The sequence below is a fragment of the Gorilla gorilla genome, chromosome 3 (assembly GCF_029281585.2).
Source record: "Gorilla gorilla gorilla isolate KB3781 chromosome 3, NHGRI_mGorGor1-v2.1_pri, whole genome shotgun sequence".
Classification (NCBI taxonomy): domain Eukaryota; kingdom Metazoa; phylum Chordata; class Mammalia; order Primates; family Hominidae; genus Gorilla; species Gorilla gorilla.
In genome coordinates this window covers 179,215,445-179,287,533 of record NC_073227.2, presented here as the reverse complement: position 1 = coordinate 179,287,533, position 72,089 = coordinate 179,215,445, and the positions used below count along the sequence as shown (strand labels likewise).

General features: G+C 37.0%; 1 protein-coding gene and 1 long non-coding RNA gene across 4 annotated transcripts; one reads left to right on the top strand and one right to left on the bottom strand.

Annotated features, from left to right (window-relative positions):
* Nucleotides 1–13,505: 13,505 nt before the first annotated feature.
* TMEM144 (transmembrane protein 144) lies at nucleotides 13,506–68,363 on the bottom strand. Of its 3 annotated transcripts, XM_004040568.5 has the most exons (15): nucleotides 67,118–68,363; nucleotides 65,104–65,169; nucleotides 58,235–58,661; nucleotides 57,247–57,368; nucleotides 56,044–56,212; nucleotides 53,531–53,653; nucleotides 51,424–51,523; nucleotides 49,449–49,529; nucleotides 35,852–35,933; nucleotides 33,332–33,399; nucleotides 31,192–31,310; nucleotides 28,418–28,537; nucleotides 27,223–27,320; nucleotides 24,479–24,532; nucleotides 13,506–15,341 (listed from the first exon to the last, which is right to left on the bottom strand). In XM_004040568.5, the coding sequence occupies exons 5-15, from the start codon at nucleotides 56,150–56,152 to the stop codon at nucleotides 15,258–15,260; spliced, it is 1,038 nt and encodes a 345-aa protein (XP_004040616.3). In that variant the 5' UTR covers nucleotides 56,153–56,212; nucleotides 57,247–57,368; nucleotides 58,235–58,661; nucleotides 65,104–65,169; nucleotides 67,118–68,363; the 3' UTR covers nucleotides 13,506–15,257. The 3 variants fall into 3 exon arrangements, with proteins under 3 accessions (XP_004040616.3, XP_030866222.3, XP_063561691.1); XM_063705621.1 differs by lacking the exon at nucleotides 58,235–58,661 and having other exon boundaries at nucleotides 15,197–15,341; XM_031010362.3 differs by lacking the exons at nucleotides 57,247–57,368; nucleotides 58,235–58,661; nucleotides 65,104–65,169; nucleotides 67,118–68,363 and adding an exon at nucleotides 56,601–56,909.
* On the top strand, nucleotides 67,322–69,565 carry LOC129533075 (uncharacterized). The gene is made up of 3 exons (XR_008679104.2): nucleotides 67,322–67,375; nucleotides 68,358–68,492; nucleotides 69,465–69,565. It is a non-coding gene; the product is annotated as an uncharacterized lncRNA (long non-coding RNA).
* The last annotated feature ends 2,524 nt before the right edge of the window (nucleotides 69,566–72,089 follow it).

Genomic DNA, 72,089 nt, shown 5'->3' with positions numbered 1-72,089 from the left:
GACTTAGCTCAGTATATTCAGCATTCCCCTAGGCCAATCATATAAACAGGATCTCTTTGGCTCTGATGGATGGTATTCCAGAGAAATGCTCGTCCTGATCTTTTAAAATTCACTGACAAACTTTTTCTAGGAGTCTCTAGAGGGAGCTCACATCTGCTAAAAAAGACAGCTCTTTTTGTCCTTTTAATTATGTATTAAAGGCAAAACAGTTGTTGTGCCTTTTTATTGGACTGTTTCCCACCAGGTACCTCTCTACTCACCTGTCCCTGCAGAATAAATATATGTTTTACCCCACTGATGTCAGGGTTGACAACCACACTTGCATTGATCCGTGAAAGAAAAATGAGTGGAAATAATGGTGCCTCTTTAGAACAGACATTTCAAGCATTATCACATGGTTCTGCCTTCTCTCTTTTCCCTCTACCTTAAGAATAGAATGTGTCAAATGAAAGTTGCTCCCTCAACATTGGTCCCAGAATGAAGATGTGGAACAAGGTGTAACTAAACCTCAAAGGACATGTAACCTAAGGAACACATGGACTTTTTGAGTAAACCGCTGTGATTCTGGGATTACTTGATAATGTAGCATAATTTAGCCTCTGTATTGAAGATCTAATTGGGATGAATCTTTCTAGACTAAGTAATACAATATAAAAATTCAAGAAGCAAACCTACAGGGAATACAAAGGCAAATTTAAAAATTCAGGAAATATTAACTGACAGATGAAATTGAAAAAAGTTTGGTTTAAAGCATGTGAAAAAGACAATGAACAAAGTTAAAAGATATGTCCTAAGTTTAATAATCTAAGAACACTTAATATAACCTTACTTCTAAGCTTCCATTAAACATTTGTAGAAATTTATCTTAGTGCACAAAAGCTGTTTCAATAAATTTAAATAAATAAAAATATATTAATTATATGAAAAATAGAAATTACAAAAGTAAAAATTTAAAATCTCCAGCCACCTGGGATTTTTTTAATGCTATCTTAATTATTCCTGTGTAAAGCAGTATATTAAAACTAATAATGCAGAATATCTAGAAAATGAAAACAAACTCTATACACCAAAACTAATAACTTGTCTAAAACTATATTTGTAGAAAAATTAATAGCTCTAAGTACTCACATTTACTAAAATATGGAATATTGAATTAAGTACTTAACCCAGGTAGATGAAAAATAAAAAAAGAAGTCCCAAGACCAATAGAGAAAATCAATGAAAAAGTTGGTTCTTTGAAAGATCAATAATATTGATAGGTGGCTAGCCATGTTAATTATGAAAAAGAGGACACAATATTAAAAATAAAAGAGAGGACATAATTCCAGAGCCTATAGACATTACAAGGATACCAAGGAATATAATATGAACAACTCTTATGACCACAAATTTGATAACCTAGATGAAATAGCTAATTCCCTGAAAGATATAATCTGCCACAACTCACACAAGAAGAAATAGATATGAATATTTGAATATCTATTTGATATATTTGAATGTTATATATGTATTTAATAGGCCTGAATAGGCCTGTATATATATTAAAGAAATTGAATTAATAAATAATAACTTTCCAAAACAGAAAGCACCAGGCCTAAGAGAAAACACTCATGAATTTTACCAAACATTTAAGGTAGAAATCATACCAATTCTCTACAATCTCTTTTAGAATATAGAAGCAGGAGGAATAGTTCTTAACTCATTCTATGAGCCCAGCATTACCCTAATACCAAAATCTGAAGAAGAAATTACAAGAACAGAAAATTACAGGTCAATATCTCTCATGAACATAGATGCAATAATCCTCAACACAATGTTAACAAATTGAATCTAACAATGTATAAAAAGAATTACATACCACAACGAAGTGGGATTTATTCCAGATATGCAAGGCTGGTTCAACCCATGAAAATCAATTAATGTAATCTATCACATTGACAGGCTAAAAGAGAAAAATCACAAAATCATATCAATAGATGAAAGCATTTGACAAAATCCAAAACCCATTCATGATAAAAACTCTCAGTAAGCTAGGAATCAAGGGGAGCTTCATAAACTTGATAAAGAATATTCACGAAACCCTACAGCTCACATAATAGTCATGAGAAACAAATTTTTCTGCTGAGATCAGGAACAAAGATATCATTTTTCAGCACTGCTTTTCAACAAAGCTAGACCTGTGGGAAGGTCTAGCTAATGAAATAACACAAGACAAGGAAATAAATAGTATGCTGATTAGGAAGGAAGAAATAAAACTGTCTTTGTTTGCAAATGATATGATAACCTATGCAGAAAATCCAAAAGAATCAACAAAAACAAACTCCTGGAATTAATAAGTGATTATAGCAAGGTTGCAGGATATAAAAATCAATATTCAAAAGTCAATCACTTTCCTATATACCAGCAATAAACAAGTGGAATTTGAAATTATAAAACAATAAAATTTATATTAGCACCTTCCCCCATGCCCCAGAAAGTGAAATACTTAGCTATAAATCTAACAAAATATGTATAAAATCTATATGAGGAAAACTACAAAACTCTGAAGAAATAAAAATCAAATAAATAAGAGATATTCCATGTTCATCAGTAGGAAGATCAATAATATTAAGATGTCAGTTCTTAACTTGATCTATAGATTCAATGCAGTCCCAGCCCAAATCCCAGCAATTTATTTTGTGGATACTGACAAATGGATTCTAAAGTTTATATGGAGAAGCAAAAGACCCAGAATAGTCAATGCAATAAAGAAGGAAAGAACAAAGTTGGAGGACTGACACTACCTTACATCAAGACTTACTAGAAAGCTATAGTAATCAAGACAGTGTGGTACTGGCAAAATAGTAAGCAAATAGATCAATGGGACAGAATAGAGAGCCCCCAAATAGACCCACTTAAATGTAGTCCAATGATCTTTGACAAAGGAACAAAGTCAATACCATGGTGAAAAGATAATCTTTTCAACAAATTGTGCTGGAACAACTAGATATCCATAAAATAATTGAATCTAGACACAGACCTTACCCTTCACAAATATTAACTCAAAATGGATCATAGACTATTTTGTGAATGTAAAATGCAAAACTAAAGCTCCTAGCGGATAAAATAGGAGAAATCCAAATGACCTGGCATTTGATGATGACTTTTTAGAAACAACACCAAAGGTATGAACCACGAAAGGAACAATTGACAAGCTGGACTTTATTATAATTAAAAATTTCTGCAAAATTTTGCAAAAGACACTGTCAAGAGAATGAAAGGACAAATCAAAGACTGGAAGAATATTTGCAATGGACATAATTGACAAAGAACGGCTATCCAAAGTATATAAAGGAATATTAAAACTCAAGAAGAAAACAAACGACACAATTAAAATAGGGGCCAAACACCTGAACAAACACCTCACCAAATAAGATATACAGACTGCAAATTAGCATATGAAAAGATGCTCCACAGCAAATGTTATCAGGGAGAAGCAAATAAAGACAGCAATGTGATATATCACCACACACCTATTACAATGGCCAAAATCCACAACACTGACAACACTAGATACCGGTGAGGATGTGGAGTAACAGGAACTCTCATTCATTGTTGGTGGGAATGCAAAATGGAACAGCCACTTTGGAAGACAGTTTGGCAGTTTCTTACAGTACTAAACATATTCTTACCATGCGATCTAGCAATCACACTATATGATATTTACCCAAATGAGTTGAAACCTGCATGTGGATGTGTATTGCAGATGTATTCATAATTGCCAAAAATGTCCTTTAATAAGTGAGTGGATAAATAAACTGTGGTATAATGGGATATTATTCAGCACTTATAAAAAGAGCTATCAAGTCCTAAAAAGACATGGAGAAAACTTAAATGCATATTACCAAGTGAAAAAAGGCAATCTGCAAAGACTGCATACTATTTGATTCCAATGATATGACATTCTGGAAAAAACAAAGCTATAACAAGATAGTGATGGGTGGTTTCCTGGGGTGAGAGGGTGTGTGGTGGGGGAGGGGATGAATAGGCAGAACACAGAGGATTTTTAGGGCAGTGAAACTACTCTCTGTATAATGGTGGATACATGTCATTATAACTTTGCCCAAACGTATAGAATGTACCACATCTAAGAGTGAACCCTAATGTAAACTATGGACTTTGGGGGATTAGGATTTGGTAATGTAGATTCACCAATTGTAACAAATGTAACACTCTGGTGAGAGATGTTGACAAAGGAGGAGGCCACACATATGTGAGGATGAAAGTATATGGGAAATCTCTGTACCTTCTGTTCAATTTTGCTGTGAACCTAAAACTGCTCTAAAAAATCGTCTTTCAAAAAATGGGAGTAATTACAGTACTGAGTCTCAAGTATCAAAAGAGATAATGAAGTGGTCATGATGTATATGCTGTAAAATGACAGAGAAATGTTGGTATGGATATTGGAACTGCATGATTTTCTCTGGGATAAGTGTTGCAAGCAAAAGAGATAGGATTGAGGTGACCAGATCCCTTTTACCAGGAAGACCTTCCCCGCCAGCTGTGAATATTCTCACCTCTGAACCCTATAGCCTATTTTACACACTTTTCCAACTCATTTGCATGAAAGACATCTCTCTTCCTGTGACATCATTAGACTGAAAGACAGGGAAGAGGATTTTTTAGCATTAACGACGATGTGCCAAGAACTGCGATGACTATTTTAAATATATTACCTTAGAAAATATCCCCATATTTCTGTTAGAAAAATTTGTATACGACTTTGAAATGGAAAGAAAAAGAGATGATGTTGGGTGTCCTTTCTAGTGCACTCTGCAGTTTATCTGATTCTGTTGGGGCCTGTGCCTTTCATGGTCTTTGAGCTGTTTTATAGCTCTGTAAGTTGCAGAAAACTGATATTAACACAAATGATACTTATCTTTAGCGATGCAAATAAAGTGCATCTGGTGGAGATGTAGTTGATTATTGCCCGATGATTATTGATCAGTTTTGCTGATAAGGTATTTATAAATTTATATCAGTTTTCCTTTGCCTATATATGTTAATTCTTCTAATTCTCACCTTCAACTGGATCTTCCTGGTTTCCTCATTAGCTAAGGAGTTAAATAAAACCTTTCACATGCAGTAAAAAAGGAAATGATTAAAACAGAAATATAAAAATTAGATAAACAGTAGCACTGACAAATGAAATCAAGAACTGGTATTTTAAAATAATAGTAATAATATAGTAGAAAACTATGTGGTAGTATAATGAAAAAACTAACAAAAATGCGGAACAATATTGCGTACTTTTGAATAGGAAGACTCAGCAGTTGAAAGATGTCAGCTGTCCCTAAGTTAAATTTGCAAATTCAGATGTTGTCCTATCAAAAAACCAACAGATGTTCAGTTGCTCTTATGTTTGTCTGTTTGAAATTTTAATTGTCTTATTTTAAATTCATCTGGAAAAGCAAACAAGTAATAGCCTAGAATAACCTGAAATAGAAGAATAATGATAGTGGAAGAGGTAAACAATTTTAAGACAGTATTAAGACACAGTAGGAGCCCAATACAGTGGCTTGCACCTGTAATCCTAGCTACTCAGAACGCTGAGGTGATTGCTTGAGGCCAGAAGTTCAAGAGCAGCCTTGGCAACAAAGAGAGACCCTAATCTCTTAAAATAAAAATTAGCCATGTGTGGTGGTGTGTGCCTACAGTCCCAGTTACTTGGGAGGTAGAGCAGGAGGATCACTTGAGCCCAGGAGTTCAAGGCTGCAGTCAGCTATGGTAATGCCACTGTACTTTAGATTGGGGTGACAGAGCAAGACGCCTCTTAAAAAAAGAGAGAAAGAGACAGAATATTTATAACTGTATGATCTTAGCACAAAAAATTACACAGTCCAGAAACTGATTCAAGTACCTATAATAATTTGAAATACATTAAAAACATTTTTTACAACACTGAAGAAAAGCAGAGTTATTCAATAAATGGTGCTTGGTTAACTGACTAGGAGTTTGGAAAGATAATAAAGGTAAACTTTTATTCCTTATTCTAAAATTAACTCCACATGGATTAAATATTTAAATATAAAACATGAAAATAAAAGTATTAGGACAAAATAATAGAGATTAAAAACATAATTATCTCGAGAGTGTGATCAAAACCTGTCTGTTAAAAAGGAACATTTTATACATTTTACCATATAAGAACTAAATGCATGGTAACCATCAATAGAACCAAAATAAAAAACGAACTGGGAGAATATTTACAAAAAATCATATCAGAGGTAAAGGAATAACTCTTCTTAATATACAAAGAGATCTTACAAATTGTAAGTATACATTCCAGAACTTCCTAGAAAAAAATATTGAGATGACCCAAAAAGTTACAAAAAAAGGAAATACAAGGACCTGATACACATAGGAAGAAATGATGATTCTGATCACAAATTAACATACAGACACACTGAGGTGCTCAGAAGCCATTTAAATCACATCACTTTGGGAAATAATTTTTAAAAATCATTTTAGCAAGTGTGTGGAGAATCTGTTAGCAGAACAAAAATTTAGTTACAACTTTTTGCAGGGCATTATGGCAATAACTATCAAAATTTAAAATGTGTATCATTTTGTGATACAGCAATTTTAATTCTAACAAGTCACCTTGTAAATATATACACATGTGTATAAAATATATATGCAAAGATATTAATGGCGGCATTTAATTTATTTTATTTTTTAAATTGACAAATATTGTACATATTCATGGGGCACATGGTGATGTTTTAATACACATAAAATATATAAGCATTTTTAATTTTAGTAACAAAACATAGAAAACAATCTCTAAGACCAAGCATGTGTGTGTGTGTAAGAAAGATAGAAATTGAGAGAGATTGGAAGAGAATGAGTGTGGTGTTTAATTTTTAGTTTTATACTTTTGTTTTTGTCATTGTTTTTAAAACAAACTTGTTTTACTGATAAACAATAAACAAACCTACTTTAAAAATCTATGTCCATTCCAGAGAGAATTTGGATGGAGAATATAAATTAATGATAAAAAATTAAAAAGAGCTAGCATCTTGTTCTCTAAGGAACTTTCTTTTAACGTAGTTTTGAACTTCGATCAATATGAATGCATTTTTGTTGATATGCTTTTCTGTATCATGGGCAAGTAAATTGCATAAGAATAGGCCATTTAGGCCCTGCTGGATTTCCCACAGCCTTTTCTGAAAAGTTTGCCTGAATGAATAGTAAGTCAAACAGCGGGGGCTGCAGAACCCAGGAAAATCACATAAAGGTTAAGGAAAATGACATTTTCTTCCTTTTATTTATGATCTTGAATCATCTTTTCAGGAGGATAAATCAGTCTTACAAAGCATCGAAGATAAGCAATGATTAGGTATTTAGAATTTTTGCAATAGCCATAGAAAAGGTACATATTTACATAAAATAGTACAGCATGTAGAGTCTTTGGTGTTTGCAAAAAAAAAAAAATCCCTCATATGAAAGCGTCCAATACCAAGTTGCTTTCCCATCTCTCTACTCCTCATAAAATACACAAAATATATTAAAATATATTGTGAGATTTAGTTTTATATATTTCCTGACCTCATATTTAATATGTCACATTCCCATATTAAAGTTGATGATTTTATTACCAACACAGCACATACATAATATGATTTTGAATTTCAGACTTGAGATCCTCAATAAGAAGCATCATGAGTAAGATGATATAAGTGACGTGACAGGATTCTAAATGACCTTTAGTGTATAAATAGAGAGAAATAAAAATTCTGCAAAATATCTCAGCTTATGATTTGAGCATGTTAGACATGTCCAATTTTCCTATTTTTGTGGAATTTGTCTCATAGTGATTTTCCATTAGGCATTTCAGAGCTGAAATAAACAACAGTCTCATGTGCTATCCCACTTTATGTCAAACTTTTACCGTAGTGAAACATCATTCTGTGCTCAGGAAATAGGAACGCATCTTCCTCAATTCAGTCTACAAGTGATGGCAAATGCTGTAAGAATCCATATTCAGTGAACATCCAGTTACAACAAATGATTGACATAGTAGGCTATTGGGAAAACATTTCTGCCTCGTGCTTGCAAAAAGTCTTCAAAAATAACAGGGCAAATAGTTCCAGGTCTCTGTGACCTAAAAAGTCTAACGAAGCCAAAGAATTACTAGAGCATCTTAGAGAAACCTGAGGCCATTCAGCCTAATGATTTAGTGATGATGTCTTTGTTTTTAGGGCAGAGAAAAATGTGGCTTCTAGCTTAATATTTATTCAGCAGCACTCATTAATGTTGGTAGCACTGGCTGTGAGCCTTCTTCTATGTCCTGAATATTCTAGGGCAAGAACAGACTCTTCTGTTTAAATAAGTCTAAAAATTGAATTGTTTTGCGATGTCTTCAACTTCTAGGAAATTATAAAGTCCAAATATAATAATAAAGCAAAAGAGTGATGAAAACTCGATGACTGAAAAGCAGACATCACATTGACAATTAGACTGATAGCATGGGAAATGGTAGATAGGTTTCTTTTTTTATAGTTCAGCTTTTAAGAATCTATAAATGGCAAAATATGGTCATTTGAGAGCAGAGATACAGGAGAGAGAGAAGAAGGTAAGGAGGGAAGGAGAGGGAGAGACAGAGCCCAAACTTAAAAAAAGTTTACATTTTATAACATAGACCACCACAGACTATCATAATTAACCCTATACTTCCCTCTGGTGGTCAAATTTGAAAATGTATTTACAGATGAATTAAATGAAAGATTAATATACAGTAATAACTAAAGGTAAGACAACCAGATACCTCATTTTGTGTGAAGATTCCATTTTAAGCAACTACCTGACTCCAACATTTCCCCTAGTTATTAAAGTTGAATGACTCTTCTGTGGAGAGGTCCCAATTCTCATAAACTTTCCTAACATGTGGCAGGGACTATATATAGCAAGTTGTATTTCATGGTACTAATTATATACGTAGGATGTGGATATTCATTTATGCTATAATTTATGCAAAAATAATAGGAAAGAATATTTTCCTGGATTTCTTAAACTACTTAAATTTTAAGAAAGTAGTCTATGAATTATTTCATGATGTATTGTGTCATGCACTTTAAAATAAAAATTTTAGGAACACAGAGACATACATTTTTAAGATTAAGATTCTAAAATCAGAATATCAGATTTTAGAATCTTAATCCAGCAACCAAACCTGGTGTTTTTGGGTGGTTACTATTTGTGAATGTCAGATACATCTTACAGGTACTGATATTTTTTTTTTTTCCTTAAGGGAGCAATGTATAATTCATTACAGCTTTAATAAATTTAATATTTTAAATTTCAAAATTACTTAGAATATTAATTTTTCTATTTAGAGAAAAACTAAAGCCTGCACCGACATGTTTTCCCTGGCTGTTTAGTTTTAATGTCATCCATGATAATTTCATATGGGAGCCAATATAATTTATTTTTGTGAATGTACTCCTTGAGCCTCAAAGAAAAAAAACAAGAAAAAAAGAAAAACGTAAGTAATTTTATTTGGCTCCTTTTTTTATTCTAACTATAAAATATTCTTTTAACTGAGGAAGATGTGACAGGAATTACAAGTTTTACTTTTGTTCTTTCTGACAACTAAAGAGTATTTAAAAGGGTTTCCCATTACAGTTTTTAAGTTTTATCCACTGTATTAATTGGATGTGAGCTATTATGAAAATGATTACAGAGTGAAAGTGTAAATTGTCTTGAATTTGAATGTCTTTTAATTAAGCAGTTTCTCAAACTGCTTCTTTCAGTGTGAAACCTAAATAGGAGACACAAGATAATTTTAGCACCAAATGAGGCCTTTAGGATTTAGCTTACTTGCATTCATTCAGTAAATATTCATTGTACTTATTTTGCAAAAATGTTGTATTGGCTACCTAAATCAGTGAAGGGAAACTACAAAGGTAAATCAGAAATGTACTGTGAAATCAAGAAGCCCGTAGCTCTGAGGAGAGACAAAAGTGTCTAAAATAATGAGAGTGTGAAGTGGAGAAATGGGCTAGTATGTAGGAGACAGACAAGAGGAGGAGAAACTTAATCAAGGAAATGACATCATAAGCTGAATGTAGGCTCCTTTTGAGGGGTAGCGTAGAGCCCTGTCTCTGTAGTTCTTTCTCTGTCCTCCATGCCTCACACATGGTTGACATTTCATGAATATTAAACGATTAGAGTAGAAAATCCTGACTCAAAATTCTGATTTTGTCACATACTTGCAGCGTGGCTAAAAATAAGGCACTACAATTAATTGAGGCTCAGTTCCCTTACCTACAAAATAATATGGATTTTAAAATGAATATCAAATGCATTTACACATGTGAAATGCTTTACTTGAACATCTTTATAACACAGATGATACTGTTGAATTAAGGTAAGTAGATGTGGATTTTACTAGTCCATATGTGAGTAGGGAACCCACACAAAAAATGTGGACCTATTTTGAGAGTCACATGTTAAAATGAGACTTTTCCTATTTTATCAGTATTGGGGGCCTCAATTTAAAGGGTTGTAAGTGCCCACACTTAGGATTTCAAAAAAGAGAGTGCCAGGCCACCTTATCAGTTTGCAAAGGGGTGACTCTATTCAATGTTTGGTGGGTCCCATCCCATTATGTACTTCAGGAGTGGGATACAAATATGTAAGGTGAACCTTGAAGCAACTTGGGATACTATTAAACTATACCACTAGAATGTGTCCATAGTAACAAAGTTTTATGTTTGCATAAATTTAGAATTCCTTTAGTTGAAAAGAACCATTTTACAAATACGAGGAAGTTAAAATACCTCACAAAGTGATGTTACCTACCAGAGGCAAGGCCAGGAGGATCATCGAAGTTTTTTGGCTCTCAGATCAGTAATCTCATTACCATATCCAATGCATCTCTGTTTGCAAATTTGAAACCTTCTAAGACTCTAAGAGTGGGCATAATATGGGAAAACACCAGTTTGTTTCTTTGTATAAATCCAGAACAAAAGTTGTATTCCTTCTAACGTACCCAAAGAAGAGGAAAAAGAGGGGTAGCAGTGAGATAAATAAGTGATATGTGGAGTTTGAAACTTTCTAAGTTTCTATAAGATGTAAAAATATTACATTTACATTGAAAATTATTATTAAAAAAGTCATGTAACTCTGTATTTCCATTGCTAATGTAACAAATTATCACAAATTTAGTGGCTTAAAACAACACAAATGTTGTTTCTTATAGTTCTGTAGGTTAGGAGCCTGACATGGGCTAACACCAAGGGACTGGCAAGGCTGTGCCTTTCTGGAGGCTGTAGGGGTGAATCTGTTTCCTTCTCTTTTCCAGCTTCTAGAAGCTGCCCGCATTTCTTGGCCTGTGTTCCCTTCCCTCATCTTGAAAGTCAACAATGCATGGGTTTAGTCCTTCTCATAGGACATCACTCTGACCTCCATTTCCATCACCTTATCTCCTTCTCAACTCTGATTCTTCTCTTCCACTTTCAAGGACCCTTGAGATTACACTGTGACCACCTGGATAATCCAGGGTCTTCCAATCTCAAGGTCCTTATTGACACATGCAAGTCCCTCTTGCCAAGTGAGGTGAACACTTCTTTTTGTGTATGTGATGAATACTATATATATATATAATATATATAATACTATATATAATATATATAATACTATATATAATATATATAATACTATATATAATATATATAATACTATATATAATATATAATACTATATATACTATATATAATATATAATACTATATATAATATATATAATACTATAGATATATACACTAGTCTATTTTATCATTTACTACCGTAAAATATACATAAATCTATTATAAAATCTCCGTTGCTATTGTGGTGAGCTCTAGCGTTGCGACTATCCACTTAAAGCACCATGTGGTGCTAATCATCTCCAGGTGAGTCAGCCATCTCTCCAGTCAATTGCCTCTGGTGGTTATGATCTCTTGCAGTTCCTGTACATTTTTCATCATTTTTTATTGCAATAAAATTAAACCTTGTAAACCTTGGATAACACCATGGGACCCATATGGACCTCGACTAGTGATGCTGGAAGTGCTCCCAAGAAGCAGAGAAAAGTCATGACATTATTAGAAAAAGTTGAATTGCTTGATATGTACCACAGATTGAGGTCTGCAGATGCAGTTGCCCAACATTTCAGAAGATTCTTCTTGTAATCAGATGATGCAAACTTATGGTATTGATAAATATAGTATAATACTCTAAATGTATTTTCTCTTCCCTATAATTTTCTTAACAATATTTTCTTTTCTCTAGATTACTGTAAAAATATAGTATATAATATATATAACATACAAAATATGTGTTAACTGTTTATGTTACAGGTAAGGTTTCTGGTCAACAGTAGACTATTAGTAGCTAAATTCCTTTTTTTTTACATAAATACGTATTTATAGAAAGTATTTATTACTTTGGTTACAAAAATTTACCTACATGTTATGCTATGCACATGGTTCCACAACTTGCCTTTTCGCAATGTGTTTTTTAGCTCTATCAATATTGAGACTTATAAGTCTAGTAGTTAGTAACTCTGAATATAAATAAATCAGTATGTCAGGAATAAAAGAAGATTTTGTAGTTCGGGGAGATGCTGTACTATTAATCCTTTAAAATTTATTAGGATTTTCTGTTCGTATGGTAGAAAATTTCCATAATCTGATACAAGCCTTATTGGCTGCTACTTCTACTGAATGTAGTTCTGTCTCTGTACACAAGATGGCAGGATCTCTTTAGTACAGATGGGGTTGCCATTTGACAGCCATGCCAGAAAAATGTAAAATAAACACTAGAATTTAGCCATACTAGATTAGGAGAAATAAAACCTAAAAGTCTCAGGAGAGTTAGGCATTCACTTCCTAAGGTGAGCAAACAAAATGCAGATTTGGCAACTGCCCATTTAGACTAGCCTCTAAATAATAAGTTGCTTTTTGGTAACCATTTTGAAAAAGCTTGTTTGGTACCAGAAACTATATACTATATAGAGGTCTATGTGTGTGTGTGTGTGTATATATATATAATGTATATATATATTATATATATTATATATATATGTATATATATATGTATATATATATTATATATATTATATATATATGTATATATATATATATATAATATATATATACATATATATACACACACATATATATATAAATGTGTATATATATATATACACACACATATATATAAATGTGTATATATATATACACACATATATATAAATGTGTATATATACACATATAAATGTGTGTATATATATATACAAAGTATATATAGAGGTATATATATAAATTATATAGAGGTAATAAGACTGATTTTTCATTTTTCTTCTGAAACGGCTTTACTTCACATTTAAAATTTTGCATATAAATTGGAAATCCCAACTAAAGAATAATTAAAAGTTATCCAATATAAAATTCTAAAATATATTTAAATGAGAAAAATAGCTTTCGTATCACAATTTATTCAAAGTTTATCAGCATAATTTAATGACATTTCAGGTTAAAATTAAAATGAGTATAAGAAGTTATAATCAAATATTTATTTGTATTAGCAATTCAATAAACAAACAGAAGCTCCATCACTTTTAAGTAGTATTCATTTAGAGGAGTAATAATTGTTTGGATGGGAAGGTGGTGAGCTTAGTAGCTCCTACATGGTGTTCTCCAATCTACAAAAACTTTTTTTCCCCTTCAAACAACACATAATAATAAAGCTAACAATTATATAGTGTTTGCCAAGTACCAGATACTCATCAACATACTTTACAGATTTTAACTAATTTCAACCACACAATAACCATGTGAGGTAGATGCCATCATAAACTCCATTTTGTTAATGAGGGGCCTGACACAGAGGGCTTAGGAACTTGTCCAAAGCCACACAAATAAAATGAAGCAGAGGTGGGATTTAACCCATGCACATTGACTTCAGAGTATACACACAAATAAAAAGCTGTTTTGTTTCTCCTGCATAGCAAAGTAATAAACAGTACTATCAGGTGGGAATGGGTAAAATTTACATTTGAATAGGGGTTTTGTTATTTCAAAGTTTTGGAAACAATTGCAACAAACATTGTACTGGCAGTTCTGTTTCAGTTTTCTTTTTTCTTACAACTTTAAATTAAATTTCTTTTTTAGAGATGGGACCTTGCTATGTTGCCTAGGCTGGCAGATTTGCACTCTTGGGCTAAGTGACCCTCCTACTTCAGCCTCCCCAGCAGCTGGGATTATAGTAGTGCACCACCCTGCTTGGCTTAATTTCAGTTTTCTTAAAAAAAAAAAAAAAAAAAAAAAAAACTAGCATGCCTGTCATTTTATTTTGCCTACTGGAAACCACCAGTTAAAACAAGAAGAAAACAGGAAACCTCCAGTTAAGAGGGTTTTAGAAAAGTGTATTTCAGAAAAAAAAATTGTACATTCAAAAGAGTGGTTGTTTCCTTTAAATTGTTACTGATAACCTACAATCTCACTTTAGCAACATATCTGTGTATTTATGTACGTGAATATACTTGTGTATGTATGTATTATGTTATGCACATATTCTCAATGATGAAAAATTTTTGTTCTCTGAGAATGGACTTTATCTGGCAATAATCAAAAGCATTATGAGCTAAAATGGGTAGATGATGTAGAGTTGGGCGATATTAACTTGAAATAAACAGAAGTTTTGGCTAACAATAATAAAATGGCCTTTTTAACATTTAGTTACCAACTATGCATTTACTTTATGAAACAAAGGATCCAAATATCTTTGGAATCTAATTCCATTAGAAGGTAAGGCTCTCCCTCCTCGCCCAAGATGTTTCTGCCTCACTTCACTGGGGTAATAGGTGAGAAATTTGGACTGTAACTTCTTTGTATATGGACTCTATACTGTGTTCTAGATTATGCAACACTAGGTACATACTGTGGTAAAAACAGCATCCTCGTATGTAATGCTATAATAATGTAGACATTTTAGTCACCCAGTAAAGGACTACCTTCATAAACAGTTCATCAGAAGAAATTTTCATTTTTATACTTGAATGAAACTCAATCTTCCTTCATTCTCACATTTTTGGGGAAAAAAATCATTTACCCACTCCAACAGTGGCTGAGATCCATTTGCTGTATGAAAATGCACTCTTAGCATGATCTCTCTGCTGTCCGATAGATGCGTTCTCTTAACTACTGCTGCCACCTGCTGGTTTTGTCATTGTTAGATTTTAGAAAAAGCAGTGCATAAGGCTCCAGTCAAGATGATGCAAAATGCAAGTATCATTAATAGGTAGTTTTGTAGACCCTGAATAAGAAAAAAGAATAACAGTGATGAATAAGGCCTGAATCAATTACACAAAATGGACAGACTCTCAAGATTGCTAGGGACCTGACTAACCATCTGCTCTAGCCACCTGTACCCTTTTTTGCTACCCCTTCCAAGTAACCAGGTTCTCACAAACCCCTGCAGAGCCTTATGAATTCACCCATTCCGTAAATAAATGTGGGCACCCACTAAGCTTCAACATGTACCTTTATGCAAACAATCATATAATATGGGAGACAGGAAGTAATCACAGAAAAGAATGTTATTATGTGAGAGGGGTGTTAATAATAAAGCAAACCACCATGGTTGTTTGAGAGTGTGTTACAGGAATCTTAATGATGCTGGTTTGGAGGGTGGGAAGTGGAGCTTCTAACTACAAGTATCAGTGAATTGGCCAGGGGACTAGGGCAGCAAGTAGAGATTCCAGGTAGAAGAAATTTTATGTGCACAGTCCTGTTGTAAGAAAAAGCAAAATATTTCCCAGGGACTTAAAGGAGGTCAGTGTGACTGGAGCAATCAAAGTTAAGTGGAGCAAGATGAGGTTGGAAGACCATGGACCTGAGCACTTGTTATGCTTTGGGTTCTATTTTTTTTTCTTTCTTTTTTTTTTTTTTGAGACGGAGTCTCCCTCCATCACCTAGACTGGAGTTCAGTGGCGTGATCTTGGCTCACTGCAACCTCCGCCTCCTGGGTTCAGGTGATTCTCCTGTCTCAGCCTCCCAAGTAGCTGGGATTACAGGCATGCACCACCATGCCCAGTGAATTTTTTTATTTTTAGTAGAGGCAGAGTTTTACCATGTTGGCCAGGCTGGTCTTGAACTCCTGACCTCAAGTGATCTGCCCACCTCTGCCTCTCAAATTTGGGTCCTGTTTTTCCAAGCAAAGAGGAAGACATTAAAAAGACAGGCAGCTGGCTGTGTTAAAATTTCAGACTTGCATTGTGTAAAGCTCACACTTTTCTGCAGGATGGCAGACAGATTGGAGGGGCCAGAATGGATGCAAGGAGACCAATTAGGAGGTGACTGTAGTCTTCCAGGGAAAAGATGATGAAGGGCAGATGGAGAGATGGAGATGGATCTGAAGGGTGAGGAAGAAATGCAGAGAGGGTGTGAAGAATGACTTCATTGGACTTGCCCAGTTATGTATGGGGTGCCTGGTCTTAAAGATGGGAACTACTGAGAACCACTTCTCTGTGTTGCCCAGCCCACCTTTGAATTAACAACGAAATATCTTCCTGTGTTAAGTAGAAATATTTCATTTCCTATAAGTTCCATGACTGGGAGTACAGATAGATCGATTTTAATATCTCTCCCACAAGATAAATCCTCAATCATTGAAAAATAACTCTCATATATCCCTGGAGGCATCTCTTTTCCTGGTCAGTATTTTAGCTCTTTGACCATTTTTCATATGGAATGGTTTCAAGCTTCCTTACTGTCCTGGCTGCTCCCCTCTGAATGACTGCCATTTTGTCTATATCCTTCTTTATGTTTAAAGAGTCCAATTTATTTTTTTTTTAGTAAAAGTACAGAGACTTGTTGCAAAGTGAAAAGTACACACTCAAGAAAGTGGAGTGCGGACATACTCAAGACAGAATCATACAAGGGGGCTGAGGTTCCTATTTTCATCGTTTCTTTAACCGAGGGGTGGAATATTCATGAAGATTCCTGGAAAAAGGTAACAATTTCTCAGAACTGTGGTGTCACTCATTTTTACACCAAATATGGGTGGTCCCAGAACTGTCATAGTGCTGGTGGGTGTGTGATTTGCATGTTAATGAGTGTATAATGAGGTCCTAGGTGAAACCTAGGGCAAATCCAGCACCATGTTGGATTCAGTTGGTCTTAGCCAGCTTGATCCACATGCTGTTTTTCAGGGTCTTATCAGCCCATGGCCTCTGCAGCTATTTCAAGTTTCCTTTTGCTAGTCATGTGAAACTGCTGCCTGGGATTTTCCTAATCTGTGACCACCCTGTATTATTCCTGTCTCATCCCCCCCACTTAAAGATTTCCATCCCTTATCCTTAAGGCTTGATGTGGGAGGAAGTCAGTCTTCTGTATCTACTTCCTGCTGATTAAGGGCATTGGCTCTGCCAATGAGGGCATGGCAATCTCTGGCTGCCTGGTCTAAGGATCCCAAGGGTGGGTCATCAGGAGAGTCTGAATCCAAGGTGGAAGACTCCAGTATTCTAAGGGAAGGTTTGAACATTACAAAGTAAAACAAGACAAGCACCTCTCTAATTTTAGATACATCTAAGATTACACTCAGATAACCTAATTTAATAACACTATTTAATAATACTATTAGATCCTTTGTAAAAGGAAAAATAACAATGGTTTATGGGTAAGTCATTGTAGAAGACACATAAGGGTTCTGGAAAAAGAAAAAAGGAATGGAGAGGAGGCAACTCTAGGCAGCAGTTGGTATCCTGCCGGCTTCAAATCTGTAGGGAATAGGGCTGGTGGCCTCCCTCTGGTGAAAATTCTGGCCACTGAGGTCCAACAGGTTAATAGCCTCACACTACCCAAATTTGGGCAAAACTTCAGGAAAGGTAGTGGGAATAGAATGCTGTGTTTTTGGTGCAAGAGTTGACTGACTTGTTGGGGGGAGTGGGTTCATAAAAGCAGGACCCTGGGCTGTTAGAGGCTAATCCTCAGGGCTAATCTGATTCATGAGTATCTCCCCTAATGCTCACTCAAGGACTCAGTGAAGAACATGCACCAAAACTCGGGTTCCTACAGCCAGGCCATGCAAAGTGTAGGCTTAGGGAGACTCATTTCCCCCTGCATAGATGCAAGGGGTCAGAGGGTAGAGGGTGGTTCTGTCTTTGCTGCCTTGCAGCCAGGTCAGCTTTGAGGGAAACCCAGAAAGGGAAGTTCTAACTGGGCTCCCACAGGAAACAGGGTTGGGGCAGGATAGACGGGTTGACAGTAGGAACACGTGGCTCTCCTGGCTCCACAATGAAATTCTCACTTCAAAGAGTGGACTTTTCTCTGGTTTCATTTTGCCTACTTCCCTCACACTTCCTTAAAGGTCTTGTGTTTCTAGTTTACTGGAAGAATGCAGAGATCAGAGGTAAATTTGTGTAATAAATCTGAACGGAACAGAAACAAAATCCAGGATGGAGGGAATGTGAAAACTGCCAAGGAAAGGTCTTTTGTATTATTAGTTCGTAAGATTAATGCTAACTAATATGTAACATATATATATATATGTTATCTATTAATTAACAAAATCAGATAATTATGTTACTAACTAAATTATATATATATATGTTCCCTTTCTTCAACTTACAGAATCAGAGTAGATAAATTTGCCTCTGTTTGATGACCAGAGATAGGTCTTTGCAAGTTAGGTTGGGGCCAGTTGAATTGTCTGATTCAGTGTGACCCTTAGCACTAACAGAAGCCACTTTAATCCCAAATTCTACAAGTAGAAGCACCCGAAAACCTTGCCAAGTGCAGAACCCCTTATTTAAACACACACACACACACACACACAGACACACACACACACACACACACACACACACACACACACCTGGCAGTAGGCTTTGGATTTCCCAGCACCTTTTTTTTCTTAGTTTTTAAGACTACAATTCTCACCTAGATACTGGTACTAATGCAGAATAGGTATTCCATAAACATTTGTTCAAACAATAAATACACTAAGGTGATTTCCACGTATACTTTGTGAATTTGAAATTGATGCAATTATTTAAATTAAAAAATGGGTCTTCAGTTACAAGCACTCTACAATCTAATTACGTGAATACATTGCTAAGTGCTATTTTAGTACCTATGTAGACAGAAGAATAATGTTCTCAGGGAATGAAAAATTTTTTTCCCCTTCAATGTTAAGATTTTGCTAAAACTGTCCAGTCTCCTAGAGAAAAAGACTGATTATAGTTGGGCAACAGCAATGGTTTTCCTTCATCAAAGGTGGATGTTAACTCTTGGAAAGAGCACACTAACATTCTTCCCAAAGCAGAAAGTTTTTTAACTTGGATTTCTACTAAGATAATAGATCATCTCATTCTTCACCAGGGAGTAGCTTACTGACCTATACATTGTTGTGGTAGTACCTGCCTGTGTTGGCATTACTGTAGACATACTGACTACAGTGTGTTGGTAAAAATATAATTTATATCTAGCTTAAAGATTTAATAATATAAAATGAATTTCCCAATGAGTAACAGATATCAGATATAAAAGAATATCAGGGCCGGGCACAGTGGCTCACACCTGTAATCCCAGCACTTTGGGAGGCCGAGGCGGGCAGATAACAAGATCAGGAGTTCGAGACAAGCCTGGCCAACACTGTGAAACCCCGTCTCTACTAAAAATACAAAAATTAGCTGGGCGTGGTGGTGGGCTCCTGTAATCCCAGCTACTCGGGAGGCTGAGACAGGAGAATCGCTTGAACCCAGGAGGTGGAGTTTGCAGTGAGCTGAGATCGCATCACTCCACTCCAGCCTGGGCAACAGAGCAAGACTCCGTCTCAAAAAACAAACAAACAAAACAACAACAAAAAAGAGTATCAGAAGTATGAAAACATCCAACTGATGCACTGATGGCATTAAAACTAAATGGAATCATTAAAGTCCTTCACACAAAAGGTGCTTGGCTCTCAGCTTTATTCCTTGCAGCTGTAGGTTGTAGACTTTTAAATATGCGTCTTCAAGGACTGCTTTAAGATATATAACTGACAGTACCTATGAGTCCTGCAGATAACAGGTTTGCTTTTGTTTTCCTCTTTAGAGTTTAGGGGTTTTTGTCTTGTTTCTACAAAAATACTTTAAAAATTATTCTTATGATATTTAGGCTTTAGTGTTTAGTTGATGATGCTTTTCTAAACTGATTGGCATGTAAGTATTTAAAATTTTTCTTTAAATCAGCTGTCAAGAGGCAATTAGGTGTCTGCATTGAATAAGTACCACTGGACATCTGTTAAATTTTGCTTGTAGATGACATATAAGAGTTTTTGTTTATTTATTTATTTGGTTAGTTATTTTGAGACAGAGTCTAGCTCTGTCACTCAGGCCAGAGTGCAATCTTGGCTCACTGCAATCTCCACTTTCCAGGTTCAAGCCATCTTCCCATCTCAGCCTCCCAAACAGCTGGGACTAGAGGCATGCACCACCACAGCAGGTTAATTTTTGTATTTTTGTAGAGACAGGGTTTTGCCATGTCACCCTGGCTGGTCTTGAACTCCTGAGCTCAAGTGACCTGGCCACCTTGGCTTCCCAAAGTGCTGGGACTACAGGCATAAGCCACCATGCCTGGCCCCAGGTTTTTTTTTTTTTTTTTTTTTTAAATTCTTTGCTTTCAGCTTGGCCCTCTCTCTTCTTTTAATACTTGCAATCTTATCTTAGTCATTTTTTAAAATAGAAAAGAGCAAACAGTCATTTTCTTAAGTTTAGAAATCCTTATTTTATAAGAAAACTGGCCTAGCTAATCTAAATTGCACATTTCAGAAATATGGTACATGTGCTGTCATGCTTTTTTTTTTTTTTGCCTATTTTTACATAAATAATTAGCCAAACTTTAGAACCTACTCTAAAAATTCTAGAAAGAGCTTCACTGGGATTTTACAGGAATTATACTGAACGTAATTGGAGAGAACTCCCTAATTATAACAGCGAGATGTTCCATCAGAAATGTGACAAGTCTCCTATATTTGTTCTGATCTTCTATGTCCTCTAGTACATGTTTGTAGCAAAGTAAAATATAGTATTTTAAAAACCTGGCACATTACTTGTTAATTCTTTAGATTTATGTAATTTTCGTGGTTATTATTAATAGCATTTATTTTCCTCGTTTTAACTGGTTGTTGGTGATACATTGGAAGGCAATTGATTTCATATTTATTTTATATCTCAAGCCTTACTAAATGATCTTATTGGATGTTAAATTTTTCAGCTGATTCTTTTAAATTTTTATTTTAATTTTTAATTTTTGTCACCAATAAATTGAAATCACAATGTGTACATTTTTTAAAAATGTAATCTGCAAATTATAATTTTCTCATTTCTTTTCCTGTATTTATTCATTTCATTTCTTATTCTGGTGTTTCCAAACTAGCTAGATCTATAGGAAATACCGTATAATAGTATGGAGAAATCCTTGACTTCCAATATACAGAGAACTCTTATGTTTCATGAAACTCAGGTATATAATTGCTATTTTGTTTTGATAGACATACGGTACCACTAAAGCTTCCTTTTATTTCTAGCTTATTAAGAGGTTAGTATAGTATTATCACGTCCTTTTCATATTTGATATGGTAGAGTAAATGAGATTAATTAATTTATGTATTATGAACGATCCTTGCCTTCCTGAATTAAACCCTATTGGGTCATAGTATATTAATCTTAAAAGTTACTTTTCTATTCAGTCTGATGTGTCTTTTTAAAGATGTCTTTACCAAAAAACAAAACAAAACATTCCTCACTGTTTTTCAGTACTCCTTTAAATAAAGGACCCTAAAGAATTAATACTAGGCTTTTTGGTTAGGGATTCTCTTTGAACAGGGTTCTTATATGTAGTTAAGAGGATTTTCAATTCAGTATTATTATTGTAGTCAGGACCAAAATAATTTTCAAATGCTTTAATATAAATCTATACTTGGTTTGTACTTCTTCATACCTATAATTACTAATAAACTATGATCACTAATTTGTAATTTTCTAAGGCTTCAGCATCTTACATGAGATAATAACCAATTCTTTAATATAAATAAATCTTTTTTTGTGAGGTAGATGAAATATATGCAGAGAGATTTACAACATATTTTGGGCATAGAGTTACTTTTTGTAGAAAGGAACTCCAACTACAATAAATGAGAAATGTTCACGAAAGTAACTTAGAGGTTTATAAATGTTTCAAGTTGTTCTTGTGTATTTAAAAAAATAAAAAGTCTGATCATAGTCCACATATTTTTGAAACAAGTTTATTATTTTTTAAATCTGAGAATGTTACTTGTATTATCAAATAATGGATTTTAAATCAAAATATTTCATTTACAATGATTGAAATGATGTTTTAAATCTAAAATTGAATAATCATTTTAAGGATCAGGTAGAAGTACATTCACTTTATGGTTCTTAGAGATTAGCAACATCAATCTCCTTAGAACCAGGAATTATTTGCTACTACAACTGCATATTAAGACAAGTCTATGATGACTTGATGGGGGAGGGGTCTTTGAATCAACATTGTCTTTAATAAAAATTCTTATAAAAGAGTATTTGCATATACTCCTCAACTGAAGACTTTTTCTACAAGTAAAGGTAACTGGGAAAAGTTCCAAAGCAATTTTTTAAAAAAAGATTAAACATTTTAAAATCTTTAAATTGTTAGGGAGACAGGGTCTTACTATGTTGCCCAGGCTAGACTTGAACTCCTAGGCTCAAGTGATCCTCCTGCATAGTTGGACTACAGGTAGATGCCACCATGCTTGGCTAGAAGGGGAGAAGTTCTCTGATTTTGTAAGTTTTCTTATTCTTTTTTTCTTTTTCTTTTTCTTTTTTGAGGAGACAGGGTTTCACTCAGCTGTCCAGATTGGAGTGTAGTGGTATGATCATGGCTTGCTGCAGCCTTGACCTCCTGAACCCAAGCAATCCTCCCTCCTTAGCCTTCTGAGTGGCTGCGACTACAAGTGTTCCTCACCACACCTGGCTAATTTTTAAATTGTTTTTGTAGAGATAGCGGTTTTGCTATGTTGCCTAGGCTGGTCTCAAACTCCTGGGCTCAAGCAATCCTCCTGCAAGTGCTGGGATTACAGGTGTGAGCCACTGCTCCTAACTTGTTTTATTTTGCTATCGACAGTTTGGGCTAGGTTATATGACCCTCACCCCCAAAATTAACTGAGCATTTATTGTGTTCTTGGTAGTGTTTTTAGCATTTTACTCATATTCTCTCAGCTCTCTTGGTTGGTTATCCCCATTTTCAGATAAGGACTATACACACAGAGAGGTTAAGAAACTTGGCCAAGGTCACACAGCTAGTATGTGACAGAGCCAGGATTTGAACCCAGTTGGACTCTTGAGACTGTACCTTTTGTTGTCATTGTTATTGCCCAGGCTGACATCAAACTCCTGGGCTCAAGTGATGCTGCTGCCTCAGCCTCCTGAGTAGCTGGGAATATAGATGCATGCCACCATGCTTGGCAAAGTGATTTTTAAAGAAAACATACACACACACACACACACACACACACACACACACACACACACACACACACACACACACTCTTACTAGAATTATTTGATGAATGCAATTTTAAATTCCCATCATTTACATTTGAAAAGGAAATGGCAATAGCCTCCTGTTACCATGCTGTTTTCCTACAAAATTGCTGGTTTGACATGGAGGTCTTTGGGAGACACAGGAACCAATAGAAACATCTATTCCCAAAGATGATTTACCTCAGGGGATACTTTAACCTTTAGGATAAAAAAAAAATCTTTCATCTTGTTTATCATATTTTAAACAAATTTCCCTCTCTCATATTTCATTGGGTTATTTAAAATCACTTCAGGGAAATTTAAGTCAACGACAGCATTTTTCCATTGGAGATGGGGTGGAGAGAGACATGATGTTACATTATAATTATCATAGCTCTAGTATTTTCTTTCCCAATTAGGTATTATCACATTCTGAACATTTTATCTGTCAAATCCATTCATGGGTTGTTGGCCCTGGACCTAGGCACCACAGGCAGTTTTCAGAAAATAACACAAACATATTAAATACTTTACTCACCTGGATGCATTCCCATTTTCTTTTCTTTTTTGAGATGGAGTCTTGCTCTGTTGCCCAGACTGGAGGGCAGTGGCGTGATCTTGACTCACTGCAACCTCTGCCTCCCGGGTTCAAGCAATTCTCTGCCTCAGCCTCACAAGTAGCTGGGATTACAGGTGCACACCACCACACCCAGCTAATTTTTTGTATTTTTAGTAGAGACGGGGTTTCACCATCTTGGCCAGGCTGGTCTTGAACTCCTAACCTCATGATCCACCTGCCTTGGCCTCCCAAAGTGCCAGGACAAGTGTGAGCCACCACGCCCGGCCTACCCCATTCCCATTTTCTAAGTCTGCCCTTTCTTGTACATACCTTTATTTCCTTAAACATGAAGATACCCCACATTGCAGCTATAAATCCTGGACCCTTAAATAAAAATATAAATTTTAATTAAATTGGATATTTACCTATGACTAGATTCTATATAAATATAGTAAGTTAGAGACAGTATAAACATATTTTCAGGGAAAACTACCCATAATATCAACCCTAACTCCACACTAAGCTAAACTTTAGGTGATATTAAGTGAAAAAATGAAGACTTTTTTTCATTTTCTTTTCTTCATGGTCTTCATTTTTATTATTTTGATGATGCTATAATATTTTGTGCCACATAATACTTTAATATATTTGACATAAATTATTTTTATAAGCACATAGCTTATTTTTTCCATTGGCCTAGTTCCTCAGGATACTAGAAATGGGATTAATAAGAAAAAGTGTGCACAAGCTTCTAACTTTCTTTGGCATGAGACAATCTTGTAACTGAAGAAATTTTGGCATATTCTTTTTGGCCTAACAGATAATGTACATGCGCAAGTAGCTCGTGCTTTAAAAATTTTTTTAACTGATATTACTACAGAGCAATCAAGTCTGGCTAACATTAAACACCAATGAATGCTAAAAAAAGGTTTATGGGAAGATTAAAATAAACGTGTAAGGAAAAACAATAGGGGTTTCTGGGCAGGAGACAAAGAAAAGAATGAAATAATACAGGACAGAGGAAATGAGAAGAAACAGGTGAAAAAAAGGAATGGTTCTGCAATTTATAAACTTTAAGCTGTTCAAGTTTGGTGGTAATTCTTCTTAGCTGAGAAGGAAGAAAATTGGTATGCGGGATAAGTGTGGTCTTTGTGGAGAAGGTGTATTGTATCAGCATTTTTATGATTGCTCTTCAAACTCCGAGAAACTCTGAAAGAGTTTCAAATAGATTCCAAAATGTTTTTCCCCTACCATTACTCCAACTGTCAAAAGGACTGAGTCAATGAAGTTTGATTCCACTCTTGGTATGTAAGTGAAACAAAAAAAATACACTCCTCTCTGTTTATCAGTATCTGGAAAGTCAACATCAAAAGAGCCAGAGAAATAGGTCAAAGGAACTGCCTTTTATCAATGATGTAAGTTCCTAAGCCTCAAAATCCAAATCAAACAAGAAGCATATGGGTCTTTTAGGCAACCCACACTGACTTTCAACAGAATGAGAGGAAACAATACAACAGAGGATACCATATTAATGTTATGCTAATCACTCAAGAATTTTTATCTGAAAATCCATTTCCCTTCAGAGAACATGGTACAGGACAATACCACAAGGTATCATTGACCTTTGAAGATTCTTGTCTGATTGTTTTCTAAATATGAGTTTAGGCATGGCCTAAGAGTTATCGTGAGTAGTGTGGTTATAGGAAGGGTGCTTTGGTAAAAGTAATGCAAGCATAGGTCAAAGTATGTACTGACTCTTTGATTCAGGCCAAGGAGAGCCAAATAGGAAGGACATCTTCATAGGAGATACAACAGTTTTGGTAATTTGGATTGTATATTTTCCTTCTGTAAACTAATGTAAGTTAGGTGTAAATCAGCCTTTGAAAACGAAGTGAACTCGCTCCTATCTTAAGATTAAGCTGATTCAGTTTAGAATTATCAAGGAAGACATGGAGCAGAGGTAACAGCCCCTGCTAGGTGACTTTTTTCTTTCTTTCTTTCTTTTTTTTTTAGCTTTTTAATGGAATGTTATTTGCTAATAAACAAAGTGGATACTACTTTCAAGGAACTCAGTCTAGTTACCACTGGATATATAACTATGGGAATATGTATACCTGAGAAGAACAGCACTACTGGGATATTTAAAATGTATTCTGATAAAATTGACTGACCATATTCATAATTGTTGAAACTAGGTGATAGGTTCGTTTGAAATTTTAAGTTTAAAAAAGTTTTAAAAATCTAGCCCTACCAAAAAAATAAAATAATGAAGAATGTAAGATTGTTGAGGGTAGGGACTAAATCTTTTCTGTGTGTAGATAAGGTTGTCCTTGGATAAAGTGACTAAAATAAAACCAAGCAAGGGCCTGGTAGCAATAGGGACCTACTCCCTCACCAACTCCAAATACCTGTCCTTCCCAGATAACAAGCACCAAGCGCACAAGGTAAGAAAGTTACGCCTGGTGAGTGAGAAGGCTCTGCTTCCATTACAGTTTTTCAAGAATAATCTCTGTGATGGGCAGGTCGCCAAAAGCCACAGTGACCACTTTCACTGATCCTCTGCCCACACTCACCTACTTCAGTGGTTTATTTCCTTTGAATTAGGCTTTCATTTTGTCCTCAGTCTTTATTCTAACTCAAAACAAGAAACAATGGTAGAAAAACCAACTGTCTGTCTACTATAAAAGTTTTGTGAAGGATATTGTTTATTTGTTTTTCAATGTTCCCTTTAAGAGGTCCCATATTTATAAACTTTTATATAAGGAGAGAATAATAGTTATCAATAGCAAATTACAATGTTGCTAAAATTACATTAGATAAACCAATCAAACCAAAAACTGCAAGGATATTAAAGATTAAGGAGTAACAGCCCTGCTAAAATGAGGTGAGAAATGTTCCTTAGCAATCAAGCACATGAAGATTCAAGAGGGTCAGTTTATCTATCTGAATCCATTAATTGTATTCCGAAAAAATCAAACTCCATGACAGTCTTTAGCGATGCCCTAAGAGTGCTTCAGAAAAATTGGGTTTACATTTATAAAATGAAAATTAGGAAAAACAGTTCAGCTACTTACAGCAGTGATTATTGGAAAACTGACCACAGCACTCAGAGAGTGATTTGCTATGAACCAACAGCAGGTAGCTATAGCCCAAAGTACTCCTGACAGGAATCCTGAAATACAAAGACAACGCACATTTGCAGACCATGTTCCTCTCCTGAAGAACTCACACTGAGCTACAACAGGAATATCAAAGTGCACATATAAATGCATTCCAATCAATGTTGTTGGCCAACATGGAATTTTGAGCTGTGTTTTATTGTTATTTTAGAGCCAAGTAATTTCTCTACTCTTGCCTGCTATGGGTAGAGTGATCAATGCTTTCACATTATCAGCATTAAAGTACCCATAGTAGTAAAAGAGGTAGAGACTGGGTGATGAAAAGGGGACTAGGGGACATACTGAACCCGAACATTCTCTGCAAATACCATTTACCGTAAACCATAGATATTAATAAAGTGGATCAGAGTGATGCTACGGCTAAGAAAAAAAAAAACAAACCTGTAGTATTCAAGTAAAAATACCAGCTAAAACTTTCACAGTACTTTAGCTAGGCATTCAGTATTCTAGCATTTTCTACACGGTGGCATTCTTTAGCATAAATCTGTTAGGCATTAGAATAAGTCTCTGACTTATGCTTTATTTTTGCCTTTAAAAAATTTTACTTGTGGACCTACATTCCAAATTGAATCATAATAAACTCCTAAATGAGATTTTTAAAAAAGATCAATGCCTAATGAATGAAGTCCAAAAGCATGTATGTTTAACATGTCTTTTTTGAAGTCATCACGATCTCTTCTTACATTTTGTAGAAACTGTTTTCCCAAGTTACTGCATATTCCTATTTGTTGATATATGAACCTTTAGATAGTGAAAAAGAAATAGTAAAGAATGATGATCAATACAGAAGATGTTTGGCACAGGAAAATATCTTATTAGTAGATTTATTGTTTAAGTTTTAGGTTCTGTAATAATGGCCAACATTTCATATTCAGTTTCAAGGATTTAAAATACTTTATATTTGGTGGTGAACTGGGCAAAAGTAATTAGGGGGAATGAACATGCACACACACACACACACACAACAGACACACACACACCACATATACACACAGAGGATGGCTTTGTTTCCAGAAGAAACTTATTCAAGTTAAATGAGTTGTAGATAACACTTTCATATAGTAAGAAGATCTGTAGTACATATTCTTACCTGGTAGGACTGCTTCAGGATATAGTTTAGGACTATTTTTCATGGCTATGCAGTAGGCCAGAAAGTAGACAGTACTTGTAAGAAAGATGCCACTGAAGTGCGCAAAAACATAGTCTAAATCTGAAAATAGAGATTAAAAACTCTCAAACACCATTTTAATCATTCCAGATATATTTAGATTTCTGAAAATAAACTCACCAGAATTAACCTTAAAGGCAAATAAACCATTAATTAGGCAGAGCGCAGTGGCTCACACCTGTAATCCTAGCACTTTGGGAGGCGGAGCCGGGTGGATCACGAGGTCAGGAGATCGAGACTGTCCTGGCTAACGCGGTGAAACCCTGCCTTTACTAAAAATACAAAAAATTAGCCAGGTGTGGTGGCAGGCACCTGCAGTCCCAGCTACCTGGGAGGCTGAGGCAGGAGAATGGTGTGAACCTGGGAGGTGGAGCTTGAAGTGAGCAGAGATCATGCCACCGCACTCCAGCCTGGGCAACAGAGTGAGACTCTCTCTCAAAAAAAAAAAAAAAAACCCATTAATTATATTTAATCATCCTAGTTTTCTACATGCTGTTCATATAGAATTTTAATTAATATATTTAAAATCTAGATACATTAAGTAGTAAATTAGTTACTATAATCAAAACTAAAGGCTAGTTTTTATGATCATCTGGTAAAGCTAAATAAGAAACAATGAATTATGTAACTACGATGTTAATACCTCCCTTTTAAAAATAGGCACTCAGGCCTAATTTTACTAATGACAATAGCAATTATAGCAAATCCTCAGGTTGACCACAGTGAGAATGTGAATGAAAAAAATTGGGGGTGCTAATTTTATAGGATCCATTGATCAATCTGGAGACCAGCATCTCTGTTGCAGATGACAGCTGTACAGAAGGCTGTTCAGGAAGTTAATCCAGAGAGGGCTTTATTCAATTGTTGATTATAAAACTAAGTACATGAGGGAGTTAATATCACATGATGGTGGCCCAATCTCGGAAAAATCCCAACTCCACTGACTGTTTAAGCAGATGGGACTGTGGCCACACAGATGGGTGCACTACAGGTTCTTGGCTGGGAAAGCCATGTTGGACTCAATGTTTCTGTCCCCTAAAATTTTGACAAAGATGAGTGGCCATGTTTAGGAAGAAAAGTTTGACAGAGAGTTTGTCTGTTGCACTAAGTCTTAAATCCTATTTCTGGATCATGTAAGGGCAATACATCTGTATATGGACCACCACAAAAGAAAGCAAAATACAGTGATTAAAAGCATGGACCACCTGGGTGCAAATCCTCATTTCAATACTCACTAACTTTGGGACTTGGACAAATCATCTCATGTCTCTGTCTTAATTTTCTCAATCGTAAAACAAAGAAAGGGTATTAGTTGCTATGAGAATTAACTGAGTATTTGTAAAATACTTAGGACAGAGCACATATTACATATGTGTTGTTAAATAAATGAAATAAAAATAATCCCCCCTAATTATTTTTGAATAAACTGGGATAAAGTGTTCCCATCACATTACATTCAGAGTTGTCACAAGCAAGATCCCTAAGAAGCCATTGTTCTCTTTGTGTAGAGATTGGTGAGGACACTGTTTATTATGTCCCTGTACCAAGAACATCTGTGCTCCTGAACAATTAGTTGTTTTTATCTTGTGCTCATTGAATCATGAGACTGATCTGATTTCCCTTGTGCCTACAAGGACTCTAAGAGCCAAATTTATGCCTCCTTTCTAGCAAGTATACAAATGTAGTATAAAGTTTTTAGATTCGTTTCTGGTTCCTTTTATATACCCATTCTTGTTTTTCTTTCTTTAGTGAGACCTTGTTTTAATTTATTCTATGTTATTCTATTTTTATTAATTTTTATCTTTTTGTAAAAATGCAAAAAAGTATTTGTATAAAATTTTAACAAAAGGAAGACAGAAGTCAGTAAAAGGTTTGAGTAATATACATGGGGCTAACTATAAAAAGGAAGATGGAAATTATGGCATCTACTCAGTCTATCCATTCTGTTAAAGTTGAGTTCAAATCTCAACTTCTTTAACAATCTTTCCCTCACGACTTTTGCCCTCCAAATTCTCCTTTATCTGAACAGAGGTCACATTAATTTTCTGTGCCATCTGATTTAGAACTTTATTTTATGAATGATCTTATTCTCTTATCATTTCATGGTTGTAAGCCATGCTTCAACATAATTAGTAGATCCCCAAAGTAAACACTTTCATCTCCTTTTGAACCTGTACAAGGCTATTGCATACAGTATTGAGCTTACTCTTGGGAGATTAATTCTGTCAATGGAAACTGAGATATTAACAGGAAGTATTACATTGGGCCTTCCAGTGCATGACTCTGTACTTTAAAAATAATATCCTCTGACCAAGTAGGCTATACATTAACCTTTACCTCATTTTAAAGTACTATGTACTACACTTTAGCCTTTTTAAAAGAGCAGAAGTATACATATTTCCAGAGATCATCTAACTGGAAAATAATTTCCATATCTTACTGGAAAGTCAGAAACCATGTGTTGAGATCCAAGTAGTTGAAAAGAGTCCTGACTAAAGTTGGTTGCATTTGTATGTTAAAGATCATATGAAAGTACTCAATCCTTTATTATTTTTGGTGTTCAATGCCTTTCTAATTCGCCACTTACAAGGACAAAGAAAGATCAAATCGACCCATCAATATTTACTATTATCACAATTCTTTTTATATTCATAAAAAATAGATATTAATAAAGTAAGATAACTTTTTATTCTCACCATATTGGCTTGCCCCTGCATATATACTATCATTTCTTTTGCTGTGGTCCTTGATGTAGATGATTGGCACAAATGTAGATCCATAGAGTACTCCAGATATCACTGCAAGACTGCAGCCCCTTACAAAACAAATAAATCACTATTAATCTTGGCTCAAAGCAGTATTTCTGACAAACGCACAAATGGAATCATAAACATGCTTCAAAAGGCAAATCACTAACAAGCAAAAACCATCCATTTATCTCAAGCTCTGTGACTGGCGGAAGTCACAGAAATACCCTGTAGTATTAAAGTGGCATCAGGACTAGAAGGACAGCTTCAGTCCACCAGTGTCTAATTTTAGAAGTACATGATTTATAGAAATTAAAATGGATTATAATTGTAAGTTGTCATTACATAGATGAGAATATTGCTACAGTTATATTGTACAGTCTACATAAATAAACTTGGCACTCTAATTAAATTGAGATATCTATATACTGACACCATGCTTTATGATTTTTTAAAAATTTTAACAGGCCATGCTATCCAGCACAGAACTAGGACAGACTAAGTACTAAATGCATTTTTGTTGAAAACAACTATTGAAATCCACGAACTTGCCTATGCCTTAGTTGACAATGCCATGGTCAAGAAGAAGTGCTGATTTAATTAAATAATCTGGGTATTTCAGACAAAACATTCCTTTTTATAAAAAAGAAAATGTTTCATTTTCAGCACTGGAGTCAGGCGGACTCCCCAGACTTGGGCCATATCTGCATGAAGCAAGCATTTCCAATGATTGTAGGGGGAGGTGATTCATATTTTGGAACAGTTCCTTGAAGCCAACACAAAGGACGATGACAGAAAACAGAAAACAGGCCAGGCGTGGTGGCTTTCGCCTATAATCCCAGCACTTTGCCACTGCACTCCAGCCCAGGCGACAGAGTGAGACCTTGTCTCTAAAAAAAAACAAAAAAATCACACAAAAAACCCTTCCAAACAGAAAACAGTTGTAGGCAAAAACAATTCCCTCCAAAGCTTAAAAATTAAATCAGTCAATTTAAACAGTACTATAAGTAACATGAGCCTGTAGAAATTCACAAGACCACCTTGGCAACATGTTCTACTCATCCTGGAAATCCCTGTGTCACATGAGGTCTGGACTTCATAGCCGTGGAGCATCCCAAACGCAGACAAGACTAATAGACTAAGCCTAGCTAATTACAAGACAACTAACATATTTTTCTTAACAAATATCTTAATGAAGGGGAGGCTTTGTGAAAAAAATATTTGAAAAAATTTTTTGTTTGAAAGATTGGTTTTATTCTGATGCAAAACCAGCAACATATTTATTTCTTCCAAATGTTGTTTGTTATTCTTTCATTCATTCAAATTATTCAAATATTTATTGAGTATCTACTCTGTGTCAGGTGCTGCTCTTTCCCCCTGTAAACATAGCATATACACTATCAAAAAGAAGGCTTTATATTCTTGAGTCAAAAGGTGTCACCACATGAAGTTTAAAGCAGCCATCAAATGTAAAATGCAAACTATATACTAGTGTGTATTTTCATATTTATTTGGAAGTCCAAAAAACAGAACAACCACAAAAAAAACACCCTAAAGTAGAGGGGCTGATGTTGAGCCCAACTCTCTGAGTTCTTATGGAGATAGAGGGAGTAGGACCCACACAGACACAGAATGTTCCACTATATTTGACAATGAATGTCTGGAATTATATAACTGTCTAAACACAGGAGTGTGGGGATTCCCAGAGCAGGGTGGGCATCCTGGGTGGTGCAGTGCTAGACAAGTTTATTGCCTAATCTGACTATGACTGCTGAGAGCAGGTTGGTCACATTACTACCTCTTTTACTTTAGCTACACAAGTCATGCAAAATTAGGTTGCTTTTATTATCTACTTATCATTTGGAGATAAATGCAATGATTTAGTAATTACTCAAAGCAGTTGAGCTCAAGGGCATCTGTACCTAAAATTCAGCTGGGGACAAAAAAACCTCGCCGCATGGAGATAGAAGTCAAAGCTTGCATTACTATTTTCTTCTTGAACTCAGATGAACATTACTTCATGCTGGTAAACCCTGCTTTAACCAAATATGAAACAGAGTAATAGAGCAAAGAAGTAACCTCTCCTTACACTATGCGGTGGTGTACTGTAGAAAGTTTATCCACCCAGGAACAGGGGTCTTGGGTTGTGTTGATCACCTATTGAAAACATTGGCCCAAATTAAAACAAAAGAACATTCAATTGATAATCACACTGGTGACAATATTTCTAGTGCTTTTCTCTTCTCTTTCAAACATGCTTTAAAATATAATAAACATGTCACCTATGCATTCTGATATCTCTAAACTCAACTGTTTCTAATTGTTTCCTCTTTCATTTAGGATGACTTGGCAGTTGGCAAGTCCTCCATTTCAAATTCTCACATTTAATATGTGGCTATTGTGATACACCTATAAAAACTAGTAAAACTTATTATCTCGTGTTTCATTTGCATATTTTAATGGTCTGCATAATCTGTAAGGAAATTAGACTCTCCTCCTATGGAATGCTTAAGATCAATGAGCATTTCTTATACTGATTTGTTTTTTTTACTAAATTAGTTAATAAAACATTCCAAGCCATGTTTCAATATTAGGCTGATATTCTAAGTCAGGAAAAATTATGAGCAAATTCATATTTCTACTATGGAATTACAGTACCCCTCCCTTATCTGTACTTTCACTTTCTGTGGTTTCAGTTACCCACTGTCAACGTAGTCCAAAGATATTAAATGAAAAATTCTGGAAATGAATAATTCATAAGTTTTCAATTTCACACTGTTCTGAATAGTGTGATGAAACCCTGCATCGTCCTTCTCCATCTCACCTGGAACGTGAATGATCCCTTTGTCCAGGCTATTCATATCGTATACACTGCCTGCCCCCGAGTCACTTAGTAGCTGTCTTAGTGATCAGATACAAAGACATACTATATATAGGTTTGGTACTATCTGTGGTTTCAGGCATTCCTTGGGTGTCTTGGAACATATCCCCTGTGGATAAGGGGGGCATATTATAATACTATAGCCGAAGTGTTTTTTTGTTTTTTTTTTTTTGAGATGGAGTTACATTCTTGTTGCCCAGGCTGGAGTGCAGTGGTGTGATCTTGACTCACTGCAACCTCCTCCTCCCAGGTTCAAGTGATTCTCCTGCCTCAGCCTCCCAAGTAGCTGGGATTACAGGTGTGTGCCACCACACCCAGCTCATTTTTTTTTTTTTTGTATTCTTAGTAGAGATAGAGTTTCACCATGTTGGACAGGCTGGTCTTGAACTCCTGACCTCAGGTGATCTGCCCACCTTGACCTCCCACAGTGCTGGGATTACGGGCATGAGCCACCACACCTGGCCAACTGAAGTGTTCTTGATGTTATAATCCTATTATTTTTGTAAGAGACAAGAAAGTAGATTTGAATTCTTTGTCATGTGCTAAGTCAAGTTTTCCTTTGGCAATAACGGTTTCTTTCATCATAAGGAGCTCATGATGCATGGTTCTGTACCCATCAATCATACTGTTTATGGATCTTTAAGCTTATTGCCTAGAAAAATCTCAGGCAGTTAGCCTACTGTGTATCTTTTACCAAGCTGCATTTATTTTATTATTTTGTTCCATTGTTTTGGAGGATGGTTGGGCAGGAAGTGTCTGGATCCCTGAAGCGGGCAAGGAACGCTTTCCCAAAGCCAACTCCTCCCTTCTCCCTGAAACATTTCCCTGATTAGAGATGCCTGTGGATTAATAAACCTCTTCTCTTTACACTTAAGCTAATTACTATTCAACTTTAGTGTCAATTTAACTAAGGTTTTAGTTGATAAAAGTTTTGATATGGGAAGAAGGAAAGGAGAAAAGATTAATTTTGAAGTAAGGGGTAAATAAGCACCCTGCCAAGGGGCAATACCCCACTGGGGTTGAGGAGTGCTGGATTCAGAGGGCAGCTGGATAGCACTGGCCCAGGGCAGACAGGAGAGATTTCTTGAGATGAGAAGGATTAGGGCCTGGGTTCATGACAATGAGGCTTTGCCCTGAAGTCACTTTTGTATATGTAGCTACTGACACTTGCGCTTTATCAGGTCCCTTTTAAAAGTTGCTCCTATTTCATTCAGATTTACTATTCCAGACTGATTTAGATTCTTCAAGGTCAAAACAGTGACTCCTATCATATTTTCTGTTTTTCACTTCGGGTAGAATGGGATACCAGTTCCTATTCTCATAAGACTACACTTACCTTTCTTGGCCTCCTATGGTCTATTCTCCCCTGGACCAACTTCAAAACCTCCTTCCTCTGCCTTTCTAAAGTTATTTTCACATTTCTCTACAGTATTTAGGGTTCCTCTATTGTAGGAATCTTTAAATCATTACAAAAATGGGGTTATATATATATCACCTAGTAGAGATCTGTTAATCAAAATAAATAAACCCGTGTGCTTGCTGAGAAGCTCAACTGTGGAAATATTGATTGATTGCTACATAGACCTAGCCATAATAAAAAAGCTAAGATATTTTACATAGCCAGGAGTGATGAGCAAACACCACTTTTTCATCTGTGTTTAAAATTTATGTATTATCCATTTATCTTAATTTTATGTTTCAAATCAAGTTGTCTCATACTATACTCACATGCTCTGTTATTAATGGAGTGGTATCCATGGAACACGTGTTATTTGGTATTTCACTTTTGATGAACAAAAATATGAAAGCACTGTAAGGAAAATAAATTTTAGTGATATTTATGATAATACTGGTTTATATCAAGCTTCTTGATTTTTAAGAAAAAAACACACACCTTAAATAATCGGATCCTAATGATACAATGATTACTTTCAAATTGCCCCTTCAGTGGTCCTGCCATTTTGCCAGAACTCCTATTCTCTTAGATGTTTCTCATTTTCCTTAATTACAACAGGCTAAAGGCTAAACTCATAAGCTTTCCTTCCACATCAGATCTTTCCCTTAACTTTGAAATCACATTGTAAAAGAAACACAAATGAAAACTACATTGAAATAATATTTCTTAGCTATTATATTGACCAACTTCAAAAGTTGAACATCCTCAGTTGGACAAACGCTAGGGGACAGATACTCTTAGATACTGCTGATAGAAGTGCAGAACTGTATAACTCACACAGAGGAGAATCTGGGGTGATCTACTGAGGCCACCGGTGTGTCCACTTCTGACCTTACCAATCCTGCCAGAGGCCCACTCACACAGGTACACTCAAACTCAGGTGAGGTGGCCTACATGGTCATGCAATGGAATACTATGCAGCTGTAAAAATGGAATAATGATGATCTCTATGCTCTGATATGGGAAGATCTCCAGGATATAGTTTAAGAGATAAAAACATACATTTAAGTCTAGTGACATTTTTCCCTTTAACATCTCTCTCATAATACACTATTGATGTCCTGTATCTTTGCAACAAATGCCTCACTTACTCTTGGCTTTTAAGCCATGCAAATTTGTTAAAATGTGTCAAAAGATTAAATTAACTTGAGAAAATGAACAACATTGGGATACTTTTAACATCTCTTTTGAAATACTTTTAAAATACATTTGCATGGTTCAACATTTCAAACAAAATAAGAAGCTTTCAAAGCATATATGACACTGAAATAGGGTAGGTAGCTAGGTACAGAAGAGTGTCTATCATATGCTGTCTTTTGTGTAAAAATTAAAATGCCTTAGTTAGGTTTCTTTGTTCAATCTCTTACTTGCTTTAAAACATGAATAGTTTCATATTCCTTTCCATATGAGATTTAACTTTCCTTTTTGATTTTTATGGCTCTCTGCATTATGTTCCATCCAACCTATCTCAACATAAATCCTCGTATTGGCTTCTCTGCCTGACCACTCCCTGCTCCAAGCTGTCTACCAACCCCCCTCCCCAATTTTTCACAATGACTTGCACTTGCTTCTCTTTCTTCCCTAGCTGGACACCCTAGATACTCTTTGTCCTGTCCAAACTAAAGAAGAGTTGAAGTGTTGAATGTGGTTTAAAAAAAAACTTCCCCTTGGGCCAGTCCTCACTGAATCTTCCTCTTTGAATCCCCACAACACTAAGAATAGTTACCACACAATCTAGACCATTTGCCACAATGTAATCTTTTTTTCTCTAAAGATTTTCTAATTCAATAGAAGCCAATGTTGGGGTCAGAAAATGATACCCCAAATTACGGCACTTTGGCGTGCTGAGTACTTTGAACTATAGGAGATTGGAAGGCCTCAGAAGCAGCCTCAGAAGGAAAGTCTCTCTCTGACTTCCTCATGCCTTGATGGCTTCCACTCACCTTTCTCCCACAAAGCAGGCCACAGAAATTAGAATTCCTCTTCTCCAAGATGAGTTATGGACACTAGAATCCCTCTTCCTCAAAACCACCCATGAAACCTAGATCAGTTACTCCAACAACCCCCAACCCTCCACGTTCTGTGTAGGAGCTGGCTATAAAGAAATTCTCTGACCTACCTTGTCTAGATCATAAGACCCTCATTCCAGAGGGGTCCTGCTGTATATCAAAGAAGAAGAAATACTATACAAAGAGACCAAGAAGAATCCGAACAGGCGGGTTTTGCTATGTTTCTCCCCTCAGTCTATTACCATTAGATCATACCCTTTGTGTAATTACATTTCTACATGGCTGTCAAATCTTCAAATCTAAGCAGAAAAACAGATGTTTTTTCCCTGGGTCTTTGGGTCTTCAGGTTCCCATGTCATGCAGAACTTTGATTAAATTTGTTATGTTTTTGTCTTGTCAACCTGTCTTTTATTATAGGAGTGTCAGCCATGACCCTTATGATAGGGAAGAAAGTTATCACACCTTTCCACCCCTACAGTAGAAACCACATCTTATATCTCCTTCAGGGTCCTCAAGATATTTAACATGTAGTAAAATTGAATGTGTAAAGCCTAATATATATGAGTTACATATATGTGTGTTTTAGATATATTATATATATATTTACACACACATATTTGTGTAAATATGTGTGTATTTCTGTGTGTGCATATATATATATATATATGTAAGGTTAATATTAGACATCAATTGGCATTTTGTTCTCAAAATTATACAACGAAAATCCTCTACTCTGTATAGAACTGTGTGTTTTTCTAATAAACAATACAGAATGATATGTTAGAAAATACTTGAAAGCTACAGATAGGATGGGTGGGACCAAGATGGCCAACTAGCAACAGCAGCAATCAGAGGCTCACATCAAAAAGAATGATAATTAGTGTGTGAATCCTTCACTGGCAACCAAGGTATCCAGATTCTCTCATCAGAACTGACTAGGTGGCTGACGGAATAACGGTCAGGAAGGAAAAGCAGTGTGGTCTAGTGGCCCACCTGAGAGCCACACAGGGCTGCAGGACCCCCACACCCCAGCCAAGGGAATTGGTGAGTGAGCATGCTACCCAGCTGGGGAAACCATGCTTTTTCCACAGAACTTGCAACCTACAGATTGGAAGATCCCACTTGCAAACCTACGCCACTGGGGCCTAGGGTCCCAACACTAGAGCCATGCAGATTCTCAACAGCCTCTCCGCTGGAATCTGCCTCAGACTGCTGAGCTCCCGAAGGGAGGGGTGACCAGTACCACAGCTGTAGCTGCCTGCTGCCTAAGCCATCTGAGCTCCTTGGGGAAGGGGCAGCAGCCAGCACTGGGACTCATTACCATCTAACACGCTAAGCTCCCTGGGTGAGGGAAGGGTAGCATCCAGCTCTATAGCTCCAGGCCATGCTTTTCCACTGCCGGAGCCAGGGAGGCTGGAGAGCTTGATCGCCAAGAAGTGTTCCCTAAAGCCCAACACACTGTCTGTGGCAGACTGTGGCCAGAGCACCTCTTCAGGCCTGACCCTGACCCATCCTTTCTCACTGGGCGGGGCCTCCCTGCAGGAGCTCCAACAACTCTAGCCTGAGTCTCAGGGACAGAACCCTAGCCTCCCTGGTCCTCTCTTAGCGGGAGGGTTGGCCATGGTCTCTGCAGACCAGCAGAGTTAGCCTTTCCTCCAGTAGTTCTGAGGAATCTGGATAGACCAGATAAATGGTTTTCCCCCCAGCGAAGCTCACCCCCTCCAAAAGGGACAGTCAAAGTGCTGCCTTAAATGGGTCCTGTTCCCCATGCCACCCAACTGGGTGAGATCCTCTGACAGGGGTTGTCAGGCACCCTGTACAGGAATGATCCTACTGGCATCAGGTTGGTGCCTCTTGGGGTCAGAGATCCCAGATGAAGAAGAAGGCATCCATCTTTGCTGTTCTTCAGCCTCCTTGAGTGACATCTCTAAGCGCGGGAGCAAACCAGATGAATAGGCCCTGAAGTGTACCCCCAGCAAACCACAGCAGCCCTACAGAAGAGTGACCTTGAGAGAAGAGAGACAGACCTTTTCATATTGTTTTATACTCAGAAAAGGGAAGAGAAGCGAAACTAAAGGCAGGTAGCCCGGCGCCTAGGAACCAGACCCGAAACCAAGGAACCAGACCTGAAACCAGGCCTGGGCCTGCCTGACGTAAGCCTGGTAGTTAAAGATCGACCAATGGCCTAACCGGTTATGTTATCTATAGATTCCAGACATTGTATGGAAAGGCTCTGTAAAAATCCCTGTCCTGTTCTGTTTCGTTCTGATTACCGGTGCATGCAGCCCCCAGTCAAGTACCCCCTGCTTGCTCAATCCATCACGACCCTCTCACGAGGACCCCTTTAGAGTTGTGAGCCCTTAAAAGGGACAGGAATTGCTCACTTGGGGAGCTTGGCTCTTAAGACAGGAGTCTTGCCCCATGCTCCTGGCCGAATAAACCACTTCCTTCTTTAACTCCGTGTCTGAGGAGTTTTGTCTGCGGCTCCTCCTGCTACATTTCTTGGTTCCCTGACCGGGAAGCGAGGTGATTGGCAGATGGTCGATGCAGCTCCTTAGGTGGCTTAAGCCTGCCCTGTGGAACATCCCTGCGAGGGACTCCGACCAGCCCAAGCGACATGGATCCTGAGAGCGCTCCCGGGTAGGCATTTGCCCCGGTGGGATGCCTCGCCAGAGCAGTGTGTGGCAGGCCCCTGTGGAGGATCAACGCAGTGGCTGAATACTGGGAAGGAACTGGTACTTGGAGTCCAGACATCTGAAACTTGGTAAGACTAGTCTTTGTAACTTGCCTACTCCATCCATTTGAGTGGAAGCGTGGCCTGATCACCCACGGCGTGCCCTTATCGGCACTTTGGTTTAGTTTTGGTTTTGGTTTTGACTTGGTTTGAATTGCTTGACAGCACCAGTCTTGGGAACTTGCCCACTCTATTTGAGTGGAAGCGTGGCCTGATCACCCATGGCATGCCTTTATCGGCACTTTGATTTTGGTTTTGGTTTTGACTTGGTTTGATTACTTGACAGGACTGGTCTTGGGAACTTGCCTACTCCATTTGAGTGGAAGCGTGGCCTGATCACCCACAGTGTGCCTCTACTGGCACTTTGGTTTTTCTTTTTGACTTGACTTGGATTGCTTGATACTTTGGTTTTGGTTTTGACCTGGCTTGGATTTCTGGATACTCTGATTTTGGTTTTGATTTTGGTTTGGTGTAAACTGCAAAAGTGTGTGTGTGCCTTTTTACCCGTTCTTTGCTTTGTGGTGTGCGTGTGGTGTGAGCATGGTGTTTTGCCTCGAAGAAGCATGGGTCAGGCACAGATAAGCTGACCCTACTAGGAAATACATTGAAAAATTTCAAGAAAGGATTTAAAGGAGACTATGGAGTACTATGACACCAGGAAAACTTAAAACTTTGTGTAAAGTAGACTGGCCAGCATTGAAGGTAGGTTGGCCACCAGAAAGAAGCCTGGACAGGTCCCTTGTTTCAAAGGCATGGCCCAAGGTAACCTGCAAAGCCAGGGCACCCAGACCAGTTTCTGTACATAGACGCTTGGTTACTGGTTCTGTACATAGACGCTTGGAGAGCTGGTTTTAGAGCTCTCCACAGTGGTTGAGAGAACTGCAGAATAAGCGAGAAGAGAGAGAGGAAGAAACAGAGGCAAAAGGAAAGTCAAAGAGAGAGAGACAAAGTCGAAGAGATAAAGAGAGAAAGAGAGATATATATAAGTAGTTAAGAAAAAAAAAACAGTGTACCTTATTCCTTTAAAAGCCAAAGTAAATTTAAAACCTGTAATTGATAATTGAAAGTATTCTCTGTAACCCTATAATGCTCCAATACCACTTCATTGTCAGTGTAAACAACGGCGTATCCTGAAAGCACTGAGGCCTTCCTATCAAAAATCCTTAACCCAGTAACCCGTGGATGGCCCAAATGCATTCAGTCTGTAGCGGCAACTGCTTTGTTAACAGAAAAAAAATAAAACAAAAATAACTTTTAGAGGAAACCTCATCGTGAGCACACCTCACTAGTTCAGTTCAGAACTATCCTAAATCAAAAAAGCAAAAAAGCAGCTTACTAACTCAAAAATCTTAAGGTATGAGGCTATTCTGTTAGAAAAAAAAAAAAGCCATCTATACCAATTCTAAATTAATTTGGACAAAACAAGGTCTTATTAATAGCAAAGGATAATTAAAATCCCAAACTTACAAGGTTTTCAACAAAAGTAAAGTTTGCTAAAAGTTAACAGTGTAACATGTATTATACTAACTTCTATTCTTGTGGCCTTAGACAGCCTAGCCCACAGACATAAAAGAAGTTCGCTTTAGAAAGAATAGTTATCATCTTCAAAAGAAAAAGAAAAGGAAAAAAGGGGGGGGGGGTGGGATTTATGTAAAAAGAGTATTATATGGTAAATTCTTGCCCTGAAATAAATTAACTGGTTGTTTAAAGACAAAAATATTTGTAATAAGTCAGAAAGTTAAAGCATGTCAAAGGATTGTCGGCAAAAGTTGTGAAAGAGAAAAATGTTATAAAAAAGAATTTATGCAAGAAATGTTGTATAATTTAAAAGTAGCTAGGCCTCCTGAATGTAAAACAAAAACAAAAACAAAAAACAAAACAAAAAAAAACAGTTTATGTGCAAGGTGTATAAAGAAAATAAAATATACTTTTGATAAAAGAATTATAAGAAGGCATAAAAATATAAATTTTTACCTACATTAAAAGGTTAAAAATATGTATATTTTGTTTTAAAGGTTTAATCAAGTTTTAAAATGTTAATTAGAAAGAAAATTCTGTGTGTAAACATTGGCTAAAGTTAAAGAGGTATCATCCAGTTTTTCTGTAAACTGGCCATTAAAATAAAAGCATAGCAGGCTTTTCCTAAATCACCAACCTGCTGTTTAGCAAAAATTATAAAAAATTAAAAAGAGTCTATAAAATCTTACCTTATGCTCAAACATTAAAAATTGGATGTCTACAAGATTTTATTAAAATTAAGTTTAACATTAATAACACACTAATATAAAGGTAAAATTTAGCTTATCTGGTATAAAAATCATACATTCATTTTACTAGAGGATCATAGAAGTTAAAGACTTAAAACAAACTTTAGCAATTAAGATAGGATACCAAGATGCAAATGCCTGGTTAAAATGGATCAAATATTCCATCTGCACGTTAAACAAAAGCAATTGTTATGCTTGTGCACATGGCAGGCCAGAGGCCCAGATTGTCCCCCGCTCCACTAAGGTGGTCCTCCAGTCGACCAGGCATAGGCTGCATGGTAGCTCTTTTCCAGGATTCTATAGCCTGGAGTAATAAGTCATGCCAAGCTCTCTCTGCTATATCCCGAAGTCCAGCACCCTGCAGGTCAGCCCCCGAGGGCCATCCAGCTTCCCTCTCCCAACACTAAATTCACTTCGTGTCTCTCACGACAGGGAGGAAACAGCATTCCTTAGAGAACTGAAAGGATGTGATGAGCTTAAGAATTTTCAAGAGCTTATCAATCAGTCAGCCCTTGTTCATCCCTGAACGGATGTGTGGTGGTATTGTGGTGGACCTTTACTGGGCACTCTGCCGAATAACTAGCATGGCACTTGTGCTTTAGTCCATTTGGCTATCCCTTTCACCCTGGCATTTCATCAACCAGAAGGAGAAAAAAATAAGACATCGTAAAGTGAGAGAAGCCCCTTATAGGTCTTTCAACTCTCACATCTATTTAGATGCAATTGGGGCCCCACAAGGAATACCAGATCAATTTAAAGCTTAAAATCAAATAGCTACAGGATTTAAGTCAATATTTTAGTGGGTGACAGTTAATAAAAATGTAGATTAGATGAACTACATCTATTACAACCAACAGCAACAAGCTTTTCATGAGTTAAAAGAAAAACTCATGTCAGCCCCAGCCCTGGGGCTAACTGAGCTGACAAAACTCTTTACACCCTATGTGTCAGAAAAAAAATGGCAGTTGGAGTTTTAACCCAGACTGTAGGGCCCTGGCCAAGGGCCAGTGGCCTATCTCTAAAAAAAACAACTAGACAGGGTTTCCAAAGGCTGGCCCCCATGTCTAAGGGCGCTAGCAGCAATGGCCCTGTTAGCACAAGAAGCAGATAAGCTAACTCTTAGGCAAAACCTAAACATAAAGTCCCCCCATGCTGTGGTGACTTTAATAAATACCAAAGGACATTATTAGCCAATGAATGCTAGACTAACTAGATATCAAAGCTTGCTTTGTGAAAATCCCCGCATAACCATTGAAGTTTACAACACCCTAAACCCTGCCACCTTGCTCTCGGTATTAGAGAGCCCAGTTGAACATAACTGTGTAGAGGTATTAGACTCAGTTTATCCTAATAGGCCCAACCTCTGAGACCACCCTTAAACATCAGTAGACTGGGAGCTGTACGTGGATGAGAGCAGCTTCGCCAACCCCTGCAAAATGACTCTGAAGAAGACGACAAGTCCTGCTCCAGTCACACCCAGAAGCTGACTGGTCCATGCATGGCCGAAGCATGAGGAAACTCATCGCAGAACTCATTTTCCTTAAAATTTGGACTTGTATAGTAAGGACTTCAACTGACCTTCCTCAGACCGAAGGCTGTTCCCAGTGTATACATCAAGTCACTGAGGTAGGATGAAAGGTTGCTACGGTCCTATTATTTTACGGTTATTATAAGTGTACGAGAACTCTAATAAAACTTATTTGTATAATGTTATTCTATACAAGGTATGTAGCCCAGGAAATGACCAACCTGATGTGTGTTATGACTCATCTGAGCCTCCCATGACCACAGTTTTTAACATAAGATTAAAGATCTCACAAGTGGGATCTAATTAAACTAAAGAGCTTCTGCACAGCAAAAGAAACTATCATCAGAGTGAACAGGCAACCTACAGACTGGGAGAAATTTTTTGCAATCTGCCTGTCTGACAAAGGTTTAATATCCAGAATTTACAAGGAACTTAAACAAATTTACAAGAGGAAAACAAACAACTCCATCAAAAAGTGGGCAAAGGATATGAACAGACACTTCCCCAAAGAAGACATTTGCATGACCAACAAACATGAAAAAAGCTCAACATCACTGATCATTAGAGAAATGCAAATCAAAACCACAATGAGATACCATCTCAGGCCAGTCAGAATGGCGATTATTAAAAAAGAGAGAAACAATAGATGCTGGCGAAGCTGTGGAGAAATAGGAATGCTTTTACACTGTTGGTGGAATATAAATTAGTTCAACCATTGTGGAAGACAGTATGGTGATTCCTCAAGGATCTAGAACCAGAAATACCATTTGACCCAGCAATCCCATTACTGGGTATATACCCAAAGGAATATAAATCATTCTACTATAAAGACACATGCACACGTATGCTTATTGCAGCACTATTTACGATAGCAAAGTCATGAAACCAACCCAAATGCCCATCAATGATAGACTGGATAAAGAAAGTGTGGTACATATACACCATGTATATGGAATACTTTGCAGCCATAAAGAGGAATGAGGTCATCTCCTTTGCAGAGACATGGATGAGGCTGGAAGCCATCATCCTCAGCAAACTAACATAGGAACAGAAAACCAAACACTGCATGTTCTCACTCATAAGTTGGAGTTAAACAGTGAGAATACGTGGACACAGGGAGTGGAACAACACACACCACAGCCTGTTGCGGGGTGGTGGGCAAGGGGAGGGAACTTAAAGGATGGGTCAATAGGTGCAGCAAACCACCATGGTACACATGTACCTATGTAACAATCCTGCATGTTCTGCACATGTATCCTGGAACTTAAAGTCAAAAAGATAAATGAATAAATAAATAAAAGGACACTATAGATAAGGCTCTTGATTGTTTTACTTCAAACAGGTGTACAACCCTCCAACAAATCACTCCCTGAGACTTGACAGTTTTCATCTAAAAAATGGGGATACACACTCATCACAGAGCTGTGATGAAAATCAAATGAGAATGCATACACAATTCTCAGTGTACTTCTGGCACAAAATAAAATCTGAAAACATGTTAGTAAAGAGAAAGCCTTAATTACCAAATGGATAGGTGACGGGGTGCTGAGCATGAAAAAGAAATTAGGACTACACAATGATTTTGAGCCTGTGCAACTAATGCTAGTCATAAGAATAAGTAAATCAGAAAGAAGAGTCCCAGTCAGTTACATCAAGGGAGTGGGTGGCAGTAAGTAAGGAGAAGGTGATCAAATTTATTTTATGTATATGAACATAAAACCGAATAAATCACAAGGTGTTTTGGGCTACAGACTTAAAATAACTTGGTGCAGTACATCAAATACAAAGTTCCATGATAAAGTCTATGAATGCCGTCAAAGGCATAGGTAATTTAAAAGGAAACTTGATGTTTTATCCAGTGATTCTTCTTTACATTTTCAAGCTTTCCAGCTTCCCTAGATTTGCAATCCCATGCATCACACACTTAGTAAAAATTGTGTGTGTGCACGTGCAGTTATGCCGACAACTGAAGTCAACAAACATTTACTAAGCATCAATTATGTGTAAAACACTATATATGAAAGTTTGATGGTGATGGTGGGAGGACTGGTGTATATAGAAAATAATGGGCCTTGTCCTTCAGGAAATCATAGTTCAGGAATAAAGAGGACTGTGTAAGTAATACAAAGTAGACTCTGATAGTTTCAATAATGGAAGAAGCATAAAAAGTTTTGGTAGTTTAGGGGAAGAGTCTAACTAGAGAGAAGAAAATCAAGAAAACATCACATGGGATGGAACAATCTCAAATGATATTAAATGATGGCCAAGGAGGCTGAGGAAAAGGCTTTCAAGGCTGAGGGAGATGTCTGGAGTGTGGTGTAATCCTGGGTCAATGAATGCACAATACAGGGAGAAAGGTGAAACATGTATAGAAACACTGTCTGAATAGATGTACTGTAAGGGACAAGCCAGATTAAGGAGACAAGTTTATTCTGAATTCAGTGGGGAACATTCAAAGGTTTTTAAACAGGACAATGACATGCCCTGATGTAGGGCAGATATCAACTATCCATACTGGCAAAAGGGAAGACTGGAACCAGGGAAACTAGATGTGAGATTTTTTACAATCACATGTATACAAGTGGGTAGGTAGGATGGGACCGAGGCAAAGCAGAGGAAGAACTTGTGAAACATTCAAAAATTTTTTTACAGGAATAGACATAGCATATAAAGGGAAAAAAATAAAGATGACAGGTTTTGAATTTGAATGACTGTGGCCTTCCATGGAGAGAGAGAACTCAGGAAGAGGAACCAGTTTGCAGGGAAGGGTCCAGTAAGAAAAGTAATTCTGATTGGGAAATGTTGAAGGCAAAGAGAAAGGAACAAATGGTTTAGCGTTTGCAAAGTGCTGATCAGCATCATTCCCTTCTGTGTGTTATCTCAGATAAGACTGAAAGGAGGTACCTGTGGAGTATGTGTAGAGATGTGTAGTTTGGTCCATAGTTAGAAATAAGGGCTGTGGCTTGAGGAAAGGTGACAGCTAGAAACCATGATTTGGGTTTCCTCACAAGGTAAAATAATAGATGAAGCTGTGGAGTAAACATAACCCTCCAGGGAAGGCACGTTAAATGAGAAGACAAAAGAAGGGAGAGCATGTCCTTAAAGATAATCCAAATCATATTATTATTTGAATTGAAAAGGACATCGGTCTTGTTATAGACCTCTGGCTCCTGGATCTTCAAGAAAGCAAATGTTTAACAGAGTGTTCTGAATATTGTTTCTTGGTGTCAGCTCTGCTCTCGCCCTTACATACTCTCTCCTGAACCATGGAGCATGGAAGACTGAAAATTACATTTCCCAAACTTTATTGGCAGCTAGGTTCTGCCAGGGGGAGGCACTTGCATCATTTGAGAAGATGGGAGAAAACATTATGTTTTGGTGGTGCCTCCAGTAGTTTCAGCAGGAGCAGTCGGTCAGGCAGAGGCAATTCAGCAGTATTGTGTGGACTTCAGGGTTATGGGTGACACCACCTTTCTTCTTTTGCTCAACTGGGTCTTGTAAACAATTCCCTGTGTTAAATCCTCTCCTGTTTAAAATACCTGGAGAGGTTTTGTATACAGACTGATAGACACTTTGTATATCATATAAAGAAAATGTAAGACTAGAAATTAATCAACCTTTAAAAATTAGACTATACAGAGGATAGAAGCAATAATTTTAATTTTAAAAAGAAAAGCAATATCCTAAACGAATGCAATCCTATTTCAAGTGCATGAAACATGGACCATGAAGCTCCAAGTTTATTCAGTGAATACCCTTCAGAACAAACTGATTTAACTGAGTTAAAATAATGAAATGACATATTCCAGAAATTCCTCTTAGCAGAGAAACATAGAAGGGAGCCTAGATGCACTATGGGAAGAGTTCTTGAATTTCCCTGCTACAGACCAAGTTCAAATTGAGCTACAGGGTTCCTCAGGTGCACTGCCTACTGTATCATAAAGTTGGGCAACAAATACCCAACAGGGAAACAGTAATTGAACATAAATGTTATTAATAAAATAATTGTAATGGCAACTAATATGTAGAGCATTAACCATGTAATTAGCACTATATGAAGCACTAAACATATTTTATTTCATTTAACCCTCAAAATACTTTATGAGGTTGGTGCTATTATTATCCCTCTTTACAAATGAAGAAACCAAAGCTTGGAGAACTGAAGTTATTTGCCCATGGCCACATAGGTGGAAGTGGTAGAACATGAATAATTGATTTGCAATTTTAGAGAATGTACTTTTTCTAAATAAAGAAGAAATATGGAGGAAAACAATGCCTGATAGACTGGGTAAACTGGCCTTCAATTGTCATTAAGTCAAAACTAAGCCATCCTATATTACAATTTTGGTGTGTAAAGAAATTGTTTTTGAGAGAGCTATTCAGAGCTAGAATTCTGTGTGAATTATACAAAATACATAAAATTGCCTCTAACCAAAAAAAGTCAGGAATCTGCTATTTTAGAATAATTTATGTTATCTTTTTCTCCAATTGGCCTGGGACTACTCTCTAAGGCAACATTTCAATGACAAAGAGATTGTTCCTGAATGTGCCTGGGGAAAAGCCATCATTGCTGAAGGAATGATATACTGTTCTTTCCCTGAAGAATAAAAAAGTACTAAAATCTTTCTAGGCAGTACTATCCATTATGTGAAGAACTGACAGGGAATATAAATGGAATCCAGAGGGGAAAGAAGACTGAATTTAAGGTGACCCAGTTCCTGTTAAGTTTTATGGACTGAACACTGCCATATAGAGATTCAAAGTCATTTTCACCCTTATTCGTAGAGTGCATACAGCTAGACACAGATGCAACCAAACATGGGCATTCAAAAGAGTATGTGTTCTCACAGGTGAAAGAGGAGCTGTCTAGCTAGGTTGAGAAGAGTGAGTGAGGAGACAGGGAAGTGGAAACTAGGTGAGATAGGAAGTGAGTAGTACATAGAAGAGAGAATCAGTGGCTACTCCAGGGGCATCAGGAAGCCAGCAGAATGCTTTTTTTGAATAGGATATTTTAGTTTGCAAAATATATGATTCTCACTGATAAGCTATGTGTTATGATTTTCTACATATTATAGATGATAAAACTAAGCTTAAGAGCAGTTAAATGATTTTCCAGGCTCTCAGAGTTTTGGAGAGCTAAAGCTGGGGCTCCTGCCCCCAAATCTGGCACTTTTTGTCCTCTAAAACCAGTCATTGTAAATGAAGAATCTGAGGAACAAGCATGTGGATTTTATGAAACGTAGGTTTAAAAAATGTAAACATAGCAGGATCCTTAAAAAAGCACTCTCCATGTTTTGAAGAACAGCAAAATCACTAGAAATGACTGTGTACCTTACTACTGATAGCCCAGCTCCAATGTAATTTAGCAGGGGATTTGATACTTCTTCTGCATCCAATCCAAACCAGCCAAACCTGAAAATCCAGAAAGTCACATCAAATTAAATATTGTTAAGATGTTTCACCATAATGTTTAAGGGCATGGACTCGGGGCCAGATTCCTGGGTTCAAATGCTAGCTCTCTCACTTATTAGCTGTGACTTTGGGAAAGTTAATTATCTTCACTGTGCCTCAATTTCCAATTTTTTTAAATTAAAAAAAAATTTTTTTTTTGAGATGGAGGCTTGCTCTGTCACCCAGGCTGGAGTACAGTGGTATGATCTTGGCTCACTGCAACCTCTGCCTCCTGAATTCAACCTATTCTCCTGCCTCAGCCTCCCAAGTAGCTGGGACTACAGATGCCTGTTACCACGCCTGGCTAATTTTTGTATTTTTAGTAGAGACAGGGTTTCACTGGTCTTGAATTCCTGAAATCAAGCGATCCACCCACCTCGATCTCCCAAAGTGCTGAGATTATAGGCGTTAGCCAACGTGCCCAGCCTCCCATGTTTAAAATGGGATAATAATTATACCTACCTTATAAGTTTGTTACAAAGATTAAATGAGTTAGTATACATAAAAGTGCTTGTGAGTGTCTCTTTCCTAAGACTAAAAAAGAAGTAGGAAAAAGTAGTTCACCTGACTCATGGAAGGTTAATTAATTGGTTATAATATTGTATAATATTTGGAGTAGACTTTTAAAAAACTTCTAGGTTAAATATCCCTACTCTGTCATCACCACAGTTTTTTTTTCCTGCCTGACATTGCCGTGATCATTACCAAGAATCACTGAGAACCACCCAGGGGCAAGAGGTAAGGAGAAAAGAAGGAAAAGAAAAAGAAAATAGCAGGAGGTGGGGAATGGGGGAAGGATGGGAGAGAATGTATTGGAAGTTAGTAAGTTGGTTTGTTTTGTTGTTTTGAGGTGGTTATAATGCTTTGAGTGGAAAGGGAGTCCAAAAGGTAAAGTGAGAATAACACCCTACATTCCACTCATTTTCCCAAAATTGATTTGAATGTTAATCTTAATGCTGACCAAGGGCACCAGTCTGATAGAACTTTGTGTAATGATGGGACTGTTCTCTATCTTCACTGCACAAAAGAGTAGCCTCTCCCCATATTAGCTACTGAGCACATCAAATGTGGCTAGTGCAACCAAAAAACTGGAGGTTTAATTTTATCAACTTTTAATTAATTTAAATTTAAATATAAATGGCCTCCTGTGGCTTCTGGCTATACTATTGGACAACACAACGCTAGAGCTGGGACTGGCAAACTTTTTCTCAAAGGCCAGATCATAGATAATTTAGGCTTTGTGGGTCAGTTATTCCCTTGCTGCTCAACTCTGCCACTGTAACATAAAAATAGCCATAGACAATCCTTAAATGGATGGGTTTGGCTGTGTTCTGATAAAACGTTATTTATAGAAATGGCTGGGAAACCAGACCGTGCTTTGCCAACCCTGCTCTAGAGGAAAGAATATGTGCTCTGGAACTAGAAGACCTGGGTTTGAATCCTAGCTTCTTAGTTCTGTGATCTACAGTAAGTTACTTAATCTCTTTTTATATCTACTCTCTTATAAGATGGTGCTTACCTCACATATTTGTGAAAGTGAGATGAGAATGATGCATAGAACATGTCCAGCAAATTGTCACACAATAGAAAGGGACAATAAACATCAGTTTCCTTTTTCTCTCTCTACCTCTGTTTCCCAGATTTAATGCTACACTATATCTTGATCAAATATCTAGATCACTTACTAAGAATTTAGGGCAAATAGCAATAGAAGGTGGCATATTTGATGTGTATGTTTTACCAGCTATAAACTCTGTGAGAATAAGAATCATATGTTATTCCTCTCGGTAATCACTTGCCTTACATAGAATATGGATGCAGGAAATCTTAGTTGAACTAGTTTGACTTGAATTACCTTGAGCTTGCCCAGCCAGTTAAGGCATTAAATGATCCCCAGATTAAGATTCCAAGGCCTAAACCAATGGTTTTGATAATTGGGACAACAGCAATGTTCCCTGTAGATGTAATATACAGAAGAAACATGTTATTTCCATATAGAAAATACATTTATAAATAGAATTAGTTTTTATTCTAACTTCAACTGAAGTGCATGGGATTTGGACAAATTTAGTAAAGCACAGTTCCTTATTTTTTAAGTAAAATAACCACATTTTTGGCATTAAATTTATGAGTATGACTGCTAAAAGAACTAGGCTTAGGAAAAAAGTCTACAAAGAAAAATGTTGAATTCCTAATTGTACAGAGGCTTCTCACCCTTAGCATAGCTCTCTATTCTGTGATTCTTCATGGAAGCTGTCAGTGATAAATTATCAGTGACCATCCTTTTAGACTTGAACTAGGGCCAAATACTGGCAGAAGTATTTGGCCATAAAACAGGCCCAGAATTTGCTCTTCCATGATTGCTGATTTGTCTTCTGGATTTCTACATTCATTCTCTTATGTTTTGAGGGTCACTGAGGGCCAAATACATAATTTTTTTTTTTTTGTCTCAAGTCCTACAGTCTCTTCTTAAAAGGTTACCTCTTTAGGATTCCATGATGTCTTCATCTCTTGATTCTCCTCCTGTTTTTCTCTTTAGCTCTTTCTCTGGCTACTATTTTTCATCATTCCTTCTGGAATAAGGTACCCCCTAAAGATTTTCCCTTGAACATATTTGTCCCCTTGCTTTATTGTCCTTTGGGTACTTGACCTAATTTCATGATTTCAGCTACCAGCTAAAGGCGCGTGTTCCCAGTGATACAGTTCTAACCTGGACCTACTTTAGGGTTTTAATATTATTCTCCAAACCATCAAGAAGAAATCTCCAACCAGATGTTCTCTATGGTAGAAACATCGGGATGTTCATGCTCAGAAAGTGCCAAGCTGAACCCATCATTTTCTCTTTCAAACATGTTCTTTTTCCTATTTCCACATATGTGTCAATACCACCACCCTCCTAATCACCTATAATCAAATCTCTACATTATCATTGGCTCCTCCCATTCTGCTATGTCCTATATGCTATCAGTTGCTCCAACCTATAGCATCCACATCTGCAACATATCTCAAATTGGACTCTTTCCCCACTGACACCCAGTGGAACCTGCTGGGTGAACAGAAATGCTCTGGTGGCTATAAAGAGCTGCAGGATGGATGGATGCTTAGTCTGTTCCTCTCCCCCTGTTAGATATGACAAGCAATCATACTGAGGTATAAATGAGGTATAATAATGTAAATCCTGGTGGAAATTTAAAAGCGAACTCTTTTATCTTCTAACTTATGAACTTCACTAAATCATTTAACTCCTCAGAGACTCAAATTAAGTGGGTAATAAATAAGTTTTCATTTTAATTTTTTTAATAAAGTTTTAACATTTTAACATTTATTTGCTTTTAATGCAAATTATTTCTAAAGATCATTGATACTTGGAATTCTCTTAGTTGAAGAAAAAAAGACCTCCTGGGGTGTATTTATATTAATTGAAGGGAAACATTTCTGGATTGACCAAGCCAAGGTATGAATTCTAATTATATAATTTCAGGTACTGATAAGGCAACAGAAAGATTTTTGTTTGCTTTGCTTTTCTGTTAACCAGCCCTTTTGAAATGATAGTATCTTCGCATTGGCCTAATTAGGTTAAGTCCTAAAAATTATATTAGTAGAGATTACTATTTAATAAATATTTTCTGATAAACATGCTAGAAAAAAAGGCCAGAACACATTAAAATAATATATCAGCTATGCTTGAATAGATGGAGAATAATTAAAATGTTTTTACTATAATAATTTTCTACCAGGAACTTAAAAATAAATCATTAAGAGGAATAAATCAGGTGGAACAAATCAGGTAAGGCACCAAAAATATTCATTGAGCATGTGAAGGCAAGAAACTAGTTAATTTCTAGTATCTATGACTAAGGGTTATTCAGAATCACTGTTTGCGCTATTTCCTCCTATTGTGAACGAGAATTATTTTTATCATTATGTTACATAATAAAAGTATAAGTTATATCAGACATTACCTGTTGCCCAGATGCAGCCCCCAAGCATTGCAAAAGGCCAAAACTTTGGACAATGTAATATCAGATTGACCACCAAGGCAACCAACCATATGGCAGCACAAAGGACCCACTGGAGAAACATTCCTAGAAATAAACAAACTCAGTGTTAGTGGTTCAAATTGAATTGAGTAAATTTGTGCTCAGGAATATCTATGAGGTGATATTACAGGAATGGCCACAATTTATTAAATGCCACATGCCATGGACTTTGCACATTTCATTCTTATGACTACTCTGCAACATAATTAACCCTAGCTCAAAGATAGAGAAAATGAATCTGCAATTAAGCAACCTGTCCAAACAGCTAGTAGTTTGTTGAGCTGGAATTTAAACCCAGGCTGACTCCAAGGCTTAGACACGGTGTGCTCTGGCTTAACATTCTTTTTTTCTCCTATTAGACAAATCAAGAATTTTCTGCCCAAGAGTGATGGCAAGACCGAGTGTATATTCTCATTCAGATGCCACACTGAGTACTCTTGCTTCCCAAAATATGGCAGTAAGTGCTTCGGAATAGCACAACAGTAAACGTTCAGGGACCATTTATGCCACCTCTGGGATAAAAATAAAGCCATTTATGGTCACACATAGGCCTCATACAGTTAGAGTTCAATGCCTGAGAATTAGCTATCTAGGTCAAGGTTACTCTGCTTTCTATACTTTGAGTTGCCATTTTCCAGTTATCTGAAGATAACCTGGTGATGAGGTGTATCTGTACCTTTTCGAGGCTTCTGCGTCATTAAGGATTTAGAGATTAAAAGGATGAGGAAATAGTTGACATTGAAAGAAATACTGAGGCAGTTAAAACTCAATGTATTACTTCTGGCACTAACTTTGGAAGATTGTTGCCCCTCTTGGATTCAATCTCATGATGGAGGAGAGAGAAAAGATGGCTGCTAATCTCCATGACAAAAGAGTGGAATCAGCCAGGCGTGGTGGCTCAGGCCTGTAATCCTAGCACTTTGGGAGGCCGAAGTAGGTGGACTGCCTGAGCTCAGGAGTTCGAGACCAGCCCTTGAGATTCCGTCTCTACTATAAATATAAGAAATTAGCTGGGTGTGGTAGTGTGTGCCTGTAGTTCCAGCTACCTGGCAGGCTGAGACATGAGAATCACTTGAATCCTAAAGGTGGAGGTTGCTGTGAGCCAAGATTATGATACTTCACTCCATCCTCAGTGAAAGAGTGAGACTCTATCTCCCCAAAAAAATGAAAAATAAAAAATAAAAAGAGTAGAATCACAGAGATGAAAAGAAACTTCATTTTATAAGTTGTTCACTTTACAAATGAGAAACTGAAAACAGCAGAGCTGGTAATATTTGCCCAGGATCACAAAGCTAATTGTGGAAGACTAAAAAAGCTAGATCCTCTACCCATTTTTTTGTTCTTCGGGTAGTTCCCATTCTTGTCCTAACTCCAGAGGAAAAGAGAAGAAAGGCCCTGGAGGAAAATAGGAGGTAATCCTATTTTCTAAGTGCACGAAGACAAAGAATTGGGGAAATAACACAACTGCTGTCAGGTGATAAATACTACCAAGGAAGTAATTCCCAACATGTGTTCACCATAAATCTCAATTCCTTCTCCTGGCTTTAATATGGAAGTCAGGCAAATACAAATAACTCTTGCTTCTCCTTCCCCAAAATTCACATTAGTCAGTTCTGCTACAATGTAACATGTGCATTCCTTGAAATCACTGCACTATGCAAAATCATGCAGTAAAAACTACAGAGCATAATGGGAAAATGGGGCTAGGAGAACAACACTCAACCTAATTAAAATAGTAGTACAGTTTTAACTGGTTAACTGATTAATTACATGAATGCTGTAATAAATAGGGCATTTTAATTGAAAAAGACCAGAAGTTTGCTCCTGGAAGTGAGCATCCAAAGGGCTGCAGCTTACGAGTTACTGTGAAGGTATTGGGTGAGGAGATGGGACAGGAGATGTGGTTGGGTGGAATACATCATAACCACATGTGATGAACTAAAGGAGCTGGTCGATATTTGAAGATTGTACGTGTGTCTGTGTGCATTGTGTGTATTATCACACATCTTTATTCATCTAGGTGCAGTTTTCTGTGCCTATCTAGAGGTTTCTCAGGGACAAAATTGCACATAAGCAAGCCAAAAATCTGTTATGCTTACATTGTTCTCTAATATATCAATCATGTTGAAGATTCATGTTTTCAAAACAAGTGTTATTAGTAGAACTGACTATAAATTTCTTCCATTCATATAATGGCCCAAGAGCTTTCCTGACTGTACCCTTCCTAGCTTTACCATGAAACAACCTTAATGGTTCTCCTATTCTGACTTTCAGACAAACTGGTATGAGCACTGTCAAATGACTAATTTTAAGCTCTATTCACTAGGTATCAAGATCAACATGATTTATTTTTGTAGCTATACTTTTAAAAGACCAAAAAAGGAACTTCATTTTTAAAAATAATATAATGTTAACAATCAAGGAAAAATAATTACCATCACCAGTATCAAATTTTTTAAGTGGCACAAAATTTGAGCCAAACAAAAGGATAGCTACAAAACAGGAGATGTAACCAAAGGTTAGGTCTGCTCCATTATTGCTCATGATTCCAGTCTTGATGAGTTAGCTGGTTCACTTTAGTCTTGATGTACTTTTCAGGAGCTTCTGAAATAAAAGAAAAAATGAAACAATTGAGACGTGAATCTGTGACCAAATTGTGATTAACATATTATATTTATTGAATTTTTCAAAAGCATGCTAAGACTCCTTTTTGCAGATAGGATATTACACAACTATATATAATGTTTGTACTTCATGTTAATTTATTCTATCAACAAATATTTTTGATCACTAGCCTACAATTTAAAAAGAACAAGCCCTGAAGACAAATTTTTAGTAGATTACAAAAAAAAATTCTCCTGTGTAGGTTCCATCACTGCAGAAAGTTTTAGTGGATAACGCTGCTAAGCTTATTTAACAGCTTTAGCTTCTCTATGAAGAAAGGACTAAAACCACAAATAACCAAGAATTAGACATTTTTTCATAAAGTTACCATTTGGAAAAGGCCACTGAATACAATTCAGATTTTTAGTTTCCCGAGATACATGAGAAAAAAGCACCACCAAAGTAATTTTATCACAGGAGGTACAGCGTCTTTCCACAATGTCATCTTGGATTCATATTTTGCACACTGGCCCTTTGGAATAAGCCCTCTGGAATAGAAGCAGAATAATCCAGTGGTTTCTTTTTTCCCGCAAATTTAATGTTATAGTAATAACTTCTCGTATATATGTATTGAATAAAGTACACCTGAAATCACCTTTCCTTGTTATTTTATTTCACAATGACAAATATTTAAAGGTCCATGTATTGTTCCTTATGTGTTCTTGCAGAGAATATTAAATATACAACAACCTACAAAATATGTTATTTACCATTATTAAAGATAGTTTAACTGAAAACAAGGATCACTTCAAAACTGGTCAATAAACTTTAGTAAAGAAAATGTGTATTTGAAATTGTGTGGACTTTCTTAAAACAAAAACACATTGCTATTAAGAAAACATCCTCTATAGGGATGTGGTTGAGGAAGACACACTGAGGCACATTTCAACATTGACACATTAACACTATTCAATAAAAATAATAATTATTCTACTGTTAGGCTCAAAGAGAGGTTCAGCCCTGCAGTGACTTACATGGGTTATGGCTCAAGGGTCAGCTGAGGCAGGTGCTTGCTGCTAAGATAACAGAGGTGCCAAGATAACAGAGGTGCAACAGGTCAGAGATGCAGGAAGTGTCTTGAAAAGCTAACCTATGACTAAAAAGACACATGACTGGGTGATAGCTAACACATCATTTTCTCCCCATTTTAATTCACAACAAGCAAAGCAAAACAACACCTTTACGTGTACACTGATAGAAGAGAATGTCTAACCTTCAAGAGTGGCAAATTATTTTATTGAGAAGGCTCCACAAAGGCCCTACACCTCTGAAACGGAGAGAATAATTTGACGTGCTAATTAGAGTGCATGAGCTGCATTTCGACTACTGAATAAACATCAATCAGTTATTACCTATAGATAAATGAAGTTTATTGCATGCAGCTCTTGTACATTTCAGAGCATGTGATCTTATTTCATTGTGAATTGGCAATAACTTACTGTCTTTGAAAAGGCTCTACCGCTCTCTAAAATAATGAAATTTTTGTGGAAAAGAAAAGCAGTATCACTCCATCCAGCACATTTTTCCCAATTCTTCCTGCACAAAACCTAAAAAGTCTCAAACATTATTTTAATGTTTTCTTTTCAGCGTTCGCTGATATTTTGTCAAACTATATTAATTCATTTTTATTTTATTACTTTTGTTTAATTTATTAGTAAATACTTCTCCTTTACATTTTTCCTAGTAATTTAAACTTCTACGCAGACTTTGAAAAAATTCGTATTTGGTATGTTCTGATCAATACTGCTTGCTCCACTCCAACTAAAATTTCATTTTTAGTTTCATGTTGATTTTCCCAAATCTCCAGGCAAGTACCGCCTGTCTTTGGGCTAAAATTAACAGTGCTTGAATGTATTTATTCCGAGCCTTGATTTTTCTTTTTAACCATGAGCACGTCTCTGAAAAATCATGAGACGCTCCCCTGCAAAGCGACTTGGCTTTCCTTTGAGTGGCTGTACTCACTGCGTTCCGGGCTGGCGGCAGAAGCTCCTTCCTACTCAGCGCCGGCGCGATCCGCCCACTACGTGCCAGTGTGGAGCCGGAGCCTGACTCATTCCCTCTGTGTGCTGGGGGCGGCCTGGCCAGCCTTTACTTTCTGCGGGGACAATTTCCCATACACGGCCGGGAGGAGAGGGGAGGGCTCTAGCACCCGTGACCCAGACTCCCGTTCCCAGGGTGCTCGCGAAGAGCGCCAATCCAGCCTTGACTTCCTGCTGGGACGTTTACCTCCACTTAAGGAGGGTGGAGAAAGGAGGGCTTTAGCACCGGTGACCTAGAGGCCTTCATAGGACAGCAGGTTGGGGAACGCCTTCCTTCAGTTGCTGTGCTGGACTGAATTGTCAGGTGGCTCAAAAGGAGTCGTCAGGCCCTGGGTCGGTCAACCAGGAAACTAGAAGAGTTTTGTGTATTTCAAGAGGTGATTATTCAGGAAACTCTCAGCATGTCACCCTCTCTAAGTGTCACAGAGGGAGGTATTATTTGTGCAGTTTATGGATAAAACAAAAGTCTGAGGAATTTCACACCATTGTAAAAGATTATCTCAAGTGAATTTTTCCACTTGGTATTAAGAAATTCATCTGCACCACTGACGTCATTAACATTTCTTGTGACATTACAAGATTTCACTTGTAATCACTGATTCTTTATAGATGCACCTAAGCCATTTATCTGTACAGGCCATTTATCTGTATTTTTTTTTTTTATTTTTAAGACGGAGTCTCGCTCTCGTCCAAGCTGGAGTGCAGTGGTGCAATCTCGGCTCCCTGCAACCTCCGCCTCCTGGGTTCAAGCGATTCTCCTGCCTCAGCCTCCTGAGTAGCTGGGACTACAGGCACCCACCACCACACCTGGCTAATTTTTTTGTATTTTTAGTAGAGACGGGGTTTCACCATGTTAGCCAGGATGGTCTCGATCTCCTGACCTCAGGTGATCCGCCCGCCTCGCCCTCCCAAAGTGAGGGAGTCCTCTCAAAACAAAAACAAAACAAAAAAAAAACATCTCTTCATGTGGGTTCGCATACACCGAAGGATGCAAACTTTAAGTTGGAAAGGGGAAGTGTAGGTTCTGTGCTAGTCTGAGTTCAAAGAAGCCTTCTCTGAGGAAGTGCTATTTAACCCGAGACCATCCAGCGGTTGGTAATGGGTGTAGCATTCACAGGAAGGAGAAAACACAAGGACTGTTAAAAGATGACATTTCCTAGAAGGAAGTTCTGCCTTAAACATTAATCACATTCATAGACTATCATGTCAGATGAGCAGATGGGAAGGCAAAATAACATTTCATTTAAAGGATTAAAGCAGCAAAGCTTTTTCACTTAAGGAAGAGGATTAATTTAGCAGTTCAGAAAGATTTTGAAGAAATCAGTTCCCCTTTCCACACATGCACACCTAAGACACACACACATACACAAACTTGCTTCCAAAAATATAGGGCCTAAATCCAACCTAGAATTGTTTCACTTCATGGTCACAAGATCATGTGGTTTATTCTTGCTTCACTCACATGGAGAAACTGAAGCTTGTGTCAGCATTTGCTGAGAATTTCTAAAGTCTAAAAGTGAGTTGGGGGCTGAATTAGGCCTGAGAAGATTCATTAGGGATATGCTAGGCCATTGCCTTTTACATTATGCCACAGAGCAAATCCAAACATGGATGACTCTATTCTTAAACTAAAATTTTTCTTTCAAATTGTTTCATATACATGAATGCCTAAACAGAATGGTCTGTATTGGAAGAGTCCTGGCAGACACTAGAAGATCCAGGTTCTGACTTTGGCTTCGTCTGTTAGCAATATTTCTCATGGAAACTCATTTAATCTCTTTAAACCTTAGTTTTCTTATATGTAAAATGATAATAATAAGACCTGTGCACCTCCCCCTTTTATGTGGTCAAAAGATACATATATATATATATATATATATATATATATATAAAACATTATTACTAGGACTTCTGGTTTCTGCTCTGACATTTGAAAGGTGTGAAAGTCTCCACTTCCATCATCACAACAAGAAAAAAATGAGCAAATCAAAAATCAACTACTCTTTTTAGATCTGCAGAGAATTGATGTCATAGGACATGCCACCTCTTTGCAAACTGAAGAAATAGGTGAATACGGAGAATTACAGCTTATCAGGACAGCAAAAGCCACTGGAGCCAGTAAAGGATAGGGGGTCATTTATACAGTATTTGGCCTATTGCTGAAGGCTGAGTGTGGACTAACTTGAGAGTTGAAAACTCAGAGACAGTGGGAGTCATTCATATGGGAGCATCCACACATTAATGAGTTTTACTTTCAGAAGACAGGACAAAAGTTTCCTCTTTTTTCTGGCATGTGGGAGGAAAACAATAACTATTTGAAATATACTCAGAAACAAAAGCCTGTCCTCAAGGTAAACTTTACCCCAGAGCTTTATCTGAATTAGAGAAAAGGCAACTAGACAGTTTGAACACCTTCTACACTTTCTTTCTCACATAAGGAGAAAAACAAAAGAAGAAACCCTTATGAAGTTCACAGCTCAGGGATTCTGGACAACTAGAAAACAGAGTTTTAGATGTTGGCAAAGATACAGAGAAAAGGGAATGCGTATATACTGTTAATGACAATGTAAACTAGTAAAACCCCTACGGAAAACAGTATGGGGATTTCTCAAATAACTGAAAATAGAAGTACCATTTGGCCCAGCAGTCCCACTATTGGGTATCTACTTGAAGGAAAAGAAATTGTTATAATCAATGACACTGGCACTCATATATTTATTGGGGTACTATTCACAATTAGGAATCATCCTAAGTGTCCATCAGTAGTTGATTGGATAAAGAAAATGTGGTATATATAAACTATGGAATATTATGCAGCCATAAAAAGGAGTGAAATCATGTCCTTTGCAGCAACATGAATGGAGCTAGAGGCCATTATCCTAAGTGAAATAACTCAGACAGAAAATCAAGTACTGCATGTTCTCACTTATAAGTGGGAGCTAAACAATGGGTACACATGGACATAAAGGTAAAATAATAGATGCTAGGGACTCCAAAACAGGGAAAGGTGGGAGAGGAGAGCAGATTGAAAATTATCTATTGGCTGTAATGTTTACTATTTGGGTGATGGGTTTACTAGAAGCCCAAACCTCACCATTACAGAATCTATCCATGTAGGAAACCTGCACATGTGCCTCCTGAATCTAAAATTGTTTAAAAAGAAATAAGAATTAAAAAATAGAGATTTTATCATAACATTATAGAATGTATCAACTCTCCAATATCTTACGACCACATAAATAGTGTTTTGGTATAATAACTGTGGATCACAACTAGAGAGAGTTGCAAGACACAGACTCTGCTTAAAAATGAGTCTCTAAGAAAACCCAAAGACAACAAATAGGGGAGACAAAAAGAAAGATATTAGAGAAAATAGAAGCCTCTGATACTTACAGCTACAACAACCATTAAGCACAGTCTAACTTCTGGCCCAATACACATAAAAACTAAAGGTCTACTTATCTTGTTTTCTATTATCTGATACATCATGCCTCACTTTCAATGAACAATTATAAGGCATGCTAAAAGGCAAGAAAAAACACAGCTCTGAAATGTCAAAGCAAGCCTCAGAACCAGATTCAGATATGGCAGGGATTTGGGAATTATGAGACTGGAAATTTAAAATATGCTATGACTAATATGCTAAGAGATCAACTGGGAAAAGTGCAAGAACAAATAAACAGAAAGATGAAAACTCAGAGAATCAAAAGGAAATGTTAGAGAACAAAAAATACTACATAGAAAAGAGAATCACTTTTGATAGCTGCAAAAGAATCAGTGAGCTTGAAGGTATGTCAGTTGAAACTTCCCAAACTTAAATGGAAACAGAAAACAGAATAGGAAAAAGAAACACAATTTCCAAGAACTGTATGAAAATTACAAAAGGCATAAAATACAGGTAATAGCAATACCAGAAGGAAAAGAAAGAAAGCAGCAGAAGATACATAAATAATAGATATCTAGGTATCTAATAATGGTGGACAACTTTCTAAAATTAATAACAGACATCAAACCACAGATCCAGGAAGATCAGATAACACCAAGCAAGATAAATTTTAAAAAAACTACATGTAGGCATATTGTATACAAATTGTGGAAAATAAACAAAGAGAAAATATTGAAAGGAGTCAGAGGAAAAACTATCACCTTACTTATAAGGAACAAGGATGAGAATTAATCAGACTTCTCAGACACCATGCAAGCAAAAAGAGAGTAGAGTGAAATATTTAGAGTGTTGAAAGAAAAATCCACCAACCTATAATTTGTTTCTTATTCTTAATTGATCGCATAGATAACTTCAAAATAATAATATCAGTAATATATTGGGTGATATTAGTTTATGAATAAATGAAATAAATGACAGCAATGCTTTAAGGAACAGGAGAGAGGCACTGGGAATAATCTTTTATACAGTACCTGCACTACCTGTGAAATGGTATAGTGTTATTGAAAAGTGGACTTAGTTGTAAATGTGTACTGCAAACTCTAGGACAATTTCTAAAAACATATTTTTAAGTATAATTGATATGCTAAGAGAGGAGAGAAAATAGAATCATGTAAAATGCTCAATTAAAACTAGAAAAGGGAGCAAAAGAGGTATATCAGTCTATTTGCAGACTGCTATAAAGATACTACCTGAGGCTGGGTAATTTATAAAGGAAAGAGGTTTGACTCACAGTTCTGCATGGCTGGGGAGGCCTCAGGAAGCTGAGAATCATGGCAGAAGGTGAAGGAGAAGCAAAGGCATGTTGTACACGGCAGCAGGTGAGAGGAAGCAAAGGGGGAAGAGCCCCTTATAAAACCATCAGATCTTATGAGAACTCACTCACTATCACGAGAACAGCATGGGGGAAACCACCCACATGACCCAATCACCTCCCACCAAGTCCCTCTCTCAACAGGTGGGGATTATGGGGATTACAATTCCACGTGAGATTTGGGTAGGGGCACAGAGCCAAACCATATGAAGAGGGGAGGACAAAAAAGGGAAATAATTACAAGGGCAACAAACAGAAAACAATTAATATACGGGAAATATTAATCCAACTCTATCAAGAATCACTAAATATAAATGGTCTACCAATTAAAAGACAACGACTGACTGAATAAAATACAGGCATCAACTCTACGTTGTTTACCAGAAATCCATGTTAATTATAAAGACACAAAAGGAATGGAGAAAGTTATATTTTTCTTTTCTTTCCTTTTTTTTTGTTAACCTTTGAAACAGGGTCTCACTCTATCACCCAGGCTGGAGTACAGTGGCACAGTCATGGCACACTGCAGTCGCGAACTCCTGAGCTCAAGTGATCCTCCCACCTCAGTCTGTTGAGTAGCTGGGACTGCAGGCATGTGCCACCACAACAAGCTAATTTTTAATTTTTTGTAGAGATGAGGTTTCACTATGTTGCCCAGGCTGGTCTTGAACTCCTGAACTCAAGAGACCTTCCTCCTTCAGCCTCCCAAAGTGCTGAGATTACAGCATGAGCCACCACGCCCAACAAAATATATTTTTCTAACACTGATTAAAGGAAAGCTAGAATAACTATTTTAACTTCAGACAAAGCAAACTTCAGACAAGGAAATTATTAGGAATAAAGAAGGCCATTACATAATGATAAAGGGGCCAGCTGTCCAATAAGCCATAACAATCCTGTGTATGCACCTCACAACAGAGTGTCAAAATAGGTAAGGCAAAAACTGGTAAAACTGCAAGGAGAAATAGACACAAATAGATTATTGCAGTTGGGGTCTTCAGTATTCCTCTATTAGTAATTGGCAAATCGAACAGGCAGAAAATCAGTAAGAATATAATAGAAGTGAACAGTACCATCATCACCTGGGTTTAATTGATAGTTACATCTCATTCAACTGCAGCAAAATACACATTCTTCTCAAGCTCGTATAGAACATTAACCTAGATACACTACATCTGGGGCCTTTTGCATGTGTCAGAACCCATAGAGCTATACAACATACAGAGTGCACTCTAATGTAAACAATGGACTTTAGTTCATAATAATGTACCAATATTGGTTCATCAACTGTAAGAAATGTACAACTCAAACGCAGATGTTACTAATAGGAGAACTGTGAGAGAGTAGAGAGGGGTTATATGAGAACTCTATTCCTATCTCCTCGATTTTTTCATAAATCTAAAACTGCTCTGAAAATGGTGTGCGAAAATGTCTTTATTTTAAATTTGTGATTATTTTATGGCAGTTAAACTATTTTCTCAGCCTGGTGAAGGAAACCAACCCCCTAAATGATCTTATCATATTTGCATATATATTTATATATTTAATATTGTATACAAACATGAAATATAAATATATTATTTATTAAATATGTCTTTATTAAACATATTTAATATTGACCAACATATTAAATATTAAATATATTAATGTAGAATATTTATATATTAAATAGATATTTAAATACAATGAGATTATTTATGGGGTTGGTTTACTTCACAGGCTGAGGAATACATATTATATATATTTAGATATGATGAAATAATTGATGGGGTTGATAACTGATAATCGATAATACATATTTGCCCATTTATTTAAATGTATATTTAACTCATTTGACTATCTTTTTACCCATTCACCAAATACAAGAATACTTAAAAAGTGAGAAATCTACTGCCAAGTGGTATTTTATTTTTGTCTGTAGAATCAAAACCAATACCAATATTTTCCATATTTAATCTCTGAACACTTGTTTATCTTTTTATGATCTTTTGAGATGTTTGGGTGTGGGAACTTTAAAAAAATCTAGGCTACTTACCCTCCTTCCCCGAGTTGCTAAATGATCCTACAGACTGAGTGTATCTGCTGCTCATTTTGAGGATCTCTGTGTATAATGAGAAATGATGACTGGTGAAGGCAGAAAAAAACCTGCTGATTCATTGGATAACATAATCAACCACTTTATTGTTTAAAATAACCCTTCCTCTGTTTTTTGGAAATGGAGAAGGAATCAATTTAACACATAATTGTCAAGCAGAATTTTATTATATCATAGAAGCAAACAAAATTTTCCAAGAATAATCTGAAATTAGGAAAAATGTGCCATTTTACTGAGAAATAATGATGCTGTGTTGAAATGTTTCTCTCCTGATTCAAAGTATATTTTTCGTGTAAAATGTTTTACAATAAGAATACCCCAGGCTGGGCACAGTGGCTTATGCCTGTAATCCCAGCAGTTTGGGAAGCCGAGGTGGGTAGATCACTTGAGGTCAGGAGTTCAAGACCAGCCTGACCAACACGGTGAAACTGCATGTCTACTAAAAATACCAAAAATTAGCTGAGCGTGGTGGCGGCGCCTGTAATCCCAGCTGCTTGGGAGGCTGAGGCAGGAGAATCGCTTGAAACTGGGAGGTGAGCTGAGATTGAGCCACTGCACTCCAACCTGGGTGACAAAGCGATACTCTGTCTCAAAAAAAAAAAAAAAAAAGAAAAAAAAAGAATATCCCAATAAATAATAAAAATATTACCTTTGTTGATTTTAAAGATTTATTCCTTGAAAAGTTTACAATTCTGTAATTATAGTAAACTGAATCAAAGATACCTGTAATAATTTGTTGTGAGCTTAAGAAAAGACTAGTATACTTACTTATATTTGTATTTATAATTTACTTAATTTCATAAAGTCTTTGAAGCAATATAGAATAAAAACAATAAAATAATAGGAACAAAAGAAAAAACCTAGGAAATTAAGAAAGTCAAGATGAAACAAAACAGAGTTTAGATGCCAAGAACACATAGTTACTATAGATGACTTTCAATTTTGGTCTGAGTTTCACAAGGGAAAAGGCAAACAGTGGGTTAGGATAGCTTCCTATTTAACTGCTATTTTTGTGAGACAGTTCTTCAGGAAAGAAAAGGTTTTTCTAGTAGTAAATTTTAGAAGTGGCTAAAGTGGGGGTAGAGATCTAAAAATAAAGATAAATCAAAAGATTTATCTTTGAGGCATTTTTAAAGGTACTATTACACTCTTATACTCTTAACACTGGTGTATTCATTTGACAAATTTCATGGAGTGTCTACTGTAAACCAGACACTCTTCTAGACATTGGGAACAGACAAAAACCCCTGCACCAACTTAGCTTACATCTGAGAAAGGGAAACCAGATAATAGATGACAAATATAGTACATGAAATAGTGATATGTGCTAAGGAAAAAAAAATTAAGGAGCTAGGAAGACTAGAGACTCTGTGTGTGTGTGTGTGTGTGTGTGTGTGTGTGTGTGTGTGTGTGAAGGTTGGAGGTACTGCAGTTTAGGAAAGGAAGTCCTCACTGAGAGGGAGACATTTCAGTGAAGGCCTGGAGGAGAGAGTGGGAGTGGGGAGAGAGTGTCCAGTACAGAGGCCCTGAGGCAGATTTGAGAAAGGGCAAAGAAGTCACTGTAGCTGTGGTTGAGGTGGAAAGGAGAGTGGTAGAAAATGGAGTTAGAGAGGTAATGGGGGTGGGAAGAATGTGAGGGTCCTCACGGGCCTTATGGACTTTGGGTATTTCTCTGAGAGAAATGGGGAACCTCTGAAGTGTTTTGATCACAGGAGATGTATTAGTCATCTGTTACAGGGTAATAAATACAGCCAACCAAAATGTAGTGGGTTAAAAGAACACTAAGTATGTATTATCTCTCATAGTGTCTGTGGATCAATAATTTGGGAGCAGCTCAAGCAGGGCTTCCTACTCAGGGTTTCTCATCAGGTTGCAGTCAGACCTGGGCTAGGGCTCTGGCCACCTGAAGAGGTGGTTAAGTCAAGAGGATTCACGTCCCAGGTGGTTTACTCACATGACTGACAAATTGGCTGTAGCTGATGGTGGGAGATCTCAGGCCTTCTTGACATGGGCCTCACCACAGGACTGCTTGTCTCATGGAATGTCACTGCCCTTCCACAGAGTGAGAAATCCAAGAAGGTGGTTGTGTCCTTGTCCTTTATGACTTTGCATCTGAAGTCACACATCATCCCTTCTGCAGTGTTCTATGAGTCACACGGTTCATCCTGATTTAGACTGTAAGCAGATTGCATCATGGCGTGGATACCAGGAGGTGGGGATCATGGGGGGCCATCCTAGAGGCTGACCCAAGCAAAGGAAAGGAGATAATTACTGGAACAATGTCTCCCCATAGGCATGAGTATATGGAATTTAGTGCAAAAGGAGAGGAAATAGCCTTTGTTAGGGACACAGAGGGATCTTTGATAGTAATAGTAGATAGGTGCAGTTAGAGGAGGTAGGAAGACCTTATGGTGAGAGCTTGTACACATTCTCATCTAATTTTGTCTCTGTTTCTCAGTGAAAAGGAAACAAGGTCATAGGTCAAGAGTGAGGATTGGGAAGAAGGTGTTTGTTAGAGGTTCATCAGTATTTCAAGTTTTTCAGTATCTTTTAAGTGATGCAGTGCTCATTGCCACTAACCCTTGTTTGGTCATATTATAAAGGAGGAAAAAAAGCTGTAGTTTTGATCATTGTTCTGTTGTAAGAAGCACAGCCTGAGCTTTAGTAAAGTGAAAAAACCCCAACTCTGTGTGTATATTTTTTTTCATTTTAAGGACAGTAATTTTTTCTTTTTGATTTCAAGTACTTTCTATGTTTACAGCATAGAAAGTTTTATGCTATAAGCATCTTTTGGTGCAATTAGACTACTTTGTTACTTCTGCTTATGGAATAGAGTAAAATACAGATAATAACATTTGCTTAAAGGAGACATTTAAAAAATAAGACGTGGTTTGTCTTAGCCCAATCAGCCTAAAACCACCAGGGACAACCTGTAAACAAACCAATTGAGTTTACTGACTCATTGCAGTGTGGGGACTGCACAACAGAGCAATTGTGGGGTATCTCATCAAACAAAGGAAAATATAGAGTTAACATAGGATTTTGCTAAAGAGTGGAATTTAGGTGTGATGTAAATGAAATGATGTTCTATGGGCTCTAAGAAAGTATGGTTGTGTATAAAAGGGGTCAACCTCAGCTCTGTACTGTGAAATGGACCTATGGTTCTTGTCTTAGTCCATTTTGTGTTGCTCTAGAGGAACATCTGAGGCTGCGCAATATCTAAGGAAAAGAGGTTTATTTGGCTCACTGCTCTGTGGGCTGTACAAGAAGCATGGCACCAGCATCTGCTCCTGGTGAGAGGCTCAGGCTGCTTCCACTCATGGCAGAAGGTGAGGGGAGGTGTAATGTGCCAAGATCATACGGTGAGAGAGAAAGCAAGGAGGGAGGAGGGAGGCACCAGGCTCTATTTAACAACCAGCTCTCTTGAGAATGAATAAAGCAAGAACTCACTCACTGTTCCCTACCCCAGGGAGAGCATTAATCTATTCATGAGGGATCCACCCTGATAACCCAAACATCTCCCATTAGGCCCCACCTCCAACACCTTCGTTTGGGGGAGACAAACATTCAAACCATAGCAGTCCTGTTTTCTTGGAAATGAAGTCAAAATAGATGTCAAATGTTGTGTCCTGAGACCCATTCTCTGAAGCTTTGCACAGGAGCTTAAATCAAGGCTTCACTGATCACAATGACTTAACTCCTCCAGATAAGAGTGAGATGTTTCATTCTTATTGCAATAATTTTAAACAGCAATGCATCTCATAGTCTATGATTTCAGAGAATACAGTTTCTCAGTAAGTAAGCAATAGTCCCTCTAGGAACTGGGTTTTTAGGGCATTTTATGGCTGCAATATGTATTTGGGAAAAATATTGTTTTCTGATAAATTTGCACCTAGCTTAATCTGCAGCTCTGGTTCTAGATTGATGAATGTCAGGGACATTGCTTTCTTGGTCCAAGTAATTTTCTCAGACTACATTCTACAACTTACTCTAATTCTAAACATTGACGAATAGGTCACTGTCTCTTCCTAGGTAATCTGAGTCAAGACACATAAAGAGTTTGTATTTCATATTTTAAATTTATAATACAAGGTGGTTGGAAGAAGTCTTCAACAGAGTATGTATATAGAATTAGATCATTTTTAAATGTTAATGACTAAATTACCGTGCCTCCCACAGCATGTTTACCAGAACTCAGCATCCAAGTGTCCCACAGTTAGGTTTGCCAGTTTCCAACAGGAGGCCTCAAGGTGCTCAGACTCCCACTGTGGCATCTTCATAGTTTTTCTTTCTGGTTCTAGCTTGCTCTGGCTAACAACCACTATCATCAAAGTTGTCTGAGGAAGACCTCCTGTTGCTGTGACTGACGGGACTCTTGGTGGAAGCCCTATTCCCATGTGCCCATGGCTGCAGCTCCCCAAGGGAGCAGGACATTGTTGGGTTCTCTGAGAAACTCAGAGGAAGTTACTTCTCACTGTGGTGCCATATGGGATTTGAAGTCGTTCTGCTCATTCTCTGTTTTTCAGTAAAGCTGCTTCTGCCTCTGTCTTCTGTGCCGTGTCTCCTGTAAGGAATTCCCAAAACTTAAAGCAAACAAAACCAAAACCCAAAGCAAAAAATATATAAGTAAATAAATATACCAAACAAATCAACTAATTAAAAAAAAAGGAAGAAGAAATGAAGTCAACATTCTTTGAGATCCAGCTCTGATTCTACCTTACACAATGATCAAACCACAACACTTAACTTCAGCCCACAGGTCACCACATGGCCATTCCTACCTTGCTTGTTGGCACAGCCGTGTGATTTTCTTAAACAATGTTCCCCAGTCAGTGGATTCACAGGGTGAGAGTTGGCATAATACCTGTGGTGAAAATACAGAGGAGAAAGGTAATTGAAGGTGCAGGTGAGAGTATCATTGATGAGATTCTTCAAGGGCCCTAAGAGGGCTGGAGAAATAAGTAAGAAAAAAAAGGTACTGATGGAAAAGGCTTCTAAAGAAAGACTTCTCAATGATCTATAATAACACTAACCATAACTACTAATAATTATTGAGCCTTTATTTGGGAAGGCACTGCAAAAAGAGCCTTATCTGCATTATCTTGTTCAATTCTTAGAACAGCTTGGTGAGTTACATACTATTATTTTCTCCATTTTATGAATGAGGATTCTGAGTCTCAAAGAGTAACTTGCTCAGATTCATGTGGCTAATAAATGGTAGTGCTAGTTCTTAAACCAAATTTTCTCTGATTTCAGTGCTTGTGTTATTAGTTCTTAATATGCTTTCCAAAATATTGTGAGATATGCACCTTATTCTGAAACTTTAATGAGATCTGAAATACACATGCAAATAAGTATCTGTAGAAGGTGAAAACTGTAATGTGTCTTTTTACATGCACTTTCAAAAATTATCTAAGCCTGCTTCATCCACTACCCCTTCTCTCTCTCTCTCTCTTTTTTTGTTTCTAGCTCCTGAGTCCTCTCATTTTGACTCTCTTCCCATTATTCTTCTACTTTTCAGGTGGATGACCCATTTTCAAACGTATCCTGATTTTTGCCTTTAGGATTTTACCTGGATATTATTCAATTTCATGAACCAAAATCACCAGTAAGATATAGCTTAACAGTTGTCAAATATTAATGATTGTAAGAAAAAATCAGATATGCTTGAAAAAATTATCAAGCATAAGCTATGAATTGATATGGGAAGTTTACTAGTGAAAACATAAGAAAAATTTGACCCACATGAGGGTTAAAGATTTAACACAGGTAACACATCCAACATGAGGATAAAATATAGTTTTATTAGTTTTGTCATAGTTGATTTTTTCTTTCTCTACACCTGCTGGTAAGAAGAAAAAACATTAACTTTGATTTAAAGCTTAGTTTGATCTGTTAATTTAGGCAGAAGCTTTATCAATAGTCTGCCTTGGCAAAAAGTAAAACACAAACAATGCTTAGTTTATTACACAGCCCTCCAACCCCCGAGTTATCTCCCTCAGGTAGTGTCCCTGTGTCTGAGGGAAGGGGTGGGGCTTTCAGGGCATTATGAACATAGATGAATCAGAGTCCTAAGATGTTAGATGCTATGTCTCATAAATCCTCTAGTTTCCAGGACAATGACCCATCTAATTTCTGCCTTGTCGGCTGGCATTTGTGGCTAAAGTGTAACTCTTGCCTTTTGCTCTTCTTACTGCATAGAAACTGTCAAAATCACCAGTGGCAGCCAGTTTGCTAAATCTAATGGTTAATTCTCTGTCGTTATTTGTGTCACTCTTCAGCAGCATCTGTCACAATTGATTTTTCCCTTCTCTTTCAGGTTTTGCATTCACATGGCTGCTAGAACACCACATTATCTTGGTTATTCTCCTTTACTCTCAAAGCTTCTTCATCAGTCTCCTTGAATGGCTCTTCCTTTTATTCCTAACCTCTTAATTTTGGAGTTCCCAGATCACTCTTCTGAAATCCAATCCCATATATCCAATACCTTACTCAGTATCTCCACTTGGACGTCTGAGAGACAACTCAAACTTACCCCAAACCTGCCCTAGACATATCTTCCCTTTCTCAGTTGCAATACTACAGTTTCTTAGACCAAAAATCTTGGGGTCTTCAGGCTCTGCTAGTCCACAGCTTTGTCTCTTTCCTCATAGGGGAGAAACATAGATCAGGACTTTTTTTCTCCTAAGGTCTTGCCTCTGTGATTCACAACCCTTTCTCTTAATTGACAATGTCTACTGTATTACAGTGCATAATCATTTCACATGTGCAAACTTATTTTGAAACCTAGAGACCTAGGTAAATTTGGGGTAAAATCATATATGGAATTTGAAATTTATAATCTGAAATAATCTTTTTCATCAAAATCAGATAAATGCATAAATTTTCTCTTGCAGGCTTGAGTAATAATTTCAACTGGCCACATT

Coding starts and splice junctions, on each gene's coding strand:
- TMEM144 (XM_004040568.5), bottom strand. CDS start 56,152: ATGAGCAATAATGGAGCAGACCTAACCTTTGGTTACATCTCCTGTTTT. Junction 31,311..33,331: donor ACAGTACACCACCGCATAGT/GTAAGGAGAGGT, acceptor TTGTTTTGTAAG/GGGCTGCAGTCTTGCAGTGA. Junction 24,533..27,222: donor GTTTTCCAATAATCACTGCT/GTAAGTAGCTGA, acceptor TTTTTATTTAAG/GGTCCAGGATTTATAGCTGC.